Here is a 69,325-nt window from a genome sequence, read left to right as displayed (position 1 = left end):
ACATCCCATTAAACAAAAATAAAGTCAAAACATGAGCAAGGCTGCAACTTTCCCCTATGTCAATGCATCATTATATCAGAAACCTTGCTTTAAATGGTTGGACGACTCTGCTATGTCTGTACAAATCTTTCTCTGAGGTTGTACAACCTGGGCTAGTTCAACCACAGCATTGAGTAATCAGGTATTTCTGTTTTTCCCTCTCTCAACATGCATGCACACGCAACATGCACACACCATTCTGGTCTATAGGTTCTTAGCTGCTCATGAAGGTATCGTAAATACTCTTTGCCAAATGCCTCCTGTATTGAAATAGTTGATAGTGTTGACCAGAAAATGTGGATTTTTTTTCACATTCTTCTTTTCTGTGTCTGGAGATCAATTATTTCTTTTTCTTCATAATTGCCTGTCAGGGAAGCAAAAAAATAACCTGTTTTGTGATTGGTTTTCTGCAGCTATGCAACACTTGTTTGTAGTAAACCAGGGCCGTTTCCAGACGGCTTACCTGCCTCCGGAACGTCGTGCCATCTTGCGGGGAAACCGCAAAATATCGCGTTTTCTCGCGTGAGTTTTGCGCGACGTCGCGCGACATCGCGCAAAACTCACGCGAGAAAACGCGATATTTCGCGTTTTCCCCGCAAGATGGCACGACGTTCCGGAGGCAGGTAAGCCGTCTGGAAACGGCCCAGGAAGACGTTTGGGCCATTTCCACACATCTTTCCCTCTCGCAAAATCATGCAAAACTCATGGAACGACAGCATCTTCGTGGCACAATTTCCCATCATGATTCGGTTTCATGGTGCGATTTCTGACATCGTCACGCCACGAAATGAAGTCATGATGGGAAATCGTGCCATGAAGATGCTGTCGTTCCGTGATTTTGCGCAAGGGGGAAAGACGTGTGGAAATGGCCTTCATAGGGGATTCAGGTCTTCCACCCCAGCTGAGACCTTGGCCGTTTCCACCCGGCTCCCCGCTGCTCGTAACAACCCGGAAGATCGCTCAAAAAACGCGGATGATCGCGTCATGTGACATTGTACAAATCTCACGTGAGAAAACACAATCTTCTGCGTTTTTTGTGCGATCTTCCGGGTTGTTACGAGCAGCGGGGAGCCGTGTGGAAACGGCCCTTCTCATATTAGCCCTTAATAGGACTCACCTCTTTTATTATCCTGCCTTGCTCCAAGTTAACATTCAGGCATTTCTTTCTCCCTTTGGGTTTTAATGTGACACTGTAAGGCAAGTTGAAAAAGAGTCCGGATTACACAGTATTCTTACTGCTAGCATTCAACATTTACTTAAGAATTTGTGTAAGGTAAAATTGTATAGGTGAGCTGTTGATAATCTATAAACAGTAGACTATTCCTAATTTGAAATAGCTGGCTAGAAGATTTGTAGGCAGAATACAGAGATTGTTTTTCTCTTATTGGTGTACTGAGACTTTGGGATTGTTGATTGTGTTTTTAAAGTTGTAAGCTGCTCTGAGAGATTAAAAAGGGATATGAATATTTTAAATAAATAAGAACACACAAATTGATAGTGGCATGAATTTTCATAACCCAGAGCCCACTGCACCAGCTGCAAATGAAAAATTATCACATTCCCACCTTTCTGGTACACATTTGAGGATGCAAGTCCTTAGGATTTGCAATCATGGTGGAAAAATGCATAGTATTAATTATTTGTTTGTTTGCTTGTTTGTTTGTGTTTCTTATAGGTCGCCTTTCTCGCTGTGATCCAGACAGAGTAAGTCAGCTCACTGTTGGCAATGGAATGCATGACTTGAGTTTTTGGCTTGCACCAGCTGATTAAATGTCCATTGTTTGCAGACTGCAGCAGAACAAAGTGTTCCCTGTTTTTCTCAAAGGTGGTCTGAAAACATGCAGGAAAAGCTTAAAGAAAACCTGGGAGAGCAAATGATTAGAGGATACTGTGTGTAAGGGATGGGGGGCAGGGGGCAGGGGTGGATATCCAGTGCTGTTAAGAAGCTGAGAGCCAAACTACAAGTGACAGCTTGGCTCTCCATTACAGCTGCAAGACCAGGACGCCTACATTTCCCATCAAAACTTGAGGGAAGCCGACTAGTGTCCAACCTGTGTAAGACGTCACTTGTAGTTTGGCTCTGAGCTGGAACAAAGACCTGGTGTGGGAGAGGCTTTCCTGGAAAGCCCTGGGTTTCATAGAAAAATCTGGACAATCAATTGAAACTAGAGGCAACATATGCTTGATTTTAGGACAATTCCACATTTTGGAGGTCTCCGGGCAGGGAGTGTGTAGGGAGCCCCTCTGCCTAAAACTAGCTCCCCCCTGCTCTGCCCTCCTCCTATGTCCCCCTGTCCCATTCTCCTGCTCAGAGTCTTTACACTTCCCGCACTCGCTCGCCCACACTGCATGCATACCCTTTGCCTGATGGCTGTGGTCATTGCATGTGGCTGGTTGCGCTCCTGCCATGGCTGCCAGAAGCACCACAGTCATGTACACTGTGCATGCTCTTCTTCAACTATGCTGGGCAGCATGTTTAACTGGGAGCATGGTTAGTGGAGCACTCATGAGCAGGCAGAGAAGGGTGGGGAGCAGGAGAGATATGTGGTATGTGGATGGCAGGTTGGTGGCAGGATACCTGGCCAGGATACCAGGATACATACTTCATGGTATGTTGATGCCAACCCTGCTTGATTTATGACAGATTGGGGAAGCTGGGTTGGACAATAGAATATATCTCCACGCCTCAGACAGTTATCACAATTGGCTTCTAAGGGTGCATCTGACGAAGAAAGCTATGGTTCTCGAAAGCTTATGCTGCAATGAAGTTGGTTAGTCTTAAAGGTGCTGTGAGATTAGCAAATTTTAGTAGTGACTTTAGATCAATCATGAGATCACACTAGTATAGAAAAAGAGACATAAAATATATTCTTTGTGCATGTTTTAAAGTAACTGGTCCCTGCCTGGGCTCCTCTGGCTTCTTGGGCCTTTCTGGCTGCACACCGGAAAAGGAGAAATTTTGGCCTTCAGGAACTATAGATTCTATAGAACTATATCTATAGAACTATAGATACATGCAGGAACTAAGGACATTCCTTAGACCCGTCTGCAGAAACAGAGATGGCAAGTGAACAAGTGGAGAGCAAGTGAATGGCAAGTGAACAGGGAGGAAAACATGTGAGTCTGTTCACTTGCCAGGCAAGTGTCATTCGTCACTTGTAACTTGGCTCTGAGGGTTGAATGACCATATATGGGGAAGTTGATAAGAAGAAGGTATGAACAGAGATAGAACTGCAGATGTTCTGTTGCGAGACTAAGTTTGAAAAATGGACAATAGTCAATCCAAAGATGCGAAAGAAGTCAGATGCTTTGCCTTAAGTGTATGCTACAATAAAGTTGGTTAGTCTTAAAGGTGCTACTGGACTCTTTTTGATTTTGCTACTACAGACTGACACGGCTAACTCCTCTGGATGCCTTAAGTGTGACTTTCATTTCTCCAGTGTGATGTCATGTACCTTTAAAATAGCACGTACTCCTTTGTTCTAGGGACACACTCAGAGCTCACCTAGTAGTAGCGTGTCCTATATTTGCAAATATATCTGGCTTTTCTTTACAACATCCTTCATTAGACTTCATTCTCTGTGTGTATTCATTTCTCTTAATTGGCTAAGATAACCAGACACACATAATTTGGGTACAACAGTGCTACTGGGCTCTTTACTATTTTGCAACTACAGACTAACACAGCTAACTCCTCTGGTTCTAAGGGTGGAACTACACATTACTAAGTACCTAGGGATGCTCAAGTACAGGATTGTATGTGTAGTTCTCAATTCATGTGCAGGCTGTTTTTGCTTGGGGCATGCAAATGCTGCTTTCACGGGAGCTCCCTTTGTGTAATTGCATCTGCAAGTGATTCGGAGGGCAGAACACCAATTCAGCTCTGTTTTTGCTGTGAGAACAAGTACTGTAGGCTACTTATTTATTTTATTTATTTTTTCAATTTATATACCGCCCATCCCCAGGGGCTCTGGGTGGTGAACAGTTAAAATTGATAAAAACAAGAACTAAAATCAATATACAAATAATAAAACAAATTAACAAAGTGCGTTGGTGGGGAGAACCCTCCCCCACCCCAAAGGTGGGAGGCCAATTTGCCAATTTTCATCTCTTTAAGGTGTGAGAAGGTGTGAAGATCTGTGTTTCATTGAATGGATGTGGGGGAAACTGGGATACTTTTAGCAGTTGAGGAGGAACTGATATCAAATGTGTGAATGTATTCACATGGAGCAAATTGAAGTGTTTCTGTGTGAGTGAGTGCATGGAAAGCTGGAGGGGGGACACATGAAATGAGGTTCACTTGAGCATCCCTAGGTATGTAGTAACATGTATTTCCACCCGAAGAATACGTGGATTCCAGGATTCAGGGCTGACTCAAAAGGGTGGCAAAGTTAGGCATTTATCAGGGCTCCGTCACCTCAATAGTGCTTTTACTCTTGTTTCCTTTGGTGCACCCAAGACGGTGAAAGGCACAGAAGAGGTTTTAATTTGCCTGCCCTGCCTCTTTACTGTTACGGGAGCCACCTCGGTTGAAATCCTCCCAAATCCTGGAGCCCTTATTGCCAGCATTAGATGAACTTTTGGTTCTGGCATCTCTGTGAATGTCAGTAAAAACAGGACAAATGTATGAAGAGATACAATAAAGAGAAACGGCAAAGAAAGGGGGTGGGGTGGGGGGAGAAGGCTAGCAGCAAGAAAGAGAGACCAGATGTTAGCATCAGTATCCATAAAAAAGCCATGGTCATGTGCCCCATCTGCTTACATCAGCTCCTCCCGATCACAGCTGGCACTCGGCCGGTGGAATTCCGCTTCAGCAATGCGATGAATTTGGACAGAGGGCAAGTCTTTTCCTCGACAAAGACAGCGCTGTCTCTTGGAGGTTGGCATGCCTGCAACAATCAGCACGTTGATGAGTTAACACACATGCATGCTTGATTTCCCTCTAGACCCAGGAAAGCTGTAAAATTGCAGTTTGTATTGTTTTGCTACTTGCATGCCTTGGCACGTATTGTCTTGCATTCATTTATTTTAAAAGCATTTGCCCTCCTTTGTGACTGAGCAGAAAAGACATAGGCTGATTCCGCACTCGTTGGATAATGCACTTTCAATGCACTTTCAATGCACTTTATCAATCATTTAAAGTGGATTATTTGTTCCGCACACAAAAAAATCTGTTCCAAATGATCTATAAAGAGGATTGGAAGTGCATTATCCAACGTGTGCGGAATCACTCATACAGTATTTTATTTGATTTATGAATGTATGGTATTTATAGGCTGATTCCGCACACGTTAGATAATGCACTTTCAATGCACTTTATCAATCGTTTAAGGTGGATTTTTTGTTCCGCACACAAAAAAATCCATTCCAAATGATCTATAAAGAGGATTGGAAGTGCATTATCCAACGTGTGCGGAATGACTCCTGGTCTGCTTTTCTCACTGAGGGACAAAGTGGGTCGCAATCAAATAGGATGAGACATCTAATAAGCACACTAATAGGACCAGGATTACAGAAATCTGAAACAGAGCATAAGTAATAGACATAACAAGTGGAGATGCCCCTTTTTTATTTTTAAGATTTTTCCAATCAAGTCAACGGGCTTAGGACTACGACGCTAAACTCAGCATTCTCCTGATATTGTGCTAGTCCGTGACAAAGAAGGGGAGAGAAGGGAAGTGATCATTTCTTAGCTTGCAAATTAAGGCATTCATTTAGCAATGCTTTGTTTACATCAATCTAGCTTTAAGGGAATATGTTGGCACAGACAATAATTTTTGTATTGAAAGGAAGAGATTAGTTTGGTGAGAATAGATTGCAGGGAGGAAGGAAGGGTTTTTCAAGTTTAGGTGTGAGGCAGGAAAGGAAGTTCTTTTCATAACATGTTTTCTTTTTTAGTTTAATCACAAGAATGGGAATTCTGAATTATGTTGACCATGGGGAAGGCTAGAAACTTGATTTCAAAATTCTGCACAAAACATTTATTCCATACAAAATTCTGCATGCTGATAATTGGGGAAAACAAGAGTTGCTCATAGCCATGGATTTAAATGAGAGTCTCTTTTGTGACTCTATTTCTGGAACTTCAGCCTTGCTGGGCCATTTAACTACCACTCAGTTTTAATATTATAAATAAGTTTCTTTTAGCTACTTCCTATATTTGACATTGCTTTCATATTAATTGTACATACTATCCTACATGGAGGAAAATGACCACCAGTTTTTTTTCTGGAAAAGGCCAGTTTCTGGAAGCAAAAAATTATCTGAAATACCAAACAAATGCACAAAACAAATCCCTGTTTAAAAAAACCCTAGGGTAGGGGTCAGCAAGTATCTTTGTCAATTTAATCTGTCCTCATGAGGGATGCTGTATGGAAGAGAAGTCACTATAATACAACACAAACTTAATTTTTTAAAGATTAGTACAAATACAACAGTAACTTCCCAAAACAAGAAGGTATTGAGAACATGAATATGCATATGGAGCAACATAATAGACTTTACTTTTCCATATTGAGCCAAGAAAGCAAGAAGTAAGTAGAGCAGAAATTTAGTAATATAGTAATATTTTCTGGAGAATGTGGTTATTACAATACTTTGATTCAATTATATTAGATGGCATTTTCTCAGTTAGAGGAGACCACTTTTCAAAGAAAATCGAACCAGATTTGTGATTTTCTGTATCTGTCAAGGTATCTGATATTCCCATAGCTTGTTGTACCATTTAGTCAGAGATGGTGATTTAGAGCGGAACTACAAGTGACAAAAGGCACAGGTTGGACACTTGTCAGCTTCCCTCAAGTTTTGATGGGAAATGTAGGCAGGTTAGCGGAATGTTGGACAAGTGACAGTTGAAAAGTCCATTGGACAGCAGTCAGAGAGCCAAGCTGCAAGCCTAGGATGCCTACATTTCCCATCAAAACTTGAGGGAAGCTGACAAGTGTCCAACCTGTGCCTTTTGTCACTTGTAGTTCCGCTCTTAGGCTCTTTCCATTCGGAAGCTATCACTATCTTAGCTACAAAGAGGAGACTCGCTATTCATTCTTGGCAGATTTGGGGTATCTCTTCTGAACCCTGTCAAAATTTAAGCAAAACAGTCGCTGGATTATGTGGGACTTCATAGCCAGCGATGGTTAATATCCAGCCAAGAACTAGTTGCCAAAATTTCATAATTACCGAGTGGGACCACCAACAGTGGGAAAAGGATCTTTGTTGTCCACAAAGCTTCCAGCAGAGAGGTAGAAGTACTAATTGAACCCCTTCCAGAAAGAGACATTTCAGAGGTTGCAAGAGGAGGTGGGAAACAACGGTTAGAGGAAGCAGCCGTTGTGACCCATCAGTAATGGGGAGAAGGGGTACCTCGGCTGGCCCCTTTGAAAAGGTGGAGTGTGAGATCCTTCAAAAGGGTCCAGTGACAAATCTCAGCTGTTAAACAAGGTTCCTAACTTTTCCCCTGTCTGTCATCAGCATTAAATAGAAGAAAAGAAGATGAGGTTACCTTGTATAGTCACAAATGCACACAGCAGGAGCAGCAGCGTTGTAAAGAAGACCTTCTTCATCATTTTTGCTTCAGTGAAGGATTACCTGCTTCCAGTTCTACAGCTGGAGGAGGAAATGTGCGCAGAGAGAGAGTTGTTGGGCTTACTATTTATTGGCTCCCTTCACCCACTAGTTCTTCTGGGGGAATTCCCATTTCTGCTCACTTTCATTTCAAAGGAAGTGTTATTCATTTCCTCGCCTAGCTGAATATAACAGCTCGAACACTGGGATTTTTCGACATTCTTGACTTTTCTTATAAATCTGCGCTTTTCTCTTAATGCTACACTTGCTTGACTTCTCATTCTTTGCTCTGCTAGTATTAAGCTTCTAGGACAATGGTTAGAAAAGTAGAGGAAGACACAAGCCAACTCCATCCAACCAAACGCAGGCAGGCACCCACTTTATAGCTTTCTCTGAACTTCTCCGATACCACAGCATCTGTTCTGTGCTGCCTGGAGATGCTCTTTTATGGGCCACAATAGGCCTTCAATGTTTGGATCAGTAGATTGCTCAGAAAGCCCTTTGCAGATAAAACTATTGTGGAGTATTATCCCATCAACTGGGGAAGCATTTATTTAAAATAGGCATGTTGAAACTGAGAGTGTCTCTGTTCCAAAACATGTATTAACCACTAAACCACAGGGTTTTACAGAGAAGACCAATCTCTCCAGTAGTCTATCCCTTCACGTGCTAACAGACCTTTATTCCAGGCATCAAGTGAAAAGCTTGTATCCCAGCCAAAGATCTCTTACAGTGGGATCCTAAGCAGTTACTCCAGTCTAAGCCCATTGATTTCAATGGCCTTAGACTCAAGTAACTCTGCTTGGAATTTCACTGTTAATGTTTTAATAAAAATAATTTATTTAAAAACAATCTAGTCAGTCTTGAAATGACCAGGTATTAAAGAATCATAATGTTAAAAATCACTTGCATATGTCAATGATATCAGGAACAGATAAGCGTACATTCCTTACCTTACCCTATCTTAAATCTAAAAGAAAAAATACAGTTTCGAAGGTACTCACCAAAGTTCTTTCAGAAAGATTTGATTCTGAGAGATTCAGGGATGTTTAGGTTTGGCTAACTAAGGGCCAAGCTACAAGTGATGAATGACACTTGCCTGGCAAGTGAACAGACTCAGGGCCAAGCTACACATGACGAATGACACTTGAACGGCAAGTGGATTGAGTGGAGGGCAAGTGAACAGGGAGAAATACACTTGCTGTTCAAGTGTCATTCGTCACTTGTAGCTTGGCCCTCACATGTATTCCTCCCTGTTCACTTGCCCTCCACTTGCCCTCCACTTGATCACGTAGTGATCAAGTGGAGGGCAAGTGGAGGGCAAGTGAATAGGGAGGAATACACGTGAGTCTGTTCACTTGCCAGGCAAGTGTCATTCGTCACTTGTAGCTTGGCTCTTATATGAGTCCAATTATGTTGTTTCCATACGTCTGTATAGGGATGGCCCACTCACGAAATGCTGATGGCTTTCCCCCAGGATTCCAGGGCCGTTTCCACACGGCTTACCTCTGCCCGTAACGACCCGGTAGACGGCGCAAAAACTACGGAAGATCGCGCAAATCTTGCGCAAGAAAATGTGACCTTCCGCGTTTTTTGCGCCATCTACCAAGTCGTTACGGGCAGAGGTAAGCCATGTGGAAACGGCCCTGATGTCTTCGTTTGCAAAACGGTTGTAGGTTGCTTGGTTTCCAATTTTTTGGTGCTGAAAAACAGAAACCAAGCAGTCTGTGACCGTTTTGCAAACAGAGAGGTCTGGAATCCTGGAGAAAAGCTGCCAGTGTTTTGCGAGTGGACCATCCCTATAAGGACATGTAGAAATCAGTGGTGTAGTGTGGTCTACCGCCACCCGGGGCAGGAGGTGGTTTCCTCCCCCCCCCTGCACAAAGCACATGCATGCTTCAGTGTAGATGTTCAACTTCTGGGAAGTGACGTCATCAGGCAGGGCGCCTCCCTCACCCAAGCCTGCCTTCCCGCTCACCTCCCTGCCACCTGCTGTGCTGCTGGGGTGTCCAGCAGTGCTGACGAAGGGGCAGGAAGGCGAGCGGGGAGGTGGCCCACTTCCCCGCTCGCCTCCCCACTTGTCTCCCTGCCACCTGCCGCACTGGCAGGGTGCCCGGCAGCGCCAGTGAAGGGGAAGGGAGACAAGCGGGGAGGCAGCCTGCTTCCCTGCTTGCTTCCCTGCTTCCCCGCTCGCCTCTCCACCTACCGTGCTGCCAGAGTGCCTGGCTTGCTTGGCACTGAGGCAGGCAGCAGCGGCGAATGGGTGCTCCAGGGGGAGCTGTGGACCAGGTGCCCCTTCAAAATTTTGCACCCGAGGTGGCCCCCCTGGCCCCCCACACACTATGCCTCCAGTGGAAACAACCTATATTAAAACCTTTGAATGTGTCACTTCTGAAAGCATGAGAAGAGATTTCTCTGAGCTTAGAATACATTCCCATGGAAGCAAGTGTTTTAAATTATGCACTGTTCTATTTGATCAGAGATTTAATTCTGGGCATTTTCTCATTTATTTCTCAAGGATAGAACAAAGAACATTGCCGAAACAGGAAAACTTGTACATATTTTGCAAATCTGGAAATTACAGCCAACATTGTTCAGGCATCAATAACATTGTCAGACTAGTTTTTGTGACAAAACGATTGTGTTTGTTCCTACATAAGTGGCTTCCATGTGGAGGTGTTGCTATGTGTTCCCCTTGGCTGCCAAAAAACTGCAGTGGTTTTCTTGTTTGCTGCCACGGGATATCATGTACTTACTTGATACTGATTGTATTAACCTCATACTGTGTAATCTGCCTTGAGAAAGGCAGACTATAAATGACGTAAATAAATAAATAAAATAAATTCTCCTACATCGTCTTTGCTGTGCAGGTTCCAAAACATGCCTGATACAGATTGCACTCAAAGTGGATTCAGTCACAGTGTGGATGGGAAGATGTAGATTTCTGCCCCTTTTGCCCCTACTCAGCACATTTCCGCTTCGTTTCCCCTCGCACTCACCCCCAGTGGGCTTTAAAAATAAATGGTAGTAGACTCTGTATTGTCTGGCAAGTACTGATTCTTTTTTTTTTAAGCTGGCAAAAAGTATTCTGGGAGCAGGGTTGGAGGAAATGGTGGACTTGATGGGAAAATTTGGAGAATATTCCCATATGGAAGTTCTGCTGCAAATGCCTCTGCATTCATAGCAGTAATAATATCACATCAAGGAACTATTCCTTTGTGAAGGTAAAGGGCCGTTTCCAGATGGCTTACCTGCACCCGCAACGTCACACCACGTTGTGGGGAAAACGCAAAATATCGCGTTTTCTCGCGCGAGTTTTGCGCGACGTTACGCAAAACTCGTGCGAGAAAACGCGATATTTCACGTTTTCCCCGCAACGTGGCACGACGTTGCGGGTGCAGGTAAGCCATCTGGAAACGGCCAAGGTAAAGGTAGGGCCAAACTACACGTGACGAATGACACTTGAACGGCAAGTGTATTCCTCCCTGTTCACTTGCCCTCCACTTGATCCACTTGCCGTTCAAGTGTCATTTGTCACTTGTAGCTTGGCCTGTAGTCCCATGTGCAAGCACTGAGTCATTACTGACCCCTGGGGGGATGTTGCATCACGATGTTTTCTTGGCAGACTTTTTACAGGGTGGTTTGCCGTTGCCTTATTCCTGAGAGTAGCTATGAATGCTCCTGAGGTGTCCAATTTCCCTGTTCATCTGGATACCTATTAGTTGATACGAGCATGAAGAGAACAAATGCTTGGAGGTATGAAGCCTGCTACTGGCCTCCTCAACCATTTGGCTCGTAAAAGCTCCCAGAAGAGGAAAGATTCATGGGTGGAACTTGGCTCAGCACCTCTTTAAAAGAGGCACTAGTGAGATCTTTATTGGAAAAGCCGTCCTTAGACATGACTGACTTGAACTGTTATATCCAGTCTCTTTGGTCCTATTTTGTGGGGAGAGAGGTGGCAAAAGAGCTTCCAGGTGTTCTTGTTGGAGTAAGCAATGTCTGGAGTACAAAAGAAAAGAGTACAAAAGAAGAGAAGACCAGACAGGAGGGAGCAAGGGCTAGTTAGATAGGAATGTCAGGTCAGCACCCCCTTTCCCCATACGTGTCCTATCTACCTCCTTCTCGGAAACAGTATAGAACTCTCTTTCCTCTCTCTTTTCTTTACTATCAAGTGTGTTTGTTCCTGAACAAAGCTTTCTTTACTCTTTAATCAGTTCACATGGCTATTGTTCTGTATGTAATCAGCAGTTCTTGGATGAAAGGGGATTGCCTGGATCTCTTCCACTGTGGATTTGGGTCATCATGGCATGCAAATCACTTTGGTTTATGCTGAAATAGCAAGATCTGGGGCACATCCCTGCTGGTTCTCTTGGAGCTTTCTAGGTACCACAAGCTCGTATCTGTACAAAAATGAATGCCTGAATAGGGACTTTAACCTTTTATAATAAATGAACTGTTGATATTCTGAAAGAGGAATAGAAACCAAACAGGGGAATCCCTTCCGATTTCCTTTACCAAATGCTAGCTTGTCATGTCACCACCAGCAGCAGGCAGCACGAGGAGGCTTTGAGCCCTTTCCCTAATATTAATGACAAATATCACAAGTTGAGGCAGTGTGGTGTAGTGGTTAGAACATTGGACTCGGAACAGAGAGAGGCTTGGGTTTTTAAATCCCTGCTTGGACCCTGAACTCTCTAGGTGCCCTTGGGGTACTGAACTCTGCATACAGCAGAGTTCCTCGATGTGGTGTTCATAGGCACCATGGTGCCCGCTAGTACTTCCTCTGGTACCCTCCAAGCTTTCCAGAAAGTGGCTGGAGTATTTATAAGGCAGGGCTTTTTATTGGCTGTCCTCATTTAAGTGAAAAGATTTTTCATGGATGCAATAGCAGCTGCAGCCGCTGGAAGATCAAGAGGACTAGTAAGTTTCCGGGCGTGTGGCTCCATTCCTCCCTTCGGGTTTTTCTTTTTCAACCCCCCTTTCTTTTCATCCCTTACTTTTCCCCAGGCTTCCCTTCACTTCTTTTTATTTCCTTTCTGTAATACTTTTGCAAAGTGAGGAGAGGGGTAGCTATACTGTGGCAGCCATTTTGCCTTTGGTTCCATCTCCTTTGGGAGCCATTTTAGGGTGGTGTTCTCCACACACTCCCTCAAAATTGCCTGCAGGCTCAAAAAGATTGGCGACCCCTGACATAGAAGCACTGTGGTAAGAAAAATTAACTCCATCTACATATGGCACCCTGAACTCCATGGAGGGAAAGTGGGATATTGTTAAAGAATTTTTTAGGCCTCATTTCATAAAATTTTGATCTGAGCACACATTCAAAGCTAATAGCACACAAAACATGTGAACCAGTATAAAGCCTTGCTCCAAGTGTCAAAATTCTTTCTCTGAGATATCCTGTAGGTCACATAGATCTCTAGTGGTATGAGACAGGTCACTGAACAAAGTATAAACATTTTTCTTGTTTTGGTTATTCTAATTAGATAAAATAGTAAAGAGTCCAGTAGCACCTTTAAGACTAATCAACTTTACTGTATCATAAGCTTTCGAGAACCACAGTTCTCTTTGTCAGTTCTCTTCGTCTCTGACGAAGAGAACTGTAGTTCTCGAAAGCTTATGCTACAATAAAGTTGCATCTGACGAAAAGAGCTGTAGCTCTCGAAAGCTTATGCTACAATAAAGCTGGTTAGTCTTAAAGGTACTACTGCACTCAGTGAAGACTGTGCAGACTAACTTTTTAGTGCAGACTAATTTTGCGACTGCAGTGCAGACTAATAGGGCTAACGCCTCTGGACCTAAGATAAGACTTCAACTTTGATTACATTCTTTCCTCAAGAGAGTATCAGATATATGGCTCCAGCTTCTCAAATGTTTGTATAATTCATTTGTCACTCAAGCTTGTCAAATGTCATGTTCTCTGGGAAAATGCATCATTCTGTGTCATTTTTGACAGGTGTATGTCATTATGTCAGAGCTGTATCCGAACCTTTGATCTTTTATTCTGGAAACAATTAGCAATTATTCTGGAAACAATTAGAGCTGAAGAGTATTTAAAACCTTCAAATGTTACTAGCTATTACACATGTCTCCTCGAAATGGAGACTGTGTCATGGGGTTATTAAATAAATAATAAACCCATATTTTTTTGAAGATCACTGCTTTGATGTCTTGATTCTGTGTAAAGTCATTGGCTGAAAGGGGATACAAATTAAAACGCAGAGTACTAAGAATAAAGTTCCCTTTCAGATATACATGTGAAGAATGGATAAAGCAATGTATAAACAGCAAACCCATTACAAAAGTTAAAAAAAAGTTTCATTTCTTGAAGGCCTGGATTCAAATCTCCCTGGGTTTCCAGGTCCCCTGGAGTCCAAACTGGGGGATGGGGGGGGTGTTGTGGGGTGGTTGTGTGTGGGCGTAAATTACTGTGTGCACGCGCAACTGCACATGCTCCAGAGCACGTGCCCGGAATGACATCATTTCCGGTGTGACAACGAAGGCTCCAGAGTGCGCGAGAGCATGCTCCAGAACTCCCAGGCTCGTTTCCCGTTTGTTCCCTCCCACCGGCCAGGTAAGAAGCAGTGAGGGGCAGAGGCTAAAAGTGGGGGATCCCCGAGGAACCCTCCTTAAGTGACCTTATGCCAGTTTCTTTCATACAGCCTGTTCTATCTGTTCTGAGGGCCAGGGGTCATTTTGTAGAAAAAGAGCTGGAGGAACTAATTAACATAACTCATTAGCATAACTCATTAGCATATGCCACACCCCTTGCCATCACCGGAAGTGTGTCGTTGGCATAACTGATTTGCTTATGCCACACCCCCTGACATCACCTATCCTGGCTGTTTTGGACCCAATCCTGGCCATTTAGGGCCGGAATTGGGCCCAAAATGGCAAAAAGGGGCTGAAAACGGCCAAAAAGGGGCCCAAAACGGTCAGGATTGGGCCACTGCTGAGTGGGAGAGTGATCCACCATCCGTCAGAGGCCCGATTCGGGCTATTTTGACCCCAATACAGGCTGAAACTGGCCCAAAATGGCCAAGAGTCAGGTGGACGGGGCCACCTGCCATGTGACCTCTTTGGGGAACTGCTGGAACTGTCTTCCTGCACATTCCCCCTCAAAATGAGCCCTGCTGAGGACAAAACTGGACTTTGTGTGGAAGAACTATATGTGCCATCTCTGAGCTCCTTGGAACATGAGTATGATAAAAATGTTCTAGGTAAACAGACTTGAGTCGGAAAGCCTTTCTAGAGCCACACCACATAATAGGCTATATTGAATTTCATTTCTATGCCACTGTTATGTGTAGGCAGCCAACTTGTGGTCTGAAACCGAGATGCAACTCTGCTAGGGTATGGCCTTAGTAAAAGGAAATGGATTTGACAGCTCCCCCTGAAGTCTTTTGTCAGAAAACCATGATAAATATGAAATGAGTAATTGAGGGGAGGGGGACTAAGGGCCAAGCTACACATGACGAATGACACTTGAATGGCAAGTGTATTTCTCCCTGTTCACTTGCCCTCCACTCAATCCACTTGCCGTTCAAGTGTCATTCGTCATGTGTAGCTTGGCCCTCAGATTGCTCGGGCATTTGTAACGCCTGTTCATATCCACTGGCCATTTCAGCCATGTGGGCAATTTGATTTGCCAGACAGATTGTGCAGTTGCTTCCGAATCCTGATAATAGCTTTCACAATAAGAAGAAGCAAAACATATCAAAAGCAAACAGCTACAGCAGAAGTAGAAGCGAATTATTGTTTTTAAAAAACCACAACGGTGGTGGGCCCGCAACGATCGGCCCACACACCAGATCTCAAGGCTGTCTCAAGCTCGCGGTGTCTTCACTTTCGAGACTGGGCAGCACCAGCTAAAAAAGGAACTTAGAGGAGCGGATGGTTTTTGTAATCTGGCTGCATATATCTCGAAAGGGTGCCAATTCAGCCCTGTCTAGATATTCCTCTGGTACAATTGAGGCTGCATCTGTTGGCCTCTGCCTGAGGCATGTTTGAGGGTCATATTTGCATGGCACCTCCATGTATAAACATGGATGTGTTGTGTAGGCTTCTGTATGCACTGTCAGATATTTGGGAAAATGGGGTGTGTGAAATTGTGCATATAAGAGCTTACAAACATTATACTGGACACATCTATGTTCTTGCCATTTGGACCCTTAAACAGTTGAAGGGGCTGTGGGAATAATCCTGATCAGCCCACAAATTTTATTTGTTTTCAAGGGAACAACGAACTGGTATGGTACTGTGTGGCTAGAATTTATTTATTTGCTTCATCTATACCCTACTTTCGCCCTCAATGGGGACCCAAAGAACACTGTTCTCCTCTCCTCCATTTTTTCCTCACAATAACCCTTTGAGGTAGGCTAGGGGGAGAATATGTGACTAGCCCAAAGTCACCCAGCAAGCTCCCCTGGCAGAACAGGGATTTGAACCAGGGTCTGCCAGACCCTACTATGACACTCTAACCACTGTACTATGTGTATTTATGTATTTGCTTTATTTCACCTTCCCCCAGCCTTTTCCCAGAAGGGATTAAGAGTGGCTTACAATTTTATCCTCTCCTCCATTTTATCGCCACAACAACCCTGTGAGGTAGATTAAGCTGTGAGAGTATTACTGTGGACCCAGCAGACGTCCACAGCAGAGCAGGGATCTGAACTGGGGTCTCCCAGATCCTAGTCTCTCTATCTCAGGGGTCCCCAATCTTTTTGAGTTTGCAAAATTCTGACACAATGTGGTGGGTGCAGCAACAATATGGCTGCCACAAAATGGCTGCCACAGCGTACCTTCACTTACACAGTGAAGATCCTTGTGCTATGGAAGCAGTTTCTGTTAAAACAATGTTTTTAAAAATCTGTACAACCAATCTACACTTCGATGGCCAATCAGAAGCCATGCTTTGCAGAAGCCCCAGCTGGCCCCAGTCACTTTCTAAAAACATTTGGCAAGTGCCAGAAAAGGTGTTGGCAGCACAATTTCACCTACGGGCATCATGTTGGGGACCCCCCTGCACTAACCAATATACTACACTGCCATACTAGGACTGGAGAGTCCTGGTTTCAAGTGCTCCCTTAGCTGTGGGTGAACCACTTGCTTTAAGCCAAACCTACCTCACAAGGCTGCTGGGAGCATAAGCCGAAGGAGGAGAAGACCATGGATGCAGCTCTTGAGCTTCTTGGGGAATAGGTAGGATAAGAAATAGAATACGTAGAGAGGGCTCTTTGGGCCATTCGGTCTCATAGTCCGTATACAGAGGTGGCAGGGCTGATTTGACAAGCAGTTGACATGTAAGGCCTTCCCCACTGGGAATCTATACCTATAAAAGGGAAACTGTTTTCGACGACTCACCTCTATCCCAGAGCGCAGGTGCGCTCACGCGCCCCTAGCAGGGATAAGAGGCGAGTCCTTGGCAACAGGGCTTGCCAGGGAGTCCGGTGCAGGAGCACACCAGGCTGCCTGCCTCCCCCCGTAGCACTCCCACCGCTCCAGCTGCCTCCTTCCCCAGCACCTGGAAGTGCTCCCCACCGCGCCAGCCACCCAATTCAGCCCCAATCAGGGCCGAATTGGGCATTTGCAGGGAGCAGGAGCATGCCAGGGGTTTGTCGCCCCCGGCAGCTCTCCCAGCCTCCAGAGCTGCCTGATGCGGGCCATGGAGGTGGTGGAGAGGCCCGGCATGGTGGTGCCACCCTCCCAAAGCCCCGCAGCAGGGCCCTGCTAAATCAGTTTTCTAGAGGACGTTCTATTTTCCCCCACAACGGGCTTTGTTGCTAGTACTTCTTTATAAGTTGCTTCACCTAGTTTTGGTTTGGTTTCTCTTGTGGTTAGACTCCACCAGCTGTGGCGTGTCTAGGCTTCAAAATGCTGTCTTCTACACACTTAGGAAAGGCACGAAAGCCCCGTTCCTCCTTGCAATCTGCACAATAAGCTAAGTGATCGTGAAACTTCCCTTGCCTTTACATAACCATCCAGCCACTTATTGGATTGTGTCATCTTTGATTTTGCTGTGCTGCGTAACAGTGATGATGTCCCCGTTGACAGTATACTGCTGGTTCACTCCAGGGAATTGGATGGGGAAAGGACAATTGGTCTTTGGTTTAGGAAATGGCACATTTATATGCCAAGCCCTTTAAGGCTTCTGACACACAGTGCGATCCAAAGCAGAGTTTCGCCCTTTGAAAGCCCACTGGAGTCAATCTGTGTAGGATTTCACTGCAAACCTCCTGAAACAGAGAAGCAGACGCCAGCTTGCTCAACTTGCCAAATGAAAACGGGGTAATCGCAGTGACTGGGAGCAGATAGGCAAGCATTTCTGCTCTACAGAAGAAAGAAGAGAGGGAGGGGAAATGGGGGGAGCAGCTGGGGCAGGGAACACTGGGCAGGGAGGAGACAGAGTGGGGGGAGAAAAACCAGGCAATTATTTATTTATTATTTATTTATAGAGTTTGTATCCCACCTTGCTGTCCAGTTAGAGCTACCAAGCTGGCTTGGTAGCTCTACAGTTAAACACAAAGCATGATAAAAACACATCATAAAAACAATTAAAGCCAAAACTAAAGCACATATGTCAAAGCATATAAAAGAGTGATAAGGCAGCGAGGGAATTACTGAGGGAATGCTGGGTGCCCTCTAGTGGAAGACAATGTCAGAAGAGGACAGACAAATCTCCCTGGGAAGAGAGTTCTAAAGTATGGGAGCCACAACTTAAACCCAAGCTACAAGTGACACCTGACACAGGTTGGACACTTTTCAGCTTCCCTCAAGTTTTGATGGGAAATGTAGGCATCCTGGTCTTGCAGCTGTAATGGAGAGCCAAGCTGTAAAACCAGGATGCCTACATTTCCCATCAAAACTTGAGGTAAGCGGACAAGTGTCTAACCTGTGTAAGGCATCACTTGTAGTTTGGCGCTTACTCTCTACATGAGACGCCTTGGCACGTGTTCATCAAGTGTAGGGAGATGCAATGTTAGCTAGGAAGCGTAGTTTTAAAAGACAGAGCCGGCAGACATCACTCCTCAGAGAGTTTGTTAATTTCATCTTTGCCTCCAGAAGGCTCTGTCAGTTTTACCTCTCCAGTCTAAAACTGTGTGGGATCGCAACTAGAGGGCAAAGAGGAATGGAAATGTGCTGGAGCTGCCTTCCAGAGCCAGGCTTGGACCTGGACAGGTTATAATGGGCTTCAGTTTCCCTTCTGGCATTTCACAGCCCCTTCACACAGCTCCAATGTATAACAAAGCCTTTGTCCTGCCACAGCTTTGTCTTTTTAAACTACCCTTCTCAGCTAACATTGCATCTCCTGATACATGATGGCTGGTTCCGCACACGTTGGATAATGCACTTTTTTTTTTAAATAAAATTTTATTAGTGAGTGGAAAAACAAAAGAAATTTTTCCAAATTTAACACAAATAATCCCATTTTTTCCCCTGCTCTGTCCCCCACCCTTTTCCTCCCCCCTCCCTATTGACTTCCAACAGCTTCAGCTTGGGAAATTCCGGGAAATTTGGGTGCCGTGCATGGGGAGGGCAGAATTTGGGGAGAGGAGGGAGTTCAGCGGCAAAATAATGCCGTAGACGCTATCCTCCCAAGTTATCTCAGTAGACTGGAGGTCAGTTGTAATTCCAGAAGAAATCCAGATCCCACCAGGAGACTGGCAGCCCTAGATAATATCTGCATTCTGTGTCATCTTCATTCTCCACCCCCACCCATGGCCAATAAATCAGTCTCAAAAGTAACATTTGAAAAATCTCTGTATACATTTATGGAAGCCTGACTTCCAAATATGTAGGAACTCCAGTACCTCTTTTTAGAACTCACACACTGGCATCTGCCCATGAGCAGAGCAGCCCTATGACCTGTTCTTAGAAAGGTAAAGTGTACCATCAAGTCACAACCAACTCATGGTGACCCAACAAGCTTTCTCCTTGTGGAGCTATCAAGGCGAGAGACAAGCCGAGGTGGTTTGCCATTGCCTGCCTCTGCATAGCAGCCCTAAACTTCCTTGGTCATCTCCCATCTAATTACAGAGCGTGGGCAACCCTGCTTAACTTCCCAGTTCTGTCAAGCTCAGTCTAGTCTCTAATTACATGTAGGTTGATGTTTCCAACCAAGCAGACACTTGCCGTTTCCACACACGCTGGATAATGCACTTTCAATGCACTTGAGCAATCCTTTGGAAGTGGATTTTTTGTTTCACACACGAAAACCCAGTTCCAAATGATCACATTGAAAGTGCATTATCCAGCGTGTGTGGAAGCAGCCACTGTGTTTCAAAGTCTACCCCGTCAGTGATTCTAGACAGTCAGGAAAGGAACACCTAGTACAATACGGCACAGGCCTCCTTAGGGTTATCCTTTTTACTCGTTTTTATAGCAATAATAATAATTGTGCACTGTCAAGTCACAATTGACTCATGGCAACTCCAGGATGATGGGGTTTTCGAGGCAAGAGACCAGCCTAAGTGGTCTGTTGTTGCCTTGCTCGGCATAGCAGCTTCAGTCTTCCTTGGTCGTCTCCCATCCAAGAGCCAACCCTGCTTAACTTCTAAACTCTGATGAGATCTAGCCTATTAAGGTTGCTATAGGAACTTTTCTTAACCATTCTAAAATTATCCAGGCCAGTGTTTTTCTAGTTTACTTCCTCTAGGGAACCCATTCCAGGCTGCTCCCTCTGCCAAGAAACACTAAAGCAAGTAGTAGGTTTCACACTCAGTTCACACAGGTCCCTTGGCCCAGGCCGTATCATTCTGTATGAATTAGGGCACATTCCACATTTCCCTACTCTTTGGATTTTCAGAATTGCACATTGAGTTCAAGTTGTCTTTCGGGGGGGAAATGCCTATCTTTTCTGAATTTCTCATCCAGGAACTCCCAATAAGCTTCTCAAGGACCTAGGGTTGCCAGCTCCAAGTTGGGAAATTCCTGGAGATCTGGGGGGTTGAAACCTGGAGAAACGTGGAGAAAGTGGGGTTTGGAGAGGGAAATGACCTTGGCATGGCATAATTCCATAGAGTCCACCCCCAAAGTAGCCATTTTCTCCAGGTGAACTGATCTCTGTGGTCTACAGACCAGTTGTAATTCCAGGAGATCTCCAGCCACTTCCTGGAGGCTGGCAACCCTAAGCTTCAGTAGTACATTAATAATTAAACCAAAGCCTTTTCCTGTTGGTTTTTGGTAGCTCTCCCAAGCTAGTCAGAGACTTGTTTATTAAATATTAGAAAAGAGTGAGGCCTTCAACTATTAAGTAAACCAACTTCTACATAAAACCACAGCCTCTCCATTGGAAAAAGAGATTAATAAATAATTGAAAGGAATTCCTTCCTTTAGTTTCTTTTTCCTTTTAAGGCAAAGAACTTGGTTAATAGTAAGAGGGTGAGATAGGAAATTAAACAAAAAGAATTTTGCAATGCGTATCCTCTAAAATCTTGAAAGCCCTGAATGGAAATACCTTGAACTGGAATGCCTGTTAGACACTGTTATTATCACAGCCACACTATTATGTCATGCCAAAAGATAATAATTTTATTTTTCTGCCAGATTTTGTACCGGATGCTAACTGATGGTAAAAAAAAAACAGGTTTTTTTTTTAAGGGTCATCTGGCTATTCTCTGGCCAAAGTCTTTAGCATGTTCTCCTGAAGCCAAGCCTACCTACCAGATGTAAGGTGGAGTAGTTATGTAAAACTGGGTTTCCTAGTCTGTCTAAAAATGTGGAAAGTTAAGAGCAGTTTGTTTTTGGTGAGTGAGAGCAAAAAAAACCCAACAACGGTTCTAGAGTTTGGTTTTAGCTGTCAGAAACAGCTTTGAGAATTCCACTGGCATAGCTTTGGACCAGTGCATAACCTTTGTACCGGTTTCCTATCTACCCAACATGTATATAATTGTAAATAAACATATTTTTTTTGGTAATATGTCTCCGGTGTTCTCTACACCAAAGGAAACACAACTTTTCTGGCTAACTCCTCAAGAAAGAACTGATTTGAGCTTTAAAAAGACACTGTTGACTAGTTATGTGTCCTACAGCTACAGGAACCAGAATTGCATTTGGGAGGGAGGGGCAGGGGAGAAAGTCCCCCCACCCCTCATTTTAGACAATATAAGAGCATCTATATTTCTGTTCAGTTCATTAATTCCATACATTGAGAAAACAATTCTATGCTATGCTTACTTGCTCAAGTGTAAGTCTCCAAGTAAAACTGAGCAACTTGTGACTATTCATATAAACAAGTAAATGGGCTCATGTTCTAAGTAGGGTTACCCCATGTAACTAGGGTTGCCAACTGAGGGTCAGGAGATTCCTGGAGATTTGGGAGTGGAGCCTGGAGAGGGTGGGGTTTGGGGAGGGGAGGGACTTTAGTGGGGTATAATGCCATAAAATGCAAAGCTGCCATTTTCTCCAAGGGAACTGGTCTCTGTAAAGTGGAGATCAGTTGTAATTCTAGGAGATTCCCAAACCCGTCGGAAGGTTGGCAGCACTGTTAAAATGGCTCCCTCTATGCCAAGAATGAAAGCAAAAAAATGAGGTCACCCGCAGACAAAGATTTCTGAATGCCCTAGGGATCCCCAGGTATACAGAAATATTTATTTATTATGTTATTTATATTCTGCCTTTCTCACTGAGACTCCAGGCGGATTACATAGTGTGAGATTAGTACAATTAGTGGCAAGGACAAGGGCAGGCATTTCCATACAGTGTCAAGAACATTTCCATAAACAATGTCTTGGGGTAAAAGAATCTAAGTTTACAAAGATATAGTATTAGCAAGGATCCAGTATGGGGTTCAGGAATTGCTGAAACAAAACATAATCATTTCTAGGACTTACATTGAACAACATAAAGCACAGGTAGGATATAGGAGTACATATTTAAAGCGACAGGTAATATGAAAGGCAACGTAATGGTGAAATCCATGGTTTCTAACTCAGTAGCGAATATGTAAATATACCAAAATAAAAAGGTATCCCTCCTTAATAAGGACTGCTTTTGTGTGCAGAAAATTGATAGAAATTGAAAATCTGTTAAAGAACAAAAGCAAAACACAGATAAAGAAGCAGATGGGGAAATGGGCTTGCTCGGGCTCTTGAAAGTTTATAGAATTCTAGAGGTGGATGGGGGAAATTCCAAATCAGTTATTTCCCCCTGCCCATGATTCCTCATAGGCCTCTGGTTTGTTCCCTTTAATACCAACAACATGGCTGAATGCCCATGACAATGGCAAAGACGGAGCCCTCTCAGAGACAAGGTCAGGATTCCTAGATGTCTGAGGGATTCCCAAAAACATGCAGAAATAATAATAATAATAATATGTGAATTTATAACGACAAACAGATTCCAAAAATAACAACCGAACAAGCGTGCTCATTGCCTTCATAATGTTTTTTTTTAATAAAATTTTATTGGAGAGTGGAAAAACAAAAGAAAATTTTCCAAATTTAACACATATAATCCCATTTTTTCCCCTTACTCTGTCCCCCACCCTTCTCCTCCCCCCTCCCTATTGACTTCCAACAGCTTTCCAACCCTTAACCCTTCTTATTACTTAAATCTATTTCATTTATATTTTCCTACCAACTTTAAATCATAATATCTCTTATTCTAAGCACATTCTTATTCTTTTACATAACCTCTATCAAACCTACTATCAATATAGTATATCTCATATCAATATAGCATACCAATATAATATGATATACAGCACATTCTTATTCTTTTACAGAACCTCTATCAAACCTACTATCAATATAATATATCTCATAACAATATAACATACCAATATAATATAATATATAGCAGAGATCGCCCTATCTCTTACTTTAAACTTATTCTATTTCTTTTCTTTTAAGCATATACTCCATCAAATACACTATCAATATAGTATATATCACAATAATATATTATATATATGTTGTATGCTATGCCACCAATGTAGCACAGCACACAACACCACATATTATGTTATAATGTAGAATCTGATCCATTAACCCGTTATTTTATGTTATATATCATATATAGTATACCTCATTGAGATATCTGTTTACCCCTTCTTGTTATCCCATATACTCAATGTAAAATCCCCTTAAATATTATATTAGCTTAGATGATAATTACATCCCCCCTAAATGGTAAGATCCCTTCTCTCTTCTCATTGCAACATAGTTCTTTAAAAATTTTCAAACTGCCACAGTTCTCCTTTTACATCCCACTTTTTTTCCAAAAATTGTTTCCGTTTCCCCCAGTCAACAATATATTGTCCTAGGTCAAGATCTTTGGGTTTCCTTGTCATTTTGTCCATTTCTGCCATGTACAGCAATTTGTAAATCCAGTCTTCTACAGTTGGTATTTCTTGTATCTTCCATTTCTGCGCATACAAAAGTCTTGCCGCTGCTGTCATGTAAAATAACAATGTTCTGTACTGCATTGGAACTGCCTCCATTCCCAAGTTAAGTAGCAACAGTTCTGGGTTCTTATTTATTTGTATTTGTAAAATCTCATTTATTACTTCAATTATTTCTCCCCAGTACTGTTTAGCTACTTCACATGTCCACCACATATGATATAATGATCCTTCATGCTTTTTACATTTCCAGCACTTGTCTGACATGTTAGTATTTCCTAGCGCAATTTTCTTTGGTGTTAAATACCATCTGTAAATCATTTTGTACACATTCTCTTTAATGTTCGTACAAGTTGAAATCTTCACTGTATTTTTCCATAGGTACTCCCATGCTTCCATTGTTATTTCTTTATGAAAATTTATTGCCCACTTCACCATCTGGACTTTTACTGTTTCATCCGCCGTAAACCATTTTAAAAGTAATTTGTAAATCTTGGATATTTCTTTCTTGCCTTCTTGTAGTATCACTTCCTCTAACTCCGAATTTCCCAATCTTATTCCTCCTCTCTGGCAGTCCGCATTATAAAGGTCTCTGATCTGTCTGTACTGGAACCATCCATAACAAGGAGACAATTCTTCTTCTGTCTTTATTCTCAGCTTTGAATATTGTATTTGTGTAATCTCCTTGTAAGTTAAACATTGCTGTTCATTATCGACAGTTCTCGGATCTATTACTTCATACGGAACCACCCATGAAGGAATTCCATCTTCCATATATAACTTGTATTTCTTCCAGACCGTGAAGAGGCTTCTCCGAATATAGTGATGCAAAAACAAAGAGTCTGCTTTTACTTTGTCATACCACATGTATGCGTGCCATCCAAATATTTTTTTATGTCCCTCCAGGGCCAGCAACTTACGGTTTTTTAAAGTTATCCAGTCTTTCAACCATAGAAGACATACTGCCTCATGATACAGTCTTAAGTTGGGCAGTTGCAAGCCACCTCTTTCCTTCGCATCTTGTAAAACCTTCATTTTCACTCATGGTTTCTTGCCTGCCCACATATAATCTGAAAATTTCCTTTGCCATTTATCAAATTGTTTGGAGTCTCAGATAATTGGTATGGTTTGCAACAAGAACATCACACGTGGTAAGACGTTCATTTTTACTGCTGCAATTCTTCCCAGCCATGATAAATTCAGTTTGTTCCATTTTATTAAATCTCTCTCTATTTGTATCTACAGTTTCTCGTAATTGTTTTTAAACAAATCTATGTTTTTCACAGTCAGTTCAATGCCAAGATATTTTACTTTATTAGTCACCTCACAGTCTGTTATCTCCATTAGCTCTTGCTGCTTCTGTTTAGTCATATTCTTACATAAAATCTTTGACTTCTTTTTGTTCACGTAAAATCCAGCCAAATCTCCAAACTCTTTTATTTTCTCTATTACCTTTGGCATATTTTCAATTGGATCCTCTACTATTAACATTATATCATCCGCAAAAGCTCTGACCTTGTAAGAGAACTCTTTTATTTTCATACCTTGGATTGTGTCATCTTCACGTATTTGAATCATCAATATTTCCAAAATCAAAATGAACAACAATGGAGACAACGGGCATCCCTGTCTGGTTCCTTTGCTGATTTTCAATTTTTTTGTCAAGTCCTCATTAACTATAATTGCTGCACTCTGGTCTCTATAAATTTCCTTGACCGCTTGTATGAACTTTTCTCCCATTTGCAGCTTTTCCATGGTAGCAAACATAAAATCCCAGTTCAAATTGTCAAATGCTTTTTCTGCATCTACGAAGAAAAAACCAACCTCTCTGTCACAGTGTTTGTCATAGTATTCAATAGCGTTTATTACTGTCCTCAAATTATCTTTAATTTGTCTGTTAGGTAAAAATCCCGCCTGTTCTTCAGCAATGAATTCCGACATCCATCCTTTCAACCTCTCTGCCAACACCTTTGCAAATATTTTATAGTCATTATTCAACAACGAAATTGGTCTGTAATTTTTAACATTGGTCAAGTCCTGACCTTCCTTCGGTATCAGCGATATATTGGCTTCGTTCCATGAGTCAGGAATCCTTTGATCTTGCATCGCTCCATTCATTGCCTCTTTCAGGAATGGCGCCAGTTCGTTAGCCATCACTTTATAAAACTTTGCCGTTAGTCCATCTGGTCCTGGCGCCTTTCCTATCTTCGTTGATTGTATAGCTTCCTTTATTTCTTCTTCCGTCACTTCCTTATTTAATTTCTCTTTCCATTTTTCAGGAATTGTCGGAATTTTCATCTTCTCTAGGTATTCCGCTATTAAATCTTTACTCACTTCTTTTTTTTGGTACAATTTTGCATAAAACTTAAAAAAGGCTCTACTAATAGCCGCTTGGTCCATAAGCACCTTATCATCTTCTAGAATTTTACTTATGATTTTCTTCTCCTTCCTTTTTTTTAGTTGCCACGCCAAATATTTCCCAGGTTTGTTTGCACCTTCAAACGACCTCTGATTCATCCTCTTTAAATTCCACTCTAATTCTTTATTGTCCATTGCTGTCAATTGTTCCTGCAGAATTTTAATATCCTGATATATCTTTTTTTCCCCCGGTCTTTTCTTAAGTTGTATCTCTTTGGCTTTTATTTTATCCAAAATTTCAGATCTCTTTTCCTCCTTTTTCCTCCTAGTTCTTGCATTCAGGTCTATTAGTATGCCTCTTATCACCGCTTTATATGTGTCCCATACTTTATTGGTTGGCACTTCTTTGTTCAGGTTATATTGTATGAAAAATTTGGTCTCCCTTCGCAGCAATGCAATATTTTCTTCTATTTGTAACAAGTCCTCATTTATTCTCCATCCTTTTCTTTTATTATTTTTCCCAAATCTCCACATAATTGGATTATGATCTGAGCCTACCTTTGGCATTATCTCCACCTCTCTAGTCCATAGTGTCAGTTCTTTAGAGGCCCAGATCATATCTATTCTTGATAGTGTGAAATGTCTTGCAGAGTAAAATGTATATTGTCTATTCTTAGGTTATTGTCTCCTCCACACATCTTCTAAACTTTCTTGTTCCTTAAGCATAAAAAACGCCTTTGGTAATAGTCCTCTTTTATTGTGAGCAGCTTTAGACTGCTTGTCCTCTTCCAGGTTTGTAACTCCATAGAGGTCACCCGCCAAGATTATGTGATCATAGGTCAATTCATCTAATTGTTTCTCTAAGTCCTTAAAGAAATTTTCTTTTGCACCGTTAGGTGCATAAATCCCGATCATCAATATTTTCTTAGAATTCCAAATAATTTCCACTGCTAAATATCTGGCTTCTGCATCTTTTAAAACTAGTCTGGGCTGCAATTCATCTTTTATGTACAATACTACTCCCCTCTTTTTCTTTTTAGAGGTGGCAACAAATTCTTTTCCCAATTTAACAAATTTCAAATATTTTTTGTCCTGCTTTCTAATATGTGTCTCTTGCAAACAAACTATATTGCATTTTTGTTTTGATAGACAGTGGAAAGTAGCTTTGCGTTTACAAGGTGAATTTAGTCCATTAACATTCCAAGATATAACTTTACATTCCATGATCACTTTCTTATAGTTTTTGGTAAGTCCTTTTCATTTTCCCTAATAAAAGTCTCCATCTCATGGCCAGATCTGATGCTCTTTCTAACGCCACCAAACTCAAATGTCAGTCCTTCTGGTATTTCCCATCTATATCTGATTTTCAGCTCCTTTTAACATCTGAACCAGTTCTCTATACTTCTTCCGCTCGAACAGCACCGATCTGGGCAGCTCTTTCATGATTCTCACCACTTTTCCATCGACTTCTAATGGATCTTGAAATTGTTTGCTCACAATTAATTCTCTTGTGCTTCTAGTTGTGAATTGAACAATCATATCCCTTGGTAACTTCCTCTGAGCTGCAAATCTGGAATTGATTCTATACACCACGTCCAAGAAAGCTGCAATTTCTTCCTCTTCTTTCCCCAGGTATTCTGCCAAAATTTCTGTAATCTGTTCTTGGGCTGATTTTCCCTCTACTTCTGGGACCAAACGAAATCTGAGTTGTTTTTCCATCTGTTTACTTTCTGCAACGGCCATTCTGTCTCTCATCCCTCTCATTTCAGTCTTTTGCACGTCTGTTAAATTTTCCACCGTTTCCTCTACTGCGTTGACTCTCTGCTGTGTAGCTTGTAGGTCATTTTGTATTTTATCCATACCTTTTGTCAATTCTGCCATCTCCAATTTAAGCGTCTCTTTAAAGTCTTTTAATTCTTTCGCCATCTCTAGCGTCATATCCTTAAGCTTTTTATTTCCCTCTGAAACTTTTTTATCCAAATTTTCCATCGTAGTTTGCCACTCTTTCTTCGACATCGTGGGGCTAGCTCTGCTTCACTCCCACGAGTCTGCCCTTTTCCTTAAATCCGTGACGCTACTTTTTTACTTTCTTTTATTTTTAAAAGTCCAATTGCAGTTTATTTTTCTCAAACACTGTTTTAAACTGTCCAAAATGTCGGGCGTTTTTTCTCTATGGTTTTGTACTGAAGCGCTCGCCCTTACCTTCTTTAAAGATGGCCTACTTCCATTTTCATTGAAGTCGCCAGTTGCCCTCTTTCAAAATGGTGTCGCCCTACTTCCGGCGTTTAAGAAAAGGGCCCTTCTCTTCCGTCTCTTTATGGTTCTGATGCACTTCCTGTTCCTCTACGTTGCACAGCAGTTCTCGCGATTTTTAAGCTTTCTCACAGTCTACTATCTCTTCCCCGCCACAGGTATGTAAACAATAATCCAATTTCCGTGCTAGCTTCTCCTTACAAATTTACTTTTTCAAATTTTTTCTTGCCGGAATCTTCCCCCTTATATGACTAGTCTGTTGCAGTTCTTAAATCCACTTTTGCCATTTATTTCTTTTTAAAATCTGTCCCGTACTGAGAGATAGCGATCTTTACCTCCTTTAGCGTTTTTCTTGGGTTGTAATCGCTGCTTCTGTTATCTGATCGAATCCAGCCCCTTTGCTGTTTTGCTGAAGCTTGGGCATGTAGGTCTTATGCCAAAATTTGACTCCAGAGCCACTGCAGAGATCTTGGCAACCTTTCTTCGGGTGGGACCTCAAGGGTGGGTGGGAGTTCATTGTGTAGAACCCCCCCTCACCCGAGATCAATGCGCCCTCAGGTTCTCGAGCGTTCTCGCCTATTCTCTGCCTGAGAACAGGTGGCTGCGGGCAGTTTGTGCCCCTCCAGCCTTCAAAACAGCGGCATGGACAGCTCAGCTCTTAGAGCTGCGTTAGACCTTCATGGATCCCAAACTGGAAGTCGATAATGCACTTTCAATGCTCTTTATCAGTCATTTGAGGTGGATTTTTTGTTCCGCACATGAAAAGATCCGTTCCAAATGATCTACAAAGAGGATTGGAAGTACATTATCCAACGTGTGCGGAATCGCTCGTTCTTTACATGTCAGATGTCTTGTGTAGAGAGGCCTCTTAGAGGCCTTTTCTCAGGCTGCCATTGAAGTGGCCAGTTTATTATAATGCATATTCTCTTTTTCTTTGACCAGTAAAATGCTTGTCACATATGACACCAGAGACTGCAAATTTTATGTTTTGCCCTAAACCAGAGAGGCATAGTTTCTAATCAGACAGACAATGTGGTTAGAGAAAACCAGGAACAGTGAACTTGCAATTCTGATCTGAGTACAAGAGATAAAGAAAAATGATGTGATTTTCACTGCCCTCACATCAGAGTTCTTTTGTCTGAAAAAGTATTTAATATGTGCTGAAAATGTATATGGCATCTTACCTCTCATCAGTTTCTTTGGCTGACAAGAGACGTGGAACCTTGTGTATGTGTGTATTTCTGAATATCTCTGTGTCTTTCTGAATTTTGTTTATTCTAAGCTTGCTCCTGTTCTGGAATAAAAAGATATTTCACAGATCACTGTGTCCGGGGTCTGAGGCCCAGCCCCTAGACTTGCCAGGAGGAGGGGACAGGAGGCAGCCGGGAGACAGCTACCCAGCCATCCCAACGGACACCCAGGGCCAGAGCCCACCGGCACCAGAGGGAGGGAGAGAAGCACCCAAGCCTCAGAGGGCTAGACAAAGCAGGTGGAAGCCAGCTAGCCCCACCCTCCGCTGGGAGGCTGGGAGCCCTGGCAGGGAGAGTGAGGACAACCAGGAGGGGATCAGACCAGAGGGAGAAGGCCCAGGAAGCAGGGACAGCCAGCCAGCAGCAAGCCAGCCAGCAACCTTATCGGCAGTAGAGGAAAGGCAGTGCAGGGCCACACCCCAACTTGCAAGCAGGCTAGAAGGTATCAGCCAGAACCAGATGGGGCTGAGAGCAAAGCAGCCACAGGCAGGGCTGCCTGAGGCAATTAGCAGAGAAAGCCCAGCAGCCAGCAAAGGAGGCACAGGTGTGGCTGCCTAAGACAGCCAGGGCTGTGGCTAGGGTGCTGGGGGCATGGCTGGCAGGTGGAGCCAGGAATGGATGAAGGGATATAAGGGAAGTCCTCCTACGAGGCAATGTGGGGTGTGTAGGTGTGGTGATAGAGAGGTGGTAAGATAGGCATAGGAGGTGGGAGAAGAAGGATGGTGTGGAGTGTGGTGGAGTTTGGTAGAGGGAGCCAAGAGGAGGAAGAGCGTGGAAGATGAAGGAGAGGAGGAAGATTGAGCCTGGAGGAGGCAAGGAGGCCAAAGGCTTTGGAAGGTGAGAAGTAAGGGGAGGCAGCCAGGACTCTGTCAGGTTGAGTAGGCCTGCGAGTGGACTGAGAGGGAGCGAGGGTGATGTATACCTCCCCTCCTTCCACAGAGTGAGCATCTGTGTTGTCCCTGACGACCTCCCAGAGTCAAGATCAGGTGCGTCTGCACCCAGCATAGCAGCGCCTGGAGCAGAACCTGACACACTGTTTTCAAGTTCCTAGATTAAATTTGCCACACCACCACCCACTGAATTTCCAAAGGTGGGGGACAGGAAGCAGGGCATCAGACTGTAGCAGCTGGATAGGCTCGTATGGGGGTAGACAATCCTACAGGTCCTTGGGTGAATGAATAAGCTGCCTAGGAAGGAAGACTGGAGGAGGCAGAAAATGTAGGCAGATGTGAGATTGGCCATGGAGATGACGAATTGGATAAGTATGTAGGCGAGGGGAAGGAAGGAAGGAAGTAGGTGGTTGCGGGGCGATTAGAGCCAAAGAGGAGGAAGAAAGGCCCCCTTCACATCCTGTTAGAACTGTTTGTCTTTGTGGTAATTACAGACATTAGCAGTGCAATCCTAAACAGAGTTACTCCAGTCTAAGCCCATTGAGATTAATGGGCTTAGACTGAAGTAACTCTTTTTAGGATTGCACTGTAATATTGTTACAAATGCTCATACTTCCACAAAATTATCAGGAAAGCAACTTTTTGAACTAGAATCAGTCTCGTCGCTGAGTACTTGACATTGAGCCAGTTCTAATGGTTAATGTGGATAAAGAGTGTTCTCAAATGCACCTACAAATTAAGTAATCTTTTCATTCAAAAATCTTTTGCAATCCTCCATCTGCATCAAAACGTACTTCAGAGGCCAGAAATGTCCCATCTGTGTTCAGTGGGGCTCACTCCAAAATAACTGTGTTGATGGACCCTTTGCTGCTTTCCTCTGAGGAAAATTGGATAAAAATGTAATACAAACTGATGGATTCCAGTAAATGACAGGGCTGTTGCAGAAGACCTGAAAGAATAAGGAAAGTATCCTTCTTCCACACTCTGGATGGCTCCAGTGTTGTCCCCCTTATTCTGTGGCACAGGAAAATCTGTGCAGTGAACAAGAAACGTGTGCAATAAGGTATCAGGAGTGTCTGCAAAATTCAGAACCCAGGAGTAGTTGAAAAGGAAGACCTCAGCATCTTGGAGAGGTTTGTAATCAGGTCATAGGACAGGTCCCATACAACTGTACATGTCAATGATGCAAGTCTCTCTACACAAGACATCTCCCACAGGGACACTCAAGTGAAAGATCTTACACGTTCTCCCATTTTGGATACATATGCACAGCTAGGGAGACTATGGGCCAAGCTACAAGTGACGAATGATACTTGAACGGCAAGTGAACAGACTCACATGTATTCCTCCCTGTTCACTTGCCTTCCACTCGATCACGTAGCGGAGGGCAAGTGGAAGGTAAGTGAACAGGGTGGAATACACATGGGTCTGTTCACTTGCCATTCAAGTGTTATTCATCTCTTGTAGCTTGGCCCAGAGTATGCTTGAATATAACACCACACAGAAAGTAAAAGCCAAACTACAAGTGACGCCTAACACTAGTTGGGCACTTGTTAGCTTCCCTCAAGTTTTGATGGGAAATGTAGGCAGCTTGGCGGAATGTTGGACAAGTGACAGTTGAAAAATTCATTGGACAGCAGTCAGAGAGCCAAGCTGCAAGACCAGGATGCCTACATTTCCCATCAAAACTTGAGGGAAGCTGACAAGTGTCCAACCTGTGTCAGGCGTCACTTGTAGTTAGGCTCTGAGTCACTTGAGCATCCCCACGTAAGATGTCTACATCCGCTTCCACATGGGGAATTTTTAGTGTGACTCATGGCAGTCCCAGCGTTCTCTCCATTGAGATGGAGAAGAACAAAACCTCTTTTACCCCAGTTTAAAGATGGAAATGTTGGGTAGAAGCAGTGAGGCTTTTTTTACTTTCTCTCGCATCTGCACTTTCCCCATAGTTCCCACCCCCCCCCTTGAAAACAAGTTTATCCTGAACATTGCCGCAGACATTGACACCTCTATTCTCTTTTGAACAATAGCTCCTATTAGCTTCCCCCACAGAATCTCATCACGCCATGTCTGTTTTGGCCTTCTGTCCAATAAAGCCTTCCTCAGAACTGGCTAAGCAGCTCTGTATGCGGACATGAAGGAATTCTGTAACTGCTCTAGCTGGCAAATGCTATCTTGTTTACTTTTGTTCGGTTCTACAAAGATTTCTTTCTTAGGGTCAATCTGATTCATGTGCAAGATGGATGTTTTCCTGAAACAGCTGTACAAAATTGCATTCCGGAGTCACACGTTTCACACTCGGAGGCAGTTCCCTGTTCTGTATGCCAGTTTTTTTTCTTATCAAAATTGCCCCCTTCCAGCTGCTGCTCCCCCCCAACCCCATGGGAGAAAAGAAATGATATAATCTTCTGGTTGCGCATGTTACTCCCCACAGCTGCATAATCTTTAAAAAAAACTTCAGGGGAGACATGCTTAATGTAGCCAGTTGCTCTAACTTCTGTTGAGAAAGTCCTGCTCAATAACACAAGTGCCACAGTTTGTAATGTCTAGCTTCTGTTTGCTGATTTTGCTCTTTGACTGATGGATAGGATTTCTCAAGTTAATTCATTGGTGAGATGTGTGCCCGCCCCTGAGGACATTTCTGGACGAAACAACAGGCAACACTGCCGGCCCTGGTTGTTGGGCGGTACAGACACATCTTCGGGACGTTTGCTAACACTCCTCGCACCTGTTGAAGAAACAGAAAGACCTATTTGTGTTGACTTACATTGATTGAGAGCCAAGCTACAAGTGACACCTTACACAGGTTGGACACTTTTCAGCTTACCACAAGTTTTGATGGGAAATGTAGGCGTCCTGGTTTTACAGCTTGGCTCTCCATTACAGCTGCAAGCCCAGGATGCCTACATTTCCCATCAAAACTTGAGGGAAGCTGACAAGTGTCCAATCTGTGTCAGGCGTCACTTGTAGCTTAGCTCTGAGAGTTTCTCTTATTGTGCTGTTTATTCCTGGACTTGCTTCTGCTGAATTAGATCCCACTTTTGACTTCTTGGTTTTTGGGCAGGGCCGGAGCTAGGGTTGCCGGCGCCCAGGGCAACCCTAGTCTGACCCCTTCATCATTTCGGTGATGTCATCACACAGGGTGGAGCGGTGGAGGCAGCGTGCGGGGCTGGGAAGCTGCCCATGCCATTCGCCTCCCCGCTGGTGAAGGGCACGGGTGGCCTCGCAGCCCCCTGCGCTGCCTTTTGCCTGCCCCGCGGGACAGGGGGCGGCTGGCTTGCCACGTACCTCCTGTCCTGCAGGGCAGAAAAAAGGTAGCGCGGCCGCCCGCGCCATTCGCCTGCCCTGCAGGACGGGGCAGCCGGCCACCCCCTCTCCTGCGGGGTAAGCAAATGGTGCGGGCGGCCTCACAGCCCCTTGCGCTGCCTTTTGCCTGCCCTGCAGGATAGGGGGCGTGTGGCAAGCCAGCCGCCCTCTGTCCTGCAGGGCAGGTGAAAGGCAGCATGGGGGGCTGCGAGGCTGCCTGCGCTGCTGTCCGAGGGCTCCCAGCAGCTGGCAGCTGCTCCCAGTGCCCCCTCCCTGGCAGTGCCAGGGGCAGACTACCCCCCGCCCCCCCTCGATCCAGCCCTGCTTTTTGGAACAGCTTTATTTGTATGAATGTATGCTTTGGACACGTCTTTGATCGGTTTTGTGACTTTCCATTTTCATTGTATTTAAATACATTCTAATTTAGTAGTTTCATATATCTGATTGGCTGTTTACTATTATTAATTTCCTTCACATACAGTTTGTTCTGTTCAGGTAGTTTTGTGTTGGGTGGAGGAACCTCTTATACATTGTTCTAGCAATTTGTAATTAGCACTGAAACCAGGAACTACAAGATCCCCAAACGGTTGTTCAGAGTAGGAGGCACATGTCAGGATAAGTTGTCATGAACTCTCGTGGTTAATTATGAAACGTCAGACGTTCTGCAATCTGGGAGGAAGTCTGAAAGTGTGTGTGGGTGCTTCCCTTTTTAGCCACTGTCTTCTGCTAAATGGTGTTGTACTGTTATGAACCCAGGGCTTCCCCAAGACAATTTACAAATGACCCTGGGATTTTTCTTTAGTGTTGGTTTCACTTTCAGTTGCCCTGATTTGGTGACAACTGTGAAAGAGCCGCCTCTACAGAACATATAGAGAGGAAGGGAAGATCAGGTCAAAGTCATGGCCACGGATGCTACATCAAGTCCAGATAGGGTTGCCAGCCTCCAGGAAGTGGCTGGAGATCTCCTGGAATTACAACTGGTCTCCAGGCCACAGAGATCAGTTCACCTGGAGAAAATGGCTACTTTTGGGGGGTGGACTCTATGGAATTATGCCATGCCAAGGTCCTTTCCCTCCCCAAACCCCATTTTCTCCAGGTTTCACCCCCCAGATCTCCAGGAATTTCCCAACTTGGAGCTGGCAACCCTGAGTCCAGACCTGGAAGAGGTCAGCTTCCTGAGCAGCTGGAAACTGGAGTGGAACTTCCAATTCTTAAAATTTAAAATTTTTAATTGGCTGCTCCCTAGAGGTGGAGCCACATGGGCCAGAGGGTGGAAGGTACAACAGGAAAAACAGGTTGCTTTTGGTTGGTGGTCCAGGGACAAAGCCAGTGCTTACATTATAAAGGAGGGGTTAAGAGATGGAAGGCAGGTTAATTAAATTCATAATTGCCTCTGCTGATCTCTACTGTTTTTAGCCTCTCTCATCGGTTCTCAGAAGCCCCCCACCTAGCTTTGTTCCTACTGTAGGGTTGCCGACCCCAACTGGGAGATTCCTGGAGATTTGAAGGTGGGACCTGGGGATAGTGCAGTTTGGGGAGGGGGGGCTTCAACAGGGTATAACTGAGAACCAGTTTGGTGTAATGGTTAAGAGCAATGGGACTCTAGTCTGGAGAACCGGGTTTGATTCCCCACTCCTCCGCTTGAAGCCAGCAGGATGACCTGGGGTCAGTCACAGCTCTCTCGGAGCTCTCTCAGCCCCACCCACCTCACAGGGTGATTATTGTTGTGGGGATAATAATGATATGCTTTGTAAACTGCTCTGAGTGGGCGTTAAATTGTCCTGAAGGGCAGTATATAAATCGAATGTTGTTGTTGTTGTTGTTATTATTATTATATAATGCTGTAGAGTCCACCGCCCACCAAAGCAGCCATTTTCTCCAGGGGAACTGATTTCTGTTGTCTGAAAATCAGCTGTAATTCTGCAAGTTTGCCAGGTGCTACCTGGAGATTGGCAGACCGATAAAGGTGCTGTACAAGTCATGCAGACAGAATACATTCTATAACAGAAGACCAGCGGCACAGTACAGACTACATACTCGTGTTTTTAAAGGTTCAGAACACAACATAGGCAGAGGAGGGGCTCTTGCCTCACCTCCTGCAAGCACCAAAATAATGGCCGTTTTCACACGTCTTACCTGCTGCCGGAACATCGCGCAAAACACCCGGAAGTCAGTGGATCAAACTACAAGTGACGAATGACACTTGAACGGCAAGTGTATTCCTCCCTGTTCACTTGCCCTCCACTTGCTCTCCACTCAATCCACTTGCCATTCAAGTGTTATTCGTCACTTGTAGCTTGGCCCAGTGTCTTCTTGCATGAAATTGCCTCAGGAAGACATGATTTCAAGCAAAACTCCCAGATGACAGCGTCCTCCTGGCACGATTTCACGCAAGAAGACGCTGTCTTCTGGGTGTTTTGTGCGATGTTCCAGCGGCAGGTTAGACGTGTGAAAACAGCCAATGTTGGGAGGAGCTGTTTCCCCATTTTTACTGTTCCACGTCCACATAATACTCCACAAGAAGCAGCAAAAATAGGGAAATACCCCCCCCCAGCTGTTTTGGCACAGTGAAACAGCTGGAGCCTGTCAGGAAGGGGCTCGTGCCTGGCTCCAGCTGTCTCACTGCCGCGGCATCCTGAACCCAAACAGGCTCTTCTTTATTTTTTAAAAGTCATTCCCTGCAGCTTCTGTGTGGCTCCTGGGAACCTGAGCTGGGTCTGGGGAACTGGGGCCCAACTCTTTAAAAATCCAAATGTGTAGTTCGGTCCTAACCAAATATGTGCTGGGACAAGTTTGCATGAGCCAGAGCTTGCTTCATCAGATGCATAAAGAGCGGATCCATTAGGCCAAAGCATTTATATGAACAACAGAGCCTATCATGTATGCAGGCATACCTGCCATTAATGAATTTTGCATTTTGTGATGATCATAACTGTTTGCTAAGGTTCTATTCTGTTGTATCATCTGAGAGTGTGTTAACTGTTAACATGTAATGTACTGGGCCAGTGGGGGTTGGCTGTTATGTTGAAAGTATTTACTTTCACTTCTGGAGCAAGTGTCCATGGATGCAAGCTGTGGGTAGCGAGCAATGTATCTTTTCTCAGAGACTGTGATGGTTTCATTCTGTACTCTGTCTAGCCTAAACTAATCAGTTCCCATGTAACTCCTTGGGGTTTTCGCGCCAGAATGTCAATGGACTCAAAGGGCGGGAAGTTTCCCTATAATTAGCAGTGCCCTCTTTTGAATAGTCACTTCTGCCAATTGCTACCGTTGTGTGAACACCTTGGACTGTATGGATCTCTAATAAAAGTTACTTCAACCAATGCACCTGAGTGCTTGCTGTGAGGGACTTGGGGATCTAGCTGCCAGGGACTGACAGAGCCCCTTCTGGAACAGTTGTTGTTCTAGAAGAAAGTAGGGATGAATTTAACTAAATAAATATCCTGTGTTTTAAACATGAGGCACAGTATTAAGCATGTCTATAAACAAAAGATGCAGTACCTCCATATAAGAAGCTGTCTGGAAATGCAAGGGAGATACAAGGGTCAGATGACAAACTGCCAAGAACAATGACCTCAAAATGCAACAGAGATACAGGAGTTGTTGTCAACCACAGGACTGATGCGCCAAGAACAATGACCTCCTATCCTTGATTATCTGCACTGGAAATGGGACAATTAAATCTGTATTGTCATGAACTTTCTACTGGACATCTTAAAACAAAAATCCCCTACAGCAGTAACCCGGTTCCACTTTTGTTCTCGCTAGGCATGCAGGAGGTGGATCCAGAAAGGGAAATTCCCATTCTCTCTCTCTCTCTCTCTCTCTCTCTCTCTCTCTCTCTCTCTCTCTCTCTCTCTCTCTCTCTCTCTCTCACACACACACACACACACACACACACACACACACACACACACACACGGGGCTGAATGTGGGCTGGATGTCTGCCATACCTAACAGGTTTTCCCTCTTTTCCAGCACAATCTAAGCTCCATTTAATCCAGAAAGATATGTGTTTCAGCTTTATGCTAGTTTTCAAATCTGTGGCTGCTCTACCCTATTGCATGTGTTTTCATTGAATGTCCCAGCTGCTGAGCATATGGTATTTTTGCTGCGAATGTGCTAGTGATTTATATTGTATTCACTTGCAGTATGTAATCTGCCTTGGATCTCAGTGGGAGCGGCAGACTATAAACAACAACAACAACTGTAATAATTTGCTTCCACACTTGTAGCAGAAAGAATTTCATAGGGGGTCAGCTCATTTTAGTGCTAGAAACATGAATGAATTCCAGAAAGGGGATTTTAAGGGATTCGTTTGGCGTTTACAGGTTCTAGAGCCTTAGAGCCAAGCTACAAGTGACGCCTTACAGAAGCTGGACACTTGTCAGCTTCCCTCAAGTTTTGATGGGAAATGTAGGCGTCCTGGTTTTACAGCTTGGCTTTCCATTACAGCTGCAAGATCAGAATGCCTACATTTCCCATCAAAACTTGAGGGAAGCTGACAAGTGTCCGACCTGTGTCAGGCGTCACTTGTAGCTTGGCTCTTAGCCCACTCCACTGTCCAAGATTCATTTCTGCATACCACCTCTAGCGGCCACTTCCCAGGATCTAGATCTCCCCCCTATGTTCCTTAGCTCTGTGTTCCTAGGTATCTTTAAACATTGCAAGCTGTGCATGCTCCATAGAGCTTCCTGGATTGTTGTGAGAGTTCCAGAATCCCTATTGGGTATGCGCATCTTGCCACACTGTATTTAAAAATACCTGGGGAAAGAGCGTTGGGTGCTCCTGCTCTTGGGTAGCGGAGGTGATGGTGGCAGCAATGATGACAGGGGCTATTTGCCTTACAGCTGGCTCTACGCATCTGCCCTGTATCATCTAATCATGCCTAGGCAGATGTATGAAACCGGCAGTAAGTCAAATTGTGCTCTCCCTGCAGCCCTTCTCTGCCAGTTAAAGTGTGTAGGGTACAAAGGAGGGAATTAAGAAGACACTGTGAATGCACAAGAGCTGATACCTCCCCCCCCCCCCACACACACACTGTTTTAAAGGTAAGCTTCGAGTCGCACTTCAAAAGCTAGTTGAGTCAGGTTTCCCCCCAGTAAAACTCATGTTTACCTCACATGTAAACAGACTCACGTTTTTTCTGCAGTGTTTCTGAAACGTTACTTCAACCAGGGGAAATCTTGAGCAATGCACAGATGGGTGACCATGTCATGGTGAGGAAAAGACCGATAACTATTGATTACTTGCTATAGATTATTCACTGCTAAATTATTATTCTAAATGTTCTGCTGCTGTGTTGGTCCTTTGTTATTAACGTTAGGGGTTTTCTCTAATGGTTGTTTATGTTGGAAGATGGCAGGGAAGGCAGCATAGTAGAGCCCAATCTTGTCAGATCTCGGAAGCTAAGCAGGGCCAGTACTTGGATGGGAGACCACCAAGGAGGACTCGGCAGAGGAAGGCAATGGCAAACCACCCCTTGACAGCCATAAGTCGATTGTTACTTGACGGCACACACACACACACATGTTGAAAGCTGCCTGAAGAACCAAATGCTTCAGAGTCCAGAGTCCAGGGGTCTCCAACCCAGGGCTATGGGGGGGCAGGGGGAGTCACCTGCCCCCAGCGCTGACAAAGAGGGGGTGCCAGGTGCGGCTGCTAGCCGGGAGAGAGCGCTGCGGAGCTGGCGGTGGCAGTGCTGGCGGCTGAGCAGGCAGCCTCCCATTTCTCCCACTCAGTTGCCCTGCGCTGGACGGCCAGGCGCGGCAGGCGGCTGGGGTGGCGTACGGGGTAACTGAGCAGGAGGGCTGGGAGGCCAACCTTGTGCCACCCCGGCTGCCTGCTGCGCCGATGGGGCGGCTGGCTTGCAGTGGCGTGACCTGCATGATGATGTCACGCGTAGTGACGTCATTGCGCAGTCCGGGTGCTCAGGGGGGCAGCAACAGCCCTGGAGCTGCCCCTGGGTGCTGGCGATCCTGGCTACAGCCCTGCTCCAACCTTGTTAGCCTCCGGGCACCTTTGGGATTTTGAGAGGTGGTGGTGAGAGCCACCCCAAAATGGCTGTGGCAGGAGGTGGAGCAATATGCAATATCTTCCTCCTTGCATTGCAAAAGAAGCACGTGGCAGCCACAGTAAATACATGAAGTCGACTTACTCAGAGTCCAGCCATTGATATGTCAAGGTTAGTAACATCTATAGTTTAGCCAGAAGCACAGTCCGGTCTTGTGAAGATACTTATAGCTTGTAGAAGGAGTAGGTGGGCTTCCACTCCAAAACACTTATCCTTCCTCATGCAACATCCCAGCTCCCTGGATTTTAAAGGTCAGTCTAAAAGTTACTCCCCTCACAAGTTTGCCATGGAGCCAACCCAGACTTGGCACAGACACACAGCAACTCTGGGGAATGGCTTGTATAAAAAAAGGAGAGCCCAAGTGGAATCAGAAAGCTGCCGCTGGGGGAGGAAAAGTTCTTTCCTTTCTCTCAAGTGTTTTTTTCCCTGTGCAAAAACAGTGCGGAGGGCCTTTTTCCTATTGGCCCTGCTGCATGTGCACACAATATCTCCATGTGCAGCAGCAGAAATTGGAAAACTCTCCCCCCCCCTCCCGGACACAATTTTTGCATGGGGAAGAATGCTTGGGAGAAAGGAAAGAGCTCGCCCTCTCCTGGTGGCAGCTTTCTGAGCCCCTTTGGGCTCGCCTTTTTTGTGTGCAATACATTCCCCAGAGCTGTTGTGTGTCTGTGTGGAGACTGTGAGTTTGTCTACACGAGACATCTGACACGTGAAGAACACGTGTCAGGAGATGCAATGTTAGCCAGGAAAGGTAGTTTAAAAAGACAGAGCTGGTGGCAGGGCAAAGATTTTGCTATAAACTGCAGCTATGTGAAGGGCTGTGAAGTGCCAGAAGGGAAACTTCAGCCCATTAGAACCTCTCCAGGTCCAAGACCAGCTCTGGAAGGCAGCTCCAGCCCATTTCCATTCCTTGCCGCTCTCTGGTTGGGATCTCACACAGTTTTAGACTAGAGAGGTGAAAATTGACAGAGCCTTGGGGGAGGTGAAGATGAAATTAACAAACCCTCTGAGGAGCGATATCCCCCGGCTCTTAAACTACGGGCAAATCCACACATCCTGGTGCATCCCGGCATTGCAGTAAACATTCGCTAAACTTCTGGAAGTATAGTGTCTCCCTCCCTCCCTCCCTCCCTCCCTCCCTCCGTTCTTTCTTTCTTTCTTTCTTTCTTTCTTTCTTTCTTTCTTTCTTTCTTTCTTTCTTTCTTTCTTTCTTTCTTTCTTTCTTTCTTTCTTTCTTTCTTTCTTTCTTTCTTTCTTTCTACAATCACTTGTGGAACCGTGAAAAGTTGGATTAATTTTGTTCACACAAGTGTAACATTTGCTGCGAATTAGTAGCTTAGCAGAATTTGGTTGCTACAACAACCAGTCTCAAACACAACAGAGAGCGCACCAAGTGTGCCACGCTGGGAATACCTCTCTTCTCCCTGAAGAAAAAGATTAGCTACTTTATAAAAACTCTCAAACCAGAGACACACGTAACCAGGCATGTCCTCATTTTGTGCAATATTTATGTAACTTTGTCTTGTACCATCAATTCAGAATTAGCTGCTAGATCATGTGTGGAATTTGTGCAATGTTTGCTGACCGGTATGTATTTTTTTTTCATTTTATAACTTGAGCTAAAGATTTAAATGCCTCCTTCTTAATCCTCCAGGGTGAAATTATTCTGCTAGATGATGCAACATAGCTACTGTTTAATTCTACATTGTGCTGTATGATGTATGCTAGTTAATCGTTTACAGAAGATGTTTGTAAAATCTGGATTTCTGTTTTATGGATCATGTAGAATTTCAGGGTTTGTGACTGATGTCTTTAGCGCTCTCTTTTAAGTTAAGAACTGGTACACTGGGAGACACCCTGTGCTTTTAACACTGTTGAGCTACAGATCTAAGCAAGTGATAATTCTTGTGTCTCCTATCTGCTGATTTCTGAAAATCAAGTTATTGCCAAGTGCAGAACACCAGACCTACCCAGGTTATAAACCTACCCAGCCCGAGACACAAGAAGCTGCCATACCGAGCCAGACTGGCAGCAGCTCTCCAGGGTCTCAAGCAAAGACCCTTCACATCACCCACTGCCTGGTCCTTTTAACTGGAGATGCCGGGGATCGAACTTGGGACCTTCTAGTTGCCAAGCAGAGGCTCTTCCTCTGAGCCACAGCCTCTCCCCAAACATCAACTTTAGCAAACCTTATTGAATAGAATCAGAAATTAATACAGACTAAATTCAAAATAGGGCTATCAAGTCTACAGTGACCGTAAAGCTTTTCATGGCACGATGATCTGGTAAATCATACAACATGAAGCCTCTATTTTTCTTTTGGCCCGTCATCAACCTTTCTATCCTGTTCTGGGAAGTTGGCAGCAAGGCTCAAAAATGTCGGGTAAACAGGTGGGCAAGAAAGCAGGGCAGGCTCCAAGGCTCAAGGCAGGAGGGAAAGCTGCAAACCTCTACCAGAGGCAGGCCCTAGGAAGCTTAGCCGCCAGCTACTCTCTAGGCTAAAACACCGGCTAGTTAAAAGGAGATGTTGAACCAGCAAAGGTTGGGACTCAACTGCGGGATTGTGTAAGGAACTGAGAGTTCATCTCTGTATCGTAGCCAGGGCTAGTTGACTGATGCTGCGAGAGGCTAGAATGTAGGAGGCCCTGAGCTGCCAAGCACACTCTCCTCCACCTGAGCTGCTTCCATACACACTTACTTTCCCGCTATTTTTGTAACAACAACAACATTCGATTTATATACTGCCCTTCAGGACAACTTAATGCCCACTCAGAGCGGTTTACAAAGTATGCCATTATTATCCCCACAACAAAACACCCTGTGAGGTGATGGGGCTGAGAGAGCTCTGGAAGAGCTGTGACTAGCCCAAGGTCACCCAGCTGGCTTCAAGTGGAGGAGTGAGGAATCGAACCCAGCTCTCCAGATTAGAGTCCCACACTCTTAACCACTACACCAAACTGGCTCATGCAGTGATGGCATTTGTGATGATCCCGCTATCACCAAATGGTGTTCACATTCTCCTTCCAATAGCGTCTGTGTGGTGCTATCAATAGTACATATCCCTCTGAAAAAGTGCAATGTAGGGCAGAGCAATAGCTGCTCTCACCTCTGACGAAAGTACCCCCGCTTTAGTTCTAATGCAGATAGAGGACCACAAATCGGATACTTGGGTTTTTCGATTTGAACGTGAGTTTGCAATAGCACAAGGAAAACTCATTCATTCATTCATTCATTCAATCAATCAATAAAGCAAACATCTAAAGGAATATGAGTGGGCTTGTCCCAGTCCTGTCCATAAGCATTCCTCCACAGAGCAGGAAAATTGGATCCTTTGAAGCGAAACGCTTGGAAGGAGGGGTGGTTTAGGGGGCAGTCTCTTGAGAAGTGCTTCTAAGCATTCTCATGCATCCCAAAAATAGCGTGAAAGAAGTGTTTCAAAGTGGGGGGAAAAGCCATTCTCATCTGAAGTGCAACAATGATAGGAGAATGACGGGATTGAGTGGATCGATTGCGATAATGTGTGAACAGCGATGAGTATAGCAGCACAGTAGCAATACAGTGGCGCTAATATAAGGACGTGTGGAAATGGCCCTGGTTTAGGGTTTTGCTCTGGTCCTCCACCTCCTCCATTCCCAGGGTGTGGTGAGGGAGAGACTCTGGAGGTGCAGGAAGTAGACAGATCTGTTCAGGGATTTCCTCGTCTGCTGAAGCAGGATTCTTTTGTTGGAGCTTCTGGAGAGCACACAGCTTTAGATATAGTAGAAATCAGGGCTTTTCAGCGGGAACGCAGTGGAACGGAGTTCTGGAACCTCTTGAAAATGGTCACATGGCTGGTGGCCCCGCCCCCTGATCTCCAGACAGAGGGGAGTTGAGATTGCCCTCCGCTGGAGGGCAATCTCAACTCCCCTCTGTCTGGAGATCAGGGGGCGGGGCCACCGGCCATATGACCATTTTCTCCGAGGGCAACCCACTGAGTTCCACCACCTCTTTCCCCAGAAAAAAAAGCCCTGGTAGAAACTACAGGAAGCTCCTCTTGAGGAGATTTCTGGGGAGTGGTCGTTCCATGAACAGTCAATACTAGGACAAGCCTTGATCCCCACTGGCAACTAACACAAAAAGTGTCATGTTCCCTCCAAAGACAAGATGAGGCACAGTATGTGGGACAGTAATTGCCCGAAAATAGGGGCTGTCCCCGGTAGACGAGGACCATTGGAGCATTTGGTTCCGCTTCACAAATTCATGTGTGATGTCAATTTGGGCCTACCGAGGGTAGCTGTTCTAAGCCGTTCATCTGTACCTACCAAAATCCCCTTTTCTATATAACTAATTCAGGCTGAAACCCAGTTCATATAGCAATTACAATATTTGCATCGAATAGGGAAAGAACATAAACTATTGAACTGAAAAGAAACAAGAAACTTTGATTTGAATATGCAGATATCCATAGTGTGGAGGGAGCAATTCGTAACCAACCTAAGAAAGCGTAGGTACATTTTAAAAAACTTCATTTATAAAATTTATTTTAAAGCTAAGGGTCTCTGAATGTATGCAGAGCACCATTTTTGTATTAGGAACTTTGTCCGCTTTTTAAAAAGTAATTCAGAATGCCTCTGTCCTTATGTTGGCCTTGCAGATAAGCTGCAGAAACTGGTGATAGACTTTTATGGCTAAGTGAAAAAGAAATTATAGATTATTTATTCTCTTTCTGTTCCGTTAGAGCCCCTGCCGTCCAGCGGCTAGCTCTTTCCTCCGCTAAAAACACGCATGTCAGATGGCAAGGCCTAAAAGCCCCTTTATGATGACTGTCCTTTGATTCAGGGAGGGCTTGGACGACTGTGCTTAACAGGAATACTTTGGGAGACGTCCCAGGTCTTCCAAAACCCCAGAAGCAGGTGGTTCCTGCAGCCTGTGTTTTGGTCTCAAACATTATAACACAGGGAGAAAACTCAGATGAGAATCCTTGAAATGCCTTTTGAAGGAGTTAATTGTCAGGAATTCGGAAGAAAACCCAAAGAGGTATGGAGCCAAATGCAGCTAAAATTACCCGTGCAAAAAAAAGCCGAAGAAACTAAGAGTGATTCCGCACAAGTTGGATAATGCACTTCCAATCTTCTTTATAGATCGTTTGGAACGGATTTTTTTGTGTGCGGAACAAAAAATCCACCTCAAACGATTGATAAAGTGCATTGAAAGTGCGTTATCCAACGTGTGCGGAATCAGCCTAAGTGAAGCTTTTCCTAACATGGACGTAATTGATAGGATAAGCTCAACCTTTTTTGTGTAAAAGGTTGGACACCAGCCTACTGGCCAAAATTCATAGCAAGGTGTCACAGCAAGAAAGGTGGTGAGCCAAACCTAGCGGATCGGCTTTTATTTTTCAGATCCTAAGAGGAAATGCCGTTCCAGTGCTTTCAGAAACACACCCTGAACAAAGCCAGGCTCTCCGATTCCTTAAACAGCCAGCGCTGGAGATTCTTGCGAAGCGGCCTGGATGATTTCAGAGTGGGCCTTCCTCCTCCAAGCAACGACATCATCATTCAGCCCACAAAGGGGCCCACCCCTATTCTTCTCCGAACTAAATCCGAGGGCCTGCGCAAGACCCGGCGAAGAACTAAAAAGATGTCCCTCGTGTCCAAGAGCTGCCACTCCCAACTCAGTCCGATGCTGCAAGCCGGGAAGGAGACTGTTGCTCAGACCGAGTACTGCCTCAGCCAACACCCCTTGGCGCTCTATCCTCACCTGGCAGAAAGCATCCCACTGGAGGTAAGTTTCTGTATTCATAAACAATTTAAAAATCTATCTTTTTGCAAATACAAAACCAAGAAAATCTCTGCCATTTTTTGTTTGTACTGGCCCCACTCCTCTTTTTTTAAAAGCAGCCTGACCAGAAATCTCACAGGTGAGGGGCCCCCTTTCATTTATTTTACCATGCCAAGAAAAACTTCACCTGCTGAATATTTGCTTTCCTCTGGGCATAGGGTAGGGGTCACTGGGAAAGGTAGAGAGGTGGCTGTGGGTTTTCAGCATTGTGCAGGGGGTTGGACTGGATGACCTTTGGGGTCAATTCCAGCTCTAGGTTTCTATGAGTTTCTTTATACAAGACATCTTAGAATCTCTCTACACGAGACGCCTGGGTCCGTGTTCATCAAGTGTAGGGAGACGCAATGTTAGCTAGGAAGTGTAGTTTAAAAAGACAGAGCCGCTGGAGATCACTCCTCAGAGGGTTTGTTAATTTCATCTTCACCTCCCCAAAAGCTCTGTCATTTTCACCTCTCCAGTTTAAAACTGTGCCAGGAAGTGTAGGTTTTTTTTAAGAACAGAGCCGGTGGAGATTGCTCCTCAGAGGGTCTGTCAGTTTCCCCTCTCCTGTCTAAAACTGTGTGGGATCGCAACCAGAGGAAAGCGAGGAATGGAAATGGGCAAAACCTGCTACTGACTCTGTCTTTTTAAACTCCCCTCCGAGCTAATATTGCACCTCCTGACACGTGTTCTTCACGTGTCAGATGTCTCCTGTAGAGAGACTCTCACATGAGTAGGATCAAGTGAATGAGCTAATATTGCGCCTCCTGACACGTGTTCTTCACGTGTCAGATGTCTCCTGTAGAGAGACTCTCACATGAGTAGGATCAAGTGAATGATCTTACATTTGTTCTCCCATTGTGGATACACATGCACCACTAGAGAGACAGAGGTCACTTGAATATAAGACCACACAGTCACTTGAGCGTCCCCGTGTAAGATGCCTTGTGTAGAGAGACTCTATGTTTCAGGTGTATTAAGTTGCTGTTCAAGCTACAGGGACTGGCCAGGAGAAAAAAATGATGGCCATCCTAGAAACATCCATAAAGTTATTCATTTACAACTGCCGTTACCTACTCTTGCCCATTGATTAGCTGTAGAAAATGCCCCGAAGGGCATATAGCAGTGTATATTTAAGAAGGATGGGCATTGTACCAAGACATACTCAATTCAAGGGCAAGTGCAGGCAGAAGGTTTCTTCTGAGGCAGGCCAAGGGTCTATTTAGCCTAAAACCGCATATTTCAGTGATTGCCAGTGGGTGCTTATGAATATTTTCTCTAAGATCAGGGCCTTCTTGAGTGTTAATTAAAGTGTCATGCATTCCTCCGTCATCAAAAACATAACACGTAGTTATCAGATCAGGGGTTCCAGGGGAAAGATTTAAATCTCAGGGCAGGGGCTAGATGTAAGAGGACAAGCTATTTTCTGCACATTTTCTTTCATGACTCATGAGGTTATAGTCAGTGTATTTATTTGTGGTGGTATTGTGATGTGTTTGCGAAGCCATCCCAAAGGGCAGGGATATGCAGGGCAGGAAAAAACACGCTGACGCTTGTTTTTGGATAAAATTAGGCCACAACTTTATTGGTTACAGAACTATGGAGCTATGGCTGCGTAGGGGCACGGATCCCAGCATCGGCAGACCCGCCTGCCCACCGATGACCCCTCACCCCTCCAGCTTGCCTGCTTCAGGGGGAAACCACAGGATGATGGTTAAGGGAGTCACACTGGGCGGTGGGTGCTTATGAATATTTTCTCTAAGATCAGGGCCTTCTTGAGTGTTAATTAAAGTGTCATGCATTCCTCCGTCATCAAAAACATAACACGTAGTTATCAGATCAGGGGTTCCAGGGGAAAGATTTAAATCTCAGGGCAGGGGCTAGATGTAAGAGGACAAGCTATTTTCTGCACATTTTCTTTCATGACTCATGAGGTTATAGTCAGTGTATTTATTTGTGGTGGTATTGTGATGTGTTTATGGGAGAAAGCTTTTATTACAAGTTTGTTCTGGTCCCCCAAAATGGACATAATCACTTTGGAGAAGCCGCTCTGCTGACATATTTCCACTTGGAAGACTTTCCAGTTTTGTTCTTAGCTCTTCCAGGAAATCGTAGGCATCTTGGATCCCGAGATGCTTCCGCTCAGTGAAGAAGAGGCTGCCAATATGCAACAACAGTGTCCCGGCCTCCCTGTGATACACTCTCAGTCAGAGGGCGAAGGAAACAGAAGGGCAAAGTGCAACAAGCCATATAAGGAGTGAGTGCCTAGAAATGCCCAATGAAAGCGTGCTATGAAATGATGGGGCTGTAATATCTACGGGTGAGGAACGCTCATTCACGAATGGAGTGAGCAAAACGACTTTTTGCAATGGGGTGACGAAGTGCTACGAGATGGAAAGATTCAAACCCAATGTCAGCTCAGGCCATTTCTACACTGTTCATCTGTCCCAGGTTCAATGCTGTTGGGAAGTTAGGTTTGCTTCCCCATAACTACACGGCATTGTGGTACATTTGTTTCTATGATTTTTCGCAAGCTGGCTTGGCTGTGAAATTTCGGGAAAGAGAGCAGTAAAGCCTGGATGGCTGCCATGTAAATAGGAAAGTTTGGATTTCCCTGGCTGGCTGGGGAAAAGACCCAGCTCAGGTACATCAACTTAATATTAAGAGGAGTGGTAGATAAGTGTGTGTGTGTGTGATTTAAAGTTGTCTCAAAAGCCACACACACACACCCCCTGCCCAAGTCTGCATTTTCGGTCCCAAATGATTTTCTCCCAGTACAGGTTTCTTCTGGTCTCAGTGCCCAACAGCTCAGAGTCTTTCTATACCAGGGCCATTTCCACACGGCTTACCTGTGCTCGTAACGTTTCCTCGCGTGAGATTGCGTTTCCTCGTGCGAGATTTGTGCGACGTCATGTGACATCGCGCAAATCTCACGTGAGGAAACGCGATCTTCTGCGTTTTTTGCACCATCTACCAGGACGTTATGAGCACAGGTAAGCCGTGTGGAAACGGCCAAGGTTTCTTACACGAGGATGCTTAACTGAAAAGAGACGCAAATTTAGCCGGGAGGGGAGGAACAGAGATTAAGACAGAGGGGATGTTTTGGAAGGCTGTGTCAATTTCCTGCCTCTATAGAGCCAGCAGAGATCACCCCTCAGGGGGTTTATTTATTTCCTTTTCGCCTCCCCCCCACAAGGCTCTGTCAATTTCACCTCTCCACTAATTTTTCCTCTCCCTTTGTTTCCCTTATAAATTCTCTGGAACGACATAGATCACGGATATTTGAAAAGGGTCAAAAGCAAGAACGATAGACAGGCACAGCAAAAGGTTCTTGCAGATGGTGAGAAAGATCCTCTGGATGCTTTGAAGGGGAATGGATTCGGTGTAACAAGGAGGTTGGCTGCAGGTCAGGAGGGACATTGGTAGCAGTTCCTTTCTCTCTCATTGGACTCTTTATTTAGCAATGGCTGCCCTCAGGTGAATTATCAGCTCAGCGCGAGAGAGGAAATAAAATAGAGAGGCAGAGCTAAGCTACAAGAGATGAATTACACAAGGACACGCACGTAAAGGGAGTTGCAACGTTAGCTGAGAAGCTGAGTTTTAAAAGAGATCGGAAGGCTTTGTCAATTTCCCCTCTCTACAAAGTCAGCAAAGATTGCTCCTCAAAGGGTTTGTTAATTTCCTCTTTGCCTCCCGAAGGCTCCATCGGTTTCACCTTCACTTCTAGGAGCCTTCCGATTGGGAGAGAATTGTATAGGGGGCAACGTGTGGATCAGTACCCATCTCTTGCACACCGGTCCTATGCTTAGAACTGCTCTGCCCTCCTGCTTTATATTAAATTGGTGGTGACCCACCTTTCCCACATAGGCCTGTGCTGCTAGATGAAGTTTGGCCTATTGAGAGCATGTCTAGGGAAAAATGGGAACGTTTGAATTCTGAGCCTGAAGAATAACCTGTGTAAATTTAAACCACAGAAGTACACATATGTTAGCTTTTGAGCGCCACCTTGTGGGGACAAATGGATGGAGCAATTTCATAGCCTTTTTTAATTACAGAAACCCATAGATAATGTTACACACAGTCAACAAAAATAGTACTCCAAGGTTCTATAGATCAAACCCTGTTTTCCAGAAATTCGCCTGGAGAACAAATCTGTTCAAATATTTCAGATTCCTTCAAATTGCATGAGGGCAGGGTGGGACAAAGGGAGAGATGGTAAATTCCAAGACGATATGGTATGCATCTTTTGTTGTTTTCAAAAGATGTGATTAATTTGGAATTGTTTCTCGTTCTCATATTCTTTAAACATCCTGTGTTCAGAATCTATTTCCTAAGTTAAAGAGGAATCTTGCAGAGTTGCCAAGTCCCGCCCCCCCAGTCCAAAATGGAGGGTGCAGGGGGTACTAAGCTGTGTCCACCACAGACTCCACGTGCACCCATGGCCCCCAATGATTACGTCATTTCCAGCATGACTGGAAGTGCCAGGTTGTGCCAGGTTCTTTAAAAATTGCCCCTGGTGTGACCTGTCACTTCTGGGTCATGCTGGAAATGACGCAATCATCCGGGGCAGCCAGTAAGACGTGTGAAAATGGCCATATACACATATAGGAGAAGAATTGTGAACCATCGCATCAGAAGGCCATGAAAGACAAGAGGCATAGTCTGTGATATGTCAAGCATTTAGGGCGCTGAGGAAAAACAGCATATAAACAGCAAATAATATTATTGATTTGCATTAAGGTTAAGGCTCAAATACATACGATGTTCCAAAATAGAGCCCCCAACATTTCCTTAATTTCCAGGTGCCTGGAAGTGCAATTGATTGGGACTGTGGCATGAATAGAGGGTGACTGGGTCTCCTAACCTCACTGATTTCCCACTAGTGCCCCACCGCTGGGCCCTTTCAGATTGGCGCAGAAAGGAGACCCCCCCCTCCTTTTTTCTGATCAGAACCAGGCCTCTGCATATCTGAAATTCTAATTATGAACAGCCTTGGGATCTCCATTCTCAGAACTCCCAGTGTCACAGGTAGCCGAGGCCAATCATTCAAAAGGCACTATTGTGTAACATCTCTTACAGCAAGGATCCAAAAGGCAAGGACCCTTACACATGGTTTTCCAAGCAAGCAGTGGCCGCAAGAGAAAGGGAGGCCAGGCTCAATTACATCCCTCCCCTCGACGAGTCTGTAAAGCAAGCCACCAAGGAGCTCTGCAGATGGTTTGATTCCCTGGTGAGTAAACGAATGCCTAGGCGGGGTCCACTTCTTAGCTACCACATTTTATGGCAATCCCAAATCATGGTTGAAGGACGTGTACTGACCGGCTGATTCCGCAGACGTTGGATAATGCACTTCCAATCCTCTTTATAGATCATTTGGAATGGATTTTTTCGTGTGCAGAACAAAAAATCCACCTCAAACGATTGATAAAGTGCATTGAAAGTGCATTATCCAACGTCTGCGGAATCAGCCAGCGATACACACTCTGGAAAGATGTATGTTGAGCCTTTTTTCCTTCATCTGGATTACTGTTCTAGGGAGGAGAGAGAGATAAAATTGATGAGGCCACCATTATAAACCTGTTTGACGTGGGTTACGAAGCCAACCGCCTGGTCTCTTTCCCAATACATGTTGTGGAGCTGAACGATTTGCCAGCCGATCTGAGGAGACACCTGGGGATGCCACCCGCCCAGGATCCTGTGAACATCCCTGCCGTCCCACAAGGAAGCCGGTTGAAGGTAAGCAAACCTTGACCTTCCACTTGCAACATTTTGGCAGAGACCTGTTTTTTTGGCTGTGCAAAGTGAACAGATGACCGTAATAACCTTGTGCTTATATACCGCTTTTCTGGATAGATTAGTGCCACAGTCAAAGTGGTAGAGCACCCGCCTGGCATGCCAAAAGTCCGAGGTTCAATTCCCGGCATTTCCAGTTAAAAGGATCAGGTTGCAGGTAATGCAAAAGACCTCTACCTGCAATCCTGAGCCATTTCCACACGTCTTACCTGCCTACGGAACATCGTGCGAAAGTCCGGAAGACAGAGTCTTCTTGCGCGAAATCGCACGAAATCGCGATTTCGCACAAAACTCCCGAATAACAGCATCTTCCTGGCGTGATTTCGCGTGAGAAGATGCTGTCTTCCGGGTCTTTCGCGTGATGTTCTGCAGGCTGGTAAGACACGTGGAAACGGCCCTGGAGAGCTGCTTGATGGGCCAGCGGCCTGATTCTGTATAAGGCAGCTTCATGTGTACATACGTAGGGTTCCCAGCACCATATCTGAGGGTGGTATATAATTTTATTCCCAACTGGGATCCTAACAGTGCAATCCTAAAAAGAGTTTCTCCAGTTTAAGCCCATTAATTTCAATGGACTGAGACTGGAGTAGCTCTTCTTAGGATTGCACGGTAAGAGAAGCAGTCAAAGTAATTAGGGATAATTTGCTAATTAATTTTTTTTTCTTAAATAGGAATCGTACCAACCCAAGTGGGAGAAGATCAGGTACGGTGCCTGGTATCTGGACCCAAAGACATGGAAAAAACAGAAAGCCAACGAACCTTTAGAGGATCCGCAACTGGAGGATATGAGCGTAAAGACTTCGAAGAAGATATTAGATGAAAAGGTATTACTGAATAGCTACGACGGTATATTTTACAAGCTAAGAACCCAGCAATGGTGATTGGTTCCTGTGTTTCATCTGACACACACCGTTGCCAACTCCAGTTTGGGAAATAGCTGAAGATTTGGAAGCAGAGCTGAGGGAGGACAGAGTATATAGACGGGAGAGAGCTCAGCAGGAGTGTAACGCCATAAAACCCACCCTCCAAAACTGCCATTTCCTCCAGGGGTTAGCAAACAAAGGAATTCAAGACCACCTAACAACAACCACTTCAATTGTAAACAGCCTTCGCTCGATTCAGCAACTGACGTTATGCAATTGATGGTTTAAGTGCAAGTCTAAAGTGGATGAAGGAAACGTCGGAGTGTATATATACCATCTTTGAGAAAGGGATTCCAGAAACGGGATTCTTCACCGGTTTTCCCGTCAGATGGATATTGTTTTCTACATGATTCATGACCTATAGTGCTTCCCTGGCCATTCATATTGATGTATTGAATTGTATCAGATTGAATCATCCTGCTTACGGACTTATGATTGGAAGCTGTATGGCTGTGGATGATTAACTAGTTGTTTTACTAGCACTGAGCACTTTATGGGTCTTGCAACGAAGACTGTATAAATGTATTGATACAACATTGAATTATGAATGGATATTGACTATTGTATGAACTGCACATATATTGGCAATTTGTCATTACTGTATTGATTATATGAATGTTTACAATTGAAGTGGTTGTCGTTAGGTGGTCTTGAATTCCTTTGTTTGCTAACCTTGGTCAGGACTCTCGTGCTTCTGTTATTTCCTCCAGGGGGGAATCAAAACTGGCTCTCCAGATTAGAGTCCTGCCTCTCTTAACCGCTTCACCAAACTGGAGGAACTGATATCAAATGCACACGGAGCAAATGGAAGTGTGACCGTGAGTGAGTGCATGGGAAGTGGGAGGGGGACCACGTAAAATGAGGTTCACTTGAGCGGCAGTAGGTACTTAGTAACTTGTATTTCCACCCAGAGTTAGGCCTGCCTTCCTGGAAGGATGTGTAGCTTTAGCCCCATTCCCGTGTCTCAGGGTGGCTATCCATTTACTTTGCCCTCACAGAATTTAAATGGGAGCCAATGAGAATTAAGTTTGCTGCTATCTGCATTCGTTTTCACGGTCCCACTTGCATTTGGTGATGCCACGTTGAGAGGAACCCTTAGGAACAGTATTTCGTATGGAGAGAGAAATGGTCCTTCTGTATGAATCTTCTCCACTTTGGTTCTCTATGTATTTTTCAGGATGCTGAGATCATGCATCTTCACGGAACCCATGCTTTTAAGGAATTCCTAGAAAGGAAAGGCTATCGGATCCCAGAGGTAAGATCTCAATAAAAGGACTTGCGTGGTTTCTCTCATAAACCAAGATGAGCTGTGGGCATGAAACTATCCTTTCTAGGGCTTGGTGTTCTGAGTTTAATATTCTTCCTCAATGGGACCCAATTCCAGAGCTGAACATAACTTCTCTTATGACTTGACCTATATTGGTCCATTCCTATTTCACCTTAAAGGGAAAGGGAGCGAGTGAGTGCATTTATATGAAGTAAAAAAAAAACAACTAAAACATGTATTTGGCTTCAGTTCCTGCAACAGATGTTAGCTGTACAGAATGCTCTAGGACCAAAAACCAGAGGGAAGGGCTCCAGGAATAAATTTCAGAGACACAAGGACCTCCAAGAAAACTCATTGTCAAAAACTGCGAATGAATGAATGTAAAACATGGACTTCTTGAGGGCAAAGAGCACTTCCAGGAAAGAGAAGAGGGAAATCCTAGAGATGCTAAGTCAAGCCGGTCTAATAAAGTTCTGCTTTTGGTTACTGTCAAGTATTTGTAGTCCCTCAGTCAAGGGTGTCCAGTTGCTCAGCTAAAAACCCACTGGCCTGCAACATTCAGCTTGAACCTTCCTCTTTGATGCAGTCTTGCCACCTGAACCCCATCTGTAGTAATTTACTTTTAGCCCGCTGAGAATTCATGCTATGGAAATGAGGTCTGCTGGTACCAGTGCCTGCACGGCAGTTTAACGTTTAGCGGGATCTAAATGAGAGTAAGTAAAGCTGTACATAAGTTGATTGGTGAGCCTGCTGTGGAAATTCAGTTGATGTGTTATGTTCAGACTTACCATTTTCTATTTGGATCAAATGTAGAGGAAACTTGTTCTGCCTATTTGCAGCAGACGCCAGCTCTGATTGGCTAGAACGAGTAGTAACATCACTAAAATACGTTCCATTTCCTGAAACAGATTTCCAGTTATTCTAAACATTCGTGTTTTAAAAATAAGTGGATGTGTGATTTAATAAACATAGCAGAGAATTTGAAAATTTAAAAGGGGGCCAGCCCGTATGATGTATTGGAACAATCAATTAAACTGACCTTTGGTTAAGAGAGCCAGTTTGGTATAGTGGTTAAAAGCGGCAGGACTCTAATCTGGAGAGCCAGGTTTGATTCCCCACTCGTTCATTTGAAGTCAGCCGGGTGACCTTGGGTCAGTCACAGCTCTCTCAGAGCTCTCTCAGCCCCACCCACCTCACAGGGTGATTGTCCTGAGGTTAATAATAATAACAACACACTTTGTAAACTGCTCTGAATGGGCATTAAGTTGTCCCGAAGGGTGGTATATAAATTGAATGTTGTTATTGTTGATGTTGTTACTACTCAGGTCTGCTATTTGCAGGCAGAACATGGGAGGAAGCCATGCATATGCTACTAGGGAAAACGTAACACTGTTCCTGTTTGGGGGTTATATTGGTACACACCCTTAGAATAAAAAAATTAGAAAAATACCCAACGCAGCCTGATGGCAAAGGGATGGGAAACTGCAGCTGTATGAGAAATCTGCTGTAACACTTGAGCGCCAGTGTGGTCTAGTGGTTAGAGTGTCAGACTAGGATCTGAGAGACTCCAGTTTGAATCTCCAGTTTGCTGTGGAAGCTTGCTGGGTGACCTTGGGCAGATCACACCCTGTTAGTGGCAGCCTAACCTACCTTACAGGGCTGTTGTGAAGACAAAAATGGAGGAGAAGAGAATTGTGTACACCACTGTGGTCCCCCACTGGTGGGGGGAAGATAGACAATAAATGAAGTAAATAAAGAGGCTTTTGTTTTAGCCCAGCAGGGCTGCTGACTGGCCACTAGAAACCTGATGGGCTGTGCAGATTAAAATCCTTTTACACAGAGCTTGTGCTTGAAATGTTGAAGATTTACTACGATAGTTATGCACAGGGCTTTTTTTCTGGGGAAAGAGGTGGTGGAACTCAGTGGGTTGCCCTCGGAGAAAATGGTCACATGGCCAGTGGCCCCGCCCTCTGATCTCCAGACAGAGGGGAGTTTAGATTGCCCTCCGCGCCAGTCCACATTGCAGGATTGCTCCAGTGGCACAGAGGGCAATCTCAACTCTCCTCTGTCTGGAGATCGGGGCAGGGCCACCAGCCATGTGACCATTTTCAAGAGGTTCCAGAACTCCGTTCCACCACGTTCCAGCTGAAAAAAAGCCCCGGATATGCATAACTTCGCTCTCTCTGACATTCTGTTGTTGGCTCTACCATCTATGGCATTTTGTGATTGGCTCCACCTCTTGCGGTAGCCATTTTGTCACTGCATCCACCACCCAGTATCAGAATTGCAAAGATAACCACTGGTGCAAAAACGTTGGGGACCCTTGGCCTAAAGCTTGGGCTAGGTTGTCCCATTTGATGACTGTGGCTGAAATTCAGGCTCAGGGTCAAAAACTCAAGGTCTCAGATCATTTGGAGGCCACCTGGTAGTCAAACTCCCAAGACATAAAATGTTGACCTGGTCTAGCTCAACTTGGAAAAAAGTTTTAAACCTGGAATTGTCGTGGCCTCAGCCTGTGTGTTTGCTGCTGCTCCCTTTATGATACCTGCTCAACCTGTACATTTGTAAATAAACAGATTATTTGGAAAAAAAAACAAGTCTCTTGTTCTCTTTCCTCCAAGATGCTAGCTAGATAGGTAAAAACTGTAGCACACGATGACTGTTTCCCATCTTTTGAGTCGATTAACTATGCATTTACTCCAGTCTATGCCTGTTGATTTCAATGGTATGCCTCTGCATAGAATTGCTCTAGCGTAGTGTTGAAGTAGTTGGGGTGTGAATCAGCACTCTGCTGGTTCCAATCCTACTCCTGCCATGAGCTCAGCATATGAGGGGAGCCACTCCTCTCAGCCCCAGCTGTATTGTGAGGATAAGCATAACACTGACTTTGTTCACCACTCTGTGTGGCACTAATCGGTCTAGAACGGCTGTATACAAGCCCAGTTATTATAGGATTGCACTGCAAATCCCTGATAAAATAAAAATGTTGAGCTCCCCTACATTACATCAAGATTGTTGGGCTAACAGTAGTACAATGCCGCCCTGTTACTTTCAGTCGAACAATGCCAATTTTATATCCGTTTAGTGCAAAGGAGGTAAACGCAGAGATAATGAAAGATTATTTTTTATTGACAACTTGGGGCAATTAAAAGCTGTAGATGAAGGCAGATGATAAGGAGAAAGGACTGATATTCTAAAGCTGAAGAAATTAGGAGGAGAAGAAAACAGGAGAGCATTCTGCGGATCAGGGCTTTTTTTCTGGGAAAAGAGGTGGTGGAACTCAGTGGTGGAACTCAAGACTGCACAATAATGTCACTTTGAGTCAGTTGGAACAAGGGGGGGAGTTTTTTAAAGTTTAAATTGCCCTCGGTAAAAATGGTCACATGGCTGGTGGCCCCGCCCCCTGATCTCCAGACACAGGGGACTCTAGATTGCCCTCCGCGCCGGCAGCACAGAGGGCAATCTAAATTCCCCTCTGTCTGGAGATCAGGGGGCGGGGCCACCAGCCATGTGACCATTTTTAAGAGGTGCCGGGACTCCGTTCCACCGTGTTCCCGCTGAAAAAAAGCCCTGCTGCTGATGCAGATTTGTTCTTCTAAGCAACCGCATTAAGGATTATTTTCCAAACTTTTTGAGTAGATTTGCATGTCTACACCGCAGACTTAAACTGCTTTAATAGCCATTTCTTCATCCACAACTGACCTGTTTTACTGGGAGGGGATTATGGGATCTCTAACAGTGAATTTTCAGCACGCTTACCAAACCATTCACACCGGCATTCGTTTAGGGAAGCCATGACAGTTAACTAAAGGGGCACCAATGTAGGTGTATAGCGTAGATTTGCCCGTGATGTCTAATGCGATGGCTTATATCTAATCAGGATAGCAAGATTCAGGAGTCAGAGCCGTCTCAATGGTATGGGTTTTTCCCCCATGGGAGAAGAGGCTTGAAGCAGTGTAGCATTTGTTCCTGTCATAGGTGTAGCAGGATTCACCAGGGTCACTGCGTCGAGTTCTCTCCCCAGCAATAATTCCTTGGGCATCCACAGTGGCTCCCGCTGTATCACATTTGCTGCAGCTAGAAGACAGATTATACAAGGAGGTACTGTTAAAGGTTTTTCTGACCCTTTACCTATATGAGCTCTATTGAAGCTGGACTCTTACACAGAAGGAAGAACCTGCCTCGGTGGGCAGATTCTTTCTTTCAGATTAACCTGCAGGTCGTGGATAATCCTACAGTAATGAGAGAATGTCAACAATTCTTTGGTTTTCATTTCTTTGCAATCAAGAATTAGCCTTACCAAAAAAAAGCAGTCTCTCAGGGCCAAACTACAAGTGACGAATGACACTTGAATGGCAAGTGTATTACTCCCTGTTCACTTGCCCTCCACTTGCTCTCCACTCCATCCACTTGCTATTCAAGTGTCATTTGTCACTTGTAGCTTGGCCCTCAGGTTCTATACCCATAGCAAAAAGTGTGGCTCCAGGAAGTTAATATGTTTATACTACAGTGAGATTTTATTGTTCTATCAATCAGGCCTGTTAAGTGCCATATATCCTGGAGATTGTAATTCTAAAAGAATTATTTATATTAACCTTTGATCTTATATTCTGTAAACAATCATCCTGTAAACAATTTAGCTTTATGGGTATATAAGGCTTTCTGATGTGATTGGTCTTTATGCGTATGTCCTAACGAGGGCATTCACATCTGGATTTTATTGATAAATAAAGCTCATAATTCTTTATTGATCACAATTTGGTGTCTTAATTAATAAAGGGAGACCAGCTGAAAGGGAAAAGAAAATTGAAGCCGAGTAATTTGTATAAAACTCTCTTTCAGGTATGTTAGTCAGTGCGCCTACCAAAAATGGACCCACAGTTCCATTGTGTGTTCCATGGTATGAAAGGCTCCCTGTCCTTGGACCTGTTGTTTTGAACACCAGCCTGCCATTCATGAGTTTACAAAATTTGGGTAATGTCCTAGGCTGTTGGCTTAGAGTCTCTCCACACAAGACATCTTACACAGGGATGCTCAAGTGACTGAGAGCGGGACCACAAGTGACGCCTGACACAGGTTGGACACTTGCCAGCTTCCCTCAAGTATTGATGGGAAATGTAGGCAGCTTGGCAGAATGTTGGACAAGTGACAGTTGAAAAGTCCATTGGACAGCAGTCAGAGAGTCAAGCTGCAAGACCAGACTGCCTACATTTCCCATCAAAACTTGAGGGAAGCTGACTAGTGTCCAACTTGTGTCAGGCGTCACTTGTGGTCCCGCTCTTACTTTCTGTGTGGTCTTATATTTGTGCAGTCACAAAATGGCTGCCGCAGCTTAATTTCAGTCACACAGTAAAGATCCTCGTGCTGTGGTGGCAGCTGCCGCCAAAGCAATGTTTTTCAAAATCTGCACAGCTAGGATTGCCAGATTGCATAAAGAAATAAACTGGACCCTGGGCCAGGCATGATAATGTCACTCTAAAGGGATATCATCGCCGGCCACTCCTCTGGTACTCAGCAGGCTGGGTGGATGAGCGGGTCTGCCACTTCACAGGGACGCAGGAGGAAGCTGGGCCAGCTGTCACTCCTCTGGTGCTCAGGCAGGCAAGCAGGCCTGCTGTTTCCTAAGCACACAGGAGGAGGTCAGGTGCTGGAAGTAGGGGGGGAGGTAGAGAGTGCACAGAAAGGCCTGCTGGCACAGCCGCCAGCTTGTGGATGCCAGTGGCCAGCCACCCCTCCTCCCCATGCTCAAAAATACCAGACATTACATGTCTGGTATTTCAGCAGCGTATCTCCCAGACTGTCCTGGAAAAAAAGAACTGTCCAGGGGAAAATCGGACACCTTGCAACCCTATGTACAGCCAATCAGCTCTCCAATGGCCAGTCAGAAGCCTTGCTGGGCAAAAGCCTCACCTGGCTTTGCCTACTTCCTAAAAACACTTGGCGGGAACCAGAAAGGTGTCAGCAGGCACCATGACGCTTGCGGGTACCACACTGGGGGACCTCTGGGTAATTAAATTTCCAACCTAACTGCAAGAACAGCTGCGTGGGTGACTAATCACAAGTTGTGTGCCCGCAATGATACAGCAGGAACATTACTGCAACAGAAATATTTCCAATATTTTGTATTGCAGGGCTAGCCCAAGGGATTTTCGTGCCCTAGGCAAACTTTGACTTTGGTACTCACACCTCTAAAATTCAATGGATAGAATAGTGAGGTCATCCCACTGAACCTCCATTAAAGGGAAAGGACATTTTTTTCTCTAGGTTGTTGGCAACCCTAGGCTAGAGTAAGTAAGCCAATAGCTTGTCTCAGTATAAAGCGATGCTCCATCCACTCAGCATAGGCTCTTTTGGTGGCTCCTCTAACTATAGAACCCTAGGCGATCGCCTGAATTTGGCCAGCCCTGACAGTAGGCAGTTCTAAGGGGATTGCAATTGATCGTTAATCTTACAGGACTGGCCTTCCTAACTTTTCTAGGCCAGAATGCTAGTATGGCTGAGTTGGTGCAAGTCACAATGTGTGGCTTGAGATCACACAGCTGTGATCTCTAAGGTGCTCACGAGCCATTCACAGTGAACTCAGTGCAATTTAGACTTTAGAACAGTCAAGAGAAAAACTTACAGCTTAGAGAGTTTGTAGACAAATCTGGTTCTTACTGGGGAGGTGGGGTCAGAGATGTTCTCCCTGCTCTTCAGGGGTACTCTGGAGAAGCCAAAGGAAAAGGTTAGGAACAAGATGGTTTCAATGAAATGCAACTTACGGAGTCCCCGCGCACAGAATCTGTAAGGGGAAGGCACCGTTGTTAGCTGAACATCTGTGGGACCCAACCCAATGACTGCCCAAGGCATGCAGAACAACAACAACAACAACAACAACAACAACAACAACAACAACAACAACAACAACGACAACAACAACAACAACAACAACAACAACAACAACATGGACAGTAATGGGTTTGAGACATTTCCCTGAAGTGTTATCAGTGGCCAGTCCTACGTCCCATTTGTTCTAGGTCATCTCTACACCTAGGGTCAAACCACACGAGACAAAATACACTGGAATTACACTCAAATACACTCGAATTACAAAATACACTCGAATTACCCATGTAAGCTGGCTATAGTGAGAACTGTCAGTGTGCTGCTGCTCTCGAGGCCTCAGGGTCACTAAATCACAACTTTTCGTATGGAATGTTTTAAATGTTCTTAATGCTGTTATACGCCCTGAGCCTGCTCGCGGGGAGGGAGGAATACAAATACGATAAAATAATAATAAATAACTGTGATTTAGCCAAGCCAAAAATGAGCCTGAACAGTGAGCTGACTCGCCTAAGGGCAACTTGATCATCCATGCCCTTCTGTCAATTTGTCAAGAGGCACAGATATACAATAGGAAAATGCTGTATTTTAATATTTTATACCCTCCAATTTTAATTGTCTATGATATGTTTTAATGTTTTTATAATGTTTTTACTGTTTTAAACTGTTTTACTGTTTTAAACTGTTGTTAAACCGCCCTGAGCCTGTCTGACGGGGAGGGCGGTCTAGAAATGTGATAAAATAAATAAATAGAGTTTGTGACAAAATGGTTTCTGTATGGGCTCAAAAAAATCATAAATGAGGAGAATAAAGAGTCTGGTGCCACCTTAAAGATTAAAAACAGCTTCACATATGCAGAGAAGTGAGGTGGCAGAAGGCTGAGGGGGTGGAACGACAGCAGGTTGCGGATGGAGGATTGTATTTGGAATTCTTCTCTATGTTAAAAGCCTCTGTGGAAACAGAAAACTTGTAAAGCAAGCAATGGGAAGAGGTAGAGGTTTTCTCCTTGCTGTGCTAGTTTTCTCTTTGGGCAAAGTTTTTAATGTGGGGGAATGTTCAAACTTGGAATTCATCACCTGCACTCTGAAGTGTAGAAATCTCCTGCTTATTTGAAACATGCCAAAGACACTGACCGTGGCATAAGTTTTTGTGGGTTTTGTCTGTTATTCATGAAGATACCACAAGAGTTTGCGTTGCATGCCAGAGATAACCATGGCTTCCTGGAGATTTTGGTATTGGCTCCTGAAGAGGGGAGGGTTTGGGGAGAGGAAGGTCTAATGCCATAGAGTGCACATTCCGAAGTAGCCATTTTCTCCAGAACTGAGTTCTGTTGCCTTGAGATCAGTTATAATTCTGGGAGATCTCCAGCCACCACCTGGAGGTTGGCAGCCTCCAATGTAAAAAAGTGTGGGGTGATTACACAGATTGGGATGTTCCAATTGGTTTTATGTTTGTCACTGCAATTCCCATGATCATTCTGGAGCCAGTGGCCAATTTTGAGACTCCTCACTTCAATTTCTGAGGAAATTACATGTGCCACAGACAGACAGACGAATCCTTTTACTATTATAAAAGGAGATATAGATCTTAATATGCTGTTTGTCTGGAGACTTGAGGAGGCCCACAACTTTAAAACAATACAAAGAAAGCATAAAAGTAATCTTTTCATATTCTCATTGGATGAGAAGAAACCTTTAGGTTTATTGCTGCCACATGGCTACTGCTCTGGAATAGCCAGAGAGAAAGGAGGGCGAAGGAGATCGTGGAGCGTGCTGTGTGGTAAGATCTTTCTTGCTCGTCTTCCTTGTCATTTTCCCTCACTGTTCAATGCTGAAGGGGGAGAGGCGAAGTTTACAGAAGCTGCCCATGGAGGGAGAGGAAAGACCATCTTTCTCATTTGGAGGGTTGTGTATTCTCTGTTCCCTCTTGCTGTGTTACTGGCAGGGCTCATTTCGAGGGGGAATGTGCAGGAACCAGTTCCAGCAGTTCCCCAAAGAGGTCACATGTCAGGCGGCCCTGCCCACCTGACTCTTGGCCATTTTGGGCCCATTTCGGCCTGGATTGGGGCCGAAACGGCCTGGATCGGGCCTCTGACGGGTGGTTGATCACTCTCCCGCTCATCAGCGGCCCGATCCTGACCATTTTGGGCCCCTTTTCGGCCATTTTCAGAGGGGGAATGCATAGGAATGCAGTTCCGGCAGTTCCCCAAAGAGGTCACATGGCAGTTAGCACCGCCCACCTAACTCTTGGCCACTTTGGGCCCATTTTGGCCAGGATTGGGTCCAAAACAGCCAGAACAGGTGATGTCAGGGGGTTTGGCATATGCAAATCAGTTATACTAATGACACGCTTCCAGTGATGGCAAGAGGCGTGGCATATGCGAATGAGTTATGCTAATGAGCTCCTCCAGCTCTTTTTCTACGAAATGACCCCTGGTTACTGGTATGTACATGGGCCGTTTCCACACACGTTGAATAATGCACTTTCAATACACTTTAGTTATCCTTTAGAAGTGGATTTTGTGTTCCACACATGAAAACCCAGTTCCAAATGATCACTAAAGAGCATTGAAAGTGCATTATCCAATGTGTGTGGAAGCAGCCATGGTGATACAGCAGGAAAAAAGTTAAATGGAGGGCTACTTACATGATGCGGATGTTCCTCTGTAAGACTTCTTTGTCAGGATTCTCTTTCGAAGGGACAAACATCGAAGTCACTTTTACACATTGGCACTTATTGTCAACCAGGACTCTTTCATCATCCTGCACCTCATAATAAGCTTCAGACAAAAAAAATGTTTTGATCGTGAGACAAAAGAAGAACATTTGGGTGCCATTTTGACAGATGTTTGAGGTACTCTTTATTTTGACTGGCTGCAGCCTTCTGGGGTCTGAGTCTGACAGAATATTTCCTAGCCTTGCTACGTGCCCTTTTAAAACTAGAGTGGCCAGAAATTGTACTTGGGTTCTTAAGAAATGATAGGCTTTTTTGTTTTTGTTTCCCTAAAAGGTTTCATCAAATTCCTTCCTAAGCAAACAGCAGCTCAAGGCATACGGCAAGGAAAGCTTGGGTCTCCTTTGCTCTATTCAATTTTCCAGCCCTCTACGCTATTCCCTCAAACCTAAAGGCTTCTATATTCTTAGCAGAAGCTGTGTGAGAGACAGAAACAGTAAAAGTTTGGCTTTTTAAAATGTACTAAGTACATTTTTATTCTACTCGTCCTCCAAGGAGCTCGGGATAGCTTATCTCATTCTCCTCCCCCCTCCATTTTATCCTCACAACAACCTTGTGGGGTAGGTAAAGCTGAGAGTGAGTGACAGGCCCAAGGTCACCCTATAAAATATCTTAGCTGTGATTATTTGAATCTGTGATTTAGAAACACAGACACATAGAAATATAGAACTGGACGGTACCCCCAAGGGACATCTAGTCCAACCTCTTGCACACTGCAGGAAATTCACAGCTCCCCCCCCCCACTGATCTCTGCTCTATGCCCAAAGAAAGACAAAAATTGTACCATAGAAATTGCTATGGGTGTGTGTGTTATGTGCCATCAAGTTGTCTTCGACCTATGGCGACCCTGTGAATGAAAGACCTCCAAAACGTCCCATCGTTAACAGACTTGCTCAGATCCTGCAAACTGGAGGATGTGGCTTCTTTTATCGAGTCAAGCCATCTCGTTTTAGGTCTTCCCCTTTTCTACTACCTTCCACTCTTCCTAGCATTATTGCCTTTTCCAGAAAATCTGGTCTTCTCATGATGTGACCAAAGTATGATAGCCTCAGTTTTGTCATTTTAGCTTCCAGGGAGAATTCAGGCTTGATTTGATCTAGTACCCACTTATTTGTCTTTTTGGCTGTCCATGGTATTCACAAAACTCTCCTCCAGCACCACATGCTATGGATATGATCACTAATAAAGTCAGAACGGAATTATTACTAAGAGTGGCAGATAAGCTTGTATCGATTTATTTTTAGCCCAGCCCCCCTCCAAGGAGCCCAGGATGGCATACAGGGTTTTCCCTTACCTCTTTTTATAACAACCCTATGAGGTAGGTTAGGCTGAATAAAAGTAACTGGCCCAAAGTCACACAGCGAGATATATTGCCAAATAGATTCGAACCCACATCTCCCAGCATCTAGACAAGCACTCTAACCACCACATCACACTGACTCTTGTAAATTTCAAGGCATGTTGGAATTCCAATTATAGTTAGCTAATCAAGAACAGACTAGGAAGTGATAACAGCCCTTGAATAAGCTAAGCTGAGCAGCATTAGCTCACAGCCCACAACTGGAAGTAGTGCAGAGAGAGACCGTTGGTGAGGTGGCACAAACAGCCATGGCTGGTAGGGTTCCCAGCCTCCAAGTGGCGGCTGGAGATCTCCTGGAATTACAACTGATCTCCAGGCCACAGAGATCAGCTCACCTGGAGAAAGGGGCTGCTTTGGAGGGTGGGCTCTGGCATTATACTGTGATGAGGTTCCTTCCCTCCCCAAACCCTGCACTCTCCAGGCTTCACCCCAAAATCTCCAGGTATTTTCCAACGTGGAGCTGGCAACCCTAACGGCTGGTCTGGGCCAAGAAGCCCCTGAGACTTGGGCAGAGTTGCTGGGGCTTGGCTCTGCTTGTTCTAGGAAACTCCTCTGTACATAAAATGGCCAGTACCTCCCTGTAGCTTTTCTATCCCATCAGCTTGCTTGGTTGGGGAGAAACCAAGACAACATACTCTCAAAAGCCCAGCCAGTACTAACCGAATACTAGAGCATTACTTAACACCTGGCGATCAAAACACATGGTCCATGAAGACAACAGCAAGTTGAACATTCTTCCCATCATTCCATATTTTAAAAATTCCAGCCTGGGGTTTCAGTGTGCCCTTTCATGGCTATTTATTCCAGGCATTAAAGAACCTTGCTAGCTTAAACATGATTTTTGAACAGCTTCTATGTACCTGTTCCAAGAATAGCTCCCCAGAAAACCGCCAGAGCTCCACAGGACAGCCAAGAGATCTTCATCCTTAATCCTCTCTCTCAAAAGCTTTTAGAGATGTGCTCCTCAGCGATACAAAGAACTGTAGCGGAGCAAGTTTCTGCAGAAATACCAGCGTAGATCAAAAACGACAAGGGCTGCCAGCAATAGACAGTGTGGTCGGAGGTAATGAAACCACAAGTCAGTTCTGGCTTACCAGATGAGGGGGAAAAGCCCCATTCTTTGAAAACTCTAACAGCGGTTTAGTATTACACCACCTCTTTTTTTTTTTTAAGTCTCTGGGTTTGCCTTCTAAGCAGGCTGCAGCTTTTTCACCAGCCGGTTTAAGACATCTTCCCATTGTAAGCAATTAGTTGACTTGTATAGTGCCTTGCAATATTGCAGAGAATATTGGGACAGCAACCCCCTACAATTGGGCATTGGGAGGCCGCTGCCTGAAAGAGCCACGTGTCCTTCACACATTATAAAAACCTACAAAATAGGAAAGATATTTTGTAAGGGCATTTCGTAATGGGTGAAAGAACCTTAAGCTGTGAGCTGATCTGGTGGCCCTTTCTAGCTAACTAACCCTGTGGTGCAATCCTAGAGTTACAACCTTTTGAGCCGATTTACTTTAATAGACATAAAAGGATGAACTTTGCTTAGGATTGCACTGTTGACAGTGCTTTTCTGATGCAGAGTCAGATGTTTAAAATTTGCAGGTACTATCATTGTGGGGATTCTCAGAAAAATACCTTTACTGGATGGGAATCAAATCAATGCTAAGAGAATTATGCTGGACTTAGGGCTACCAACTTCCAAGTGGTAGCTGGAGATCTGGAATTACAACTGATCTCCAGGTCACAGGGATCAGTTCCCCTGGAGAAAATGAATGCTTTGGAGGGTGGACTGTATGGCATTGTATCTTGCTGAAGTCTCTCCCCTCCCTAAACCCTGCCCTCTCTAGGCTCCACCCACAAACTCTCCAGGAATGTCTCAACCTGGAGCTGGCAACCCTAGCTGTACTGCAGAACATATTCTTTGCAGAACTGTTTTTCTGTCAGCTAGATCACTATCAGGAGCGAGCAGGAGCATGAACATCACCCCCATTCTGCAGTCACTCCATTGGCTACCTAGCAGCTACCGTGCTCAGTTCAAGGTATTGGTTATTACTAGAGATGTGCATGAACCAAAATACGAACCAAAATTAGTGATGAACCAAGCTGGTTCATGGTTCGCAAACCAGCGGTTCATTAGATCCCATTTCTGATGAACTGCTACGAACTTTAGGCTGGTTCGTTTGGTTCGTTTTTTGGTTCGTCATTGCAGACAGCCTGGTGCTGATCAATCAGGTTCCTGAGCAACAGGGGATGGACTTCCTGCAGACATTTTGCTGACCCAGAAGTGACCTTCTGTTGACCCAGAAGTGACAATTTTCTGGCCTGGATGTGACGGTTTCACAAACCAAACAACCGGTTCATGAACCGGAGGGGGGGGGGGAGTTCATGAAGGTTCATGGTTCGTGAAATTTAACGAACCATGGACCACATGGTTCAGGTTTTTTCTGGTTTGTGCCCATGTTCTTCATGGCTTTGGCCCAGCATACCTATGGGACCGCCTCCCTCCTTATGTCCCTCAAGGGCAGCTTCGCTCATCTGAACAGGGTCTCTTGCAGGTGCCAGCCTGCACATGGGCAAAATCAACAGCAGCCTGTACATGGGTTTTCTCTGTGGTGGCCTCTGTCCTATGGAATGGCCTGCTTGAGGTGGTCGGGAGAGCTCTCACCCTCCTAGCTTTCTACAAATGATGCAAAACCGAATTATTTAAAAAGGCTTTTCTATTGCAGGGAGGAGCTCTCCGATGCTCTACTAATGAGTTAAGATCATAGACTTTACCACTATGTTGCCTAAGATGTGTTGTCTTATATATGTGCTCCTATGAGCTACTTGTGCTTCATGTGGTCTAATGTCAATCCTAGAACTGCTTATGTTCTGCCCTGCGAGCCTCACTGTAGCTGGGGTGTGCTGATCTCAGTAGAGCCAGGCGACGGGGTGAGACCGATGTGCCCACCGCCCTGTGAGCCCTGCTGGAGCCAGGATGTGCCGCTCTTGGCAGAGCTGGGGTGACGGGGCAAGACCGATGCGCCCGCCACCCTGCGAGCCCCGCCGGAGCTGGGGTGCGCCGCTCTTGGTGGACCCAGGGCAATGAGGTGAAAGTGATGTACCCGGTGCCTGCAAACTCCGATGGAGCTGGGGTGCGGCCGCTCTTGGTGGAGCCGGGGCAATGGGGCGAGACTGATGCACCCCCCCCCCCCGAGAGCCCTGCTGGAACCCGGGCATGCCACTCTTGGCAGAGCCGGGGCGATAGCGATGTGCTTGCCGCCCTGCGAACCCCACTGGAAGTGAGGTGTGCCGCTCTTGGCAGAGCTGGGGCGATGAGGTGAGACAGATGCACCCACCATCCTGAGAGGCCTGCTGGAGCTGGGGATGTGGCAGAAAAACTTAGTCCACCTGCTCCTCCCTCCCTGGCCCCGATCCCCATCCCCCACCTGTCAGCCCTTCCCAGATCTCTCTTGCCTCTCAGCCCTCCCCAGACCCCCCTTGCCTGCCCTACCTGCCAGCCCTTCCCAGATCTCTCTTGCCTCTCAGCCCTCCCCAGACCCCCCTTGCCTGCCCTACCTGCCAGCCCTCCCCAGATCTCTCCTGCCTCTCAGCCCTCCCCAGACCCCCCTTGCCTGCCCCACCTGCCATCCCTTCCCAGATCCCTCCTGCCTCTCAGCCCTCCCCAGACCCCCCTTGCCCCCTACCTGCCAGCCCTGCCCAGACCCCCTACCTGCCTACCAGCACTTCCCAGCCCCCCTGCCAGCCCTCCCCAGCCCCAGCTTTCTAGAGCTTGTTGTATTTATTTGCACAACAGGCTTTATTTCTAGTAAATGACATACAGAAATAAAAAACTAATTAACAAAACTCAGACTGGAGCAATGCAGGTATGTCTAGATGTTATTTTCAGCGGCTGGGATCAGAAGGGATACGTAGGTAGATAAGTTTATTTCCTGTAGCTGAAGGCCATTACAATCTAAACACACAAAACACTCTGACATAGATATATAAGTCATTAACTACAAATATCAATGATTAAAATATAGTTTAACCAAGGTTACTGAATAAAAGTATTACTCTCACTAACTACAGCTCAGCCTGAATTTTCTGGGCTGCTACAGCAAAAACAATATTCTATAAGAAACAAATGAGTCAGTATCTGAGAGGAAGAAATGTTAACTTCTCAGAACTTGAGGAAAATTTAAACAAAACACAGGATGGACCTATGCAGATATGTCCAGGTGTTATTTTCAATGGCTGGGATTAGAAGGGGTAGAGAACAGATAATCATAGCAACAACTGCATTCATGTAATGCTTCCAACATTCAAAGGATTTCACATACATTATCTTGTAATCCTTACCTCAGCTCTGTAAGGTAGCCCAATATTATTATCCCCAGGGCTTTTTTTCAGTGGGAACGCAGTGGAATGGAGTTCCAGCACCTCTTGAAAATGGTCACATGGCCAATGCCCCCATCCCCCGATTGCCAGACAGAGGGGAGTTTAGATTGCCCTCCGCGCCATGCAGCGCGGAGGGCAATCTAAACTCCCCTCTGTCTGGAGATCAGGGGGTGGGGCCAC

General features: G+C 44.8%; 3 protein-coding genes across 3 annotated transcripts in view; 1 reads left to right on the top strand and 2 right to left on the bottom strand.

The window, feature by feature from the left end:
* The window catches only part of LOC129336820 (C-X-C motif chemokine 11-like), a 10,257-nt gene extending 2,625 nt beyond the window's left edge, over window positions 1-7,632 (bottom strand). The window contains exons 1-4 of the mRNA XM_054990183.1: window positions 7,538-7,632; window positions 4,802-4,928; window positions 1,157-1,229; window positions 1-403 (exon numbers count right to left, since the gene is read on the bottom strand). The exon at window positions 1-403 is cut by the window's left edge and continues 2,625 nt beyond it. Coding sequence (XP_054846158.1) covers window positions 380-403; window positions 1,157-1,229; window positions 4,802-4,928; window positions 7,538-7,601 — 288 coding nt within the window. The 5' untranslated portion in view covers window positions 7,602-7,632 and the 3' untranslated portion in view covers window positions 1-379. The remainder of the gene's footprint in view (window positions 404-1,156; window positions 1,230-4,801; window positions 4,929-7,537) is intronic.
* Window positions 7,633-41,464: 33,832 nt separating this feature from the next.
* Window positions 41,465-55,853, top strand: LOC129336930 (protein FAM47E-like). The gene is made up of 8 exons (XM_054990353.1): window positions 41,465-41,658; window positions 45,453-45,834; window positions 47,967-48,127; window positions 50,950-51,100; window positions 51,406-51,606; window positions 52,335-52,487; window positions 53,764-53,841; window positions 54,103-55,853. Exons 2-8 carry the CDS (start codon window positions 45,466-45,468, stop codon window positions 54,229-54,231), a joined length of 1,242 nt encoding a protein of 413 aa, XP_054846328.1. The 5' UTR covers window positions 41,465-41,658; window positions 45,453-45,465; the 3' UTR covers window positions 54,232-55,853.
* A 1,628-nt stretch (window positions 55,854-57,481) lies between these two features.
* On the bottom strand, window positions 57,482-65,868 carry JCHAIN (joining chain of multimeric IgA and IgM). Its single transcript, XM_054990116.1, has 4 exons — window positions 65,629-65,868; window positions 63,322-63,454; window positions 60,476-60,556; window positions 57,482-57,930 (listed from the first exon to the last, which is right to left on the bottom strand). Exons 1-4 carry the CDS (start codon window positions 65,690-65,692, stop codon window positions 57,726-57,728), a joined length of 483 nt encoding a protein of 160 aa, XP_054846091.1. The 5' UTR covers window positions 65,693-65,868; the 3' UTR covers window positions 57,482-57,725.
* Between the last annotated feature and the right edge of the window lie 3,457 nt (window positions 65,869-69,325).

The sequence above is a fragment of the Eublepharis macularius genome, chromosome 10, assembly GCF_028583425.1.
Source record: "Eublepharis macularius isolate TG4126 chromosome 10, MPM_Emac_v1.0, whole genome shotgun sequence".
Classification (NCBI taxonomy): Eukaryota; Metazoa; Chordata; class Lepidosauria; order Squamata; family Eublepharidae; genus Eublepharis; species Eublepharis macularius.
This window is presented reverse-complemented; position numbering and strand designations above follow the sequence as displayed.

Bases quoted from the DNA above. Each gene is read 5' to 3' on its own strand.
- JCHAIN (XM_054990116.1), bottom strand. From the start codon at position 65,692: ATGAAGATCTCTTGGCTGTCCTGTGGAGCTCTGGCGGTTTTCTGGGGA. The intron at 60,557-63,321 runs GTAAGTAGCCCT...TGGCTTCTCCAG, and splicing joins CAGAGGAACATCCGCATCAT to AGTACCCCTGAAGAGCAGGG. The intron at 57,931-60,475 runs GTAAGTTTTTCT...TCTGTCTTCTAG, and splicing joins GTCTACAAACTCTCTAAGCT to CTGCAGCAAATGTGATACAG.
- LOC129336930 (XM_054990353.1), top strand. From the start codon at position 45,466: ATGCCGTTCCAGTGCTTTCAGAAACACACCCTGAACAAAGCCAGGCTC. The intron at 45,835-47,966 runs GTAAGTTTCTGT...TTTTGTTCTTAG, and splicing joins CAGAAAGCATCCCACTGGAG to CTCTTCCAGGAAATCGTAGG. The intron at 53,842-54,102 runs GTAAGATCTCAA...ATTTGGCTTCAG, and splicing joins AAGGCTATCGGATCCCAGAG to TTCCTGCAACAGATGTTAGC.